Source organism: Leptonychotes weddellii, chromosome 9 (assembly GCF_054177405.1).
Source record: "Leptonychotes weddellii isolate Sample4059 chromosome 9, ASM5417740v2, whole genome shotgun sequence".
Taxonomy (NCBI): Eukaryota; Metazoa; Chordata; class Mammalia; order Carnivora; family Phocidae; genus Leptonychotes; species Leptonychotes weddellii.
The window spans coordinates 8,507,391-8,577,118 of NC_138377.1; the positions used below are offsets into that span (position 1 = coordinate 8,507,391).

Sequence of the window (69,728 nt, forward strand, 5' to 3'; positions counted from 1 at the left end):
GTGCCCTCCCTAATGCCCATCACCCAGTTACCCCATCCCCGCAACTCATTCCCCTCCAGCAACCCTCAGTTTGTTTCCCAGAGTCAAGAGTCTCTCATGGTTCGTCTCCCTCTCTGATATTTTTAACTTTTTGAGGAACCTCCATACTGTTCTCCAGAGTGGCTGCACCAGTTTGCATTCCCACCAACAGTGCAAGAGGGTTCCCCTTTCTCCGCATCCTTGCCAACACCTGTTGTTTCTTGTGTTGTTGATTTTAGCTATTCTCACAGGTGTGAGGTGGTATCTCATTGTAGTTTTGATTTACATTTCCCTGATGATCAGTGATGTTGAACATCTTTTTCATGTGTCTGTTGGCCATCTGGATGTCTTTGGAAACATATCTATTCATGTCTTCTGCCCATTTTAATTGGATTATTAATTTTGTGGGTGATGAGTTTTAGAAGCTCTTTATATATTTTGGATACTAACCCTTTGCCAAATATGTCATTTGCAAATATCTTCTCCCATTCAGTAAGTTGCCTTTTAGATTTGTTAATGGTTTCCTTCACTATGTAGAAGCTTTTTATTCTGATGTAGTCCCAATAGTTTATTTTTGCTTTTATTTCCCTTGCCTCAGGAGATGAATCCAGAAAAAAGTTGTTAGGAGTGATGTCAGAGGAAATACTGCCTGTGCTCTCTTCAAGGACTTTTATGGTTTCAGGTCTCACATTTAGGTTTTTAATCCATTTTGAGTTTATTTTTATATATGCTAAAAAAGAATGGTCTAGTTTCATTCTTTTGCATGTGGTTGTCCAGTTTTCCCAACACCACTTGTTGAAAAGACTGTCTTTTTCCCACTGCATATTCTTTCCTATTTTATCAAAGATTAATCAACTACATAATTGTGGGTTTATTTCTGGGTTTTCTGTTCTTTTCTATTGATCTATGTGTCTATTTTTGTGCCAGTACCATGCTGTTTTGATGACTACAGCTTTGTAATATAACTTGAAGTACAGAATTGTGATGCCTCCAGTTTTGCTTTTCTTTGTCAAGATTGCTTTGGCTATTCAGGGTCTTTTGTGGTTCCATACAAATTTTAGGACTGCATGTTCTAGTTCTTCGAAAAAAAGCTGATGGTATTTTGATAAGGATTGCATTAAATGTGTAGATTGGTTTGGGTGGTATAGACATTTTAGCAATATTCATTCTTCCAATCCATGAGCATGGGATGTCTTTCCATTTCTTCGTGTCTTCTTCAATTTCTTTCATCAGTGTTTCATAGTTGTCAAAGTACAGGTCTTTTGCCTCTTTGGCTGGGTATAGTCCCAGGTACCTTATGGTTTTTGATACAATTGTAAATGGGATCGATTCCTTAATTTCTCTTTCTGCTGCTTCATTATAGGTGTATAGAAATGCAACAGATTTCTGTACATTGATTTTGTAATTCTGCGACTTTACTGAATTTGTTTATCCATTCTAACAGTTTCCAGTGGAGTCCTTTGGGTTTTCTACATAGAGTATCATGTCACCTGCAAATAGTGAAAGTTTTACTTCTTCCTTGTTGATTTGGATCCCTTTTATTTCTTCTTGTTGTTTGACTGCCGTGGCTAGAACTTCCAGTACTATGTTGAATAAAAGTAGTGAGAGTGGACATCCCTGTCTTGTTTACCTTAGTTTTCCCCCACTTACAATGAGAGCATTGGGATATTTTTGACACTTATTGGATGCACTTGCTATGGACAATGCTTTCAGGCTCCCTTCTTTCTCCCATGCTCAATGCAGTGGCAGAGTTATCTCCTGCCAGTATGTTCCTGTTTCCCTGGAGAATATCAGAGGCTCCTGGCCAGAGCCACTGAGGCTTAGAACCCACTCATGGGCTTTTATTCCCTCCCAGTCCTATGCTGCCTTTCAGCTGGAACGGTCTCGGGAGATGTGGTGTGTCACAAGCTGGGAGGGGCCCTGGAAAATTAGGGAGGCCCCAGGCACCTGGGAAGACAGTCCTTACCTCCTCCTGGCTGGTGGCTTGCTGACGTCTGAGAGGACCGAATCCCATAGGCCCAGTCTATTGGGCATTCATCTTACGTCTGGGAAATCACTCATCCCCAGGAGAAAAAAACAAAGCTTCCAGTACTGGAATGGGGAGGGGTGGGGAGGAAAAAAATGTCAATCTGACGTGTAGAAAAAGAAGACAATCAACTTAACACACACATGCTGGGCATCCAAACGCACAGACGCACTGGGACTGTGGTCATCGTATTTCTCCCTGACTCCTATGTCAGGTGCGCAAGGATGTGGCTCATGTCGGCCTTGCTCGCTGCTGTGTCCCCAGGTCCAGTATGCAATTGGTGCCAAATACATGTTTATGAATAGATGGAGTGAGTAAAGGCCAAAGAAGGATTAACCCAGAGAGCAGGTGATGCCGTCCTGGAGGAAAGAGACCAGTGAAAGCTGTCCTGTTGACTTTGAGGAGACAGATGCTGAGTTTTGAAACATAAGCCTCCCAAACACACCCTGAAATCCTCTGCTGTTCCTCCTTCCACGACAGAAGCTGCCTGCGGCACCAGGTGTATTCGTGACTGTCCCGTGCTCCGATGCCCATGGCACAGTGAGGGCCTGAGCCTCACAAGCACATTTGCACTGACCTGTGGCACTACAGATGACCATGTGTCCTTCCTCACCAGGTCCTCAGCCCTGGGACCCAGACAACCGTGTGTTATGCCCCAAAGGGCGAGTTCATTGACATTTATGGCCAGCACACTGGCTGCCCACCTCTTAATGCTCTTTCTTCCTCCACATTGTCCTATTGCATTAATTTAACCTGTGTGCGTGCATGTGTGTGCATGTGTGTATGTGCTCGTGCATGCTTGTGTGTGTGCATGCAGGTGGGTGTGCATGTATGTGTGTGCGTGTGTGTGCATGCTTGTGTATGCTTGTGTGTGTGCATGCAGGTGGGTGTGCATGCATGTGTGTGCGTGTGCGTACGTGCTTGTGTATGCTTGTGTGTGTGCATGCAGGTGGGTGTGCATGCATGTGTGTGCGTGTGTGTACGTGCTCATGCATGCTTGTGTGTGTGCATGCAGGTGGGTGTGCATGCATGTGTGTGTGTGTGTGTACGTGCTCGTGCGTGCTTGTGTGTGTGCATGCAGGTGGGTGTATGTGTGTGTGTGTGCGTGCTTATGTGTGTGTGTAAATGGGCATGCATGCTTGTATGTATGTGGGATAACTGAGGTGCCACCTATAGCTTCACCCTCCCTGTCCTTTTTTTTTTTTTTAATTTTTATTTATTTATTTATTTATTTATTTATTTATTCATGAAAGTCAGAGAGAGAGAGAGAGGCAGAGGCAGAGGGAGAGAAGCAGGCTCCCCGCCTAGCAGGGAGCCCGATGCGGGACTCGATCCCAGGATCCTGGGATCATGACCTGAGCCGAAGGCAGACGCTTAACCATCTGAGCCACCCAGGCGCCCCTCCTCCCTGTCCTTCTTATGGACACTACCCCTCCCCGGGTGGCGGCAGCTGCCATTTTATCACCTGTCCCACCTCGACCCCTCACCCAGGCAGGGAGGAACTGGGCCCTGGGATTGGCGAGTGGGACCCAGGAGCGCTAAGGCAGCGTGTTTTGGTGGCAGAAGATAAGATGTGAAGCTTGGAAGATGTTGGGCATGAAAGTCCCAGCAGGTGTGTCCACTTAGCTAAGAGGGCACCCCGAGGTGACGAAGGAGCAGAGAACCACAGGACAGAGAGAACAACAAGGACAGAAGCCCCTGGGCCAGAGTGAGAATGGAAGAACAACTGTCTTTGTGGCGGGAGCAAGGCTACGGGACGGCGTGCTGGTGGCCACAGTGGTCCTTGAGGTCCTGACTCACTGCTTCTCCTCTCTCACCTGACACACAGCTTTACTCTTGTCTACCTGCTCAGCCCTTAAGCCCAGGGGCCCCCGAGGCCCTGACTCAAATGACCATGGCCTCAAAGCTCCACCACCTGCCTGTCTCCAGCCACCAGCTGCCATCACCTCAGAAGCCGCTCGGCCCTGCACTTCCCAAAGGCCCCCTAGATGCCTACGCTGGCCCAGATCGAGTCCCTGCAACCAGATCCACCGGCCCAGAGGACATCCGGACCCACCGGCACTCCCCCTGCCAGGTCACTCCCATGGACCCCATTAACCGACTGAGCCCCCCAGGTGCCCCGACACCGGTTTTTTTTAACCAGCCTGCTTTCTCTTATTCTGGGAGGGGTGCTAGAAACGTGAATGAATGAGGGGCACCTCCCCTTCCCTATTTCTGAGCTGCCTCGCACCTCCGTCCACCTGCAGGCTGAGCCCCGTGCGGACGGCTTCCAGAGCTGGGTCACTCCTCATTCCTGTACCAGTGCTTGCAGGTGGTCCTGGACGGGGATTTGGGGAATGGGATGGACCATTCCTAGAGAATGGGTGCATAGTCTTGAGTGTTTCCTCACCACTTCCCCACCCACATGGCTCAGCTCCCCCAGGCCCGTGGCTTGGGGTCCTAGGTAGACAGCCTTTCTGTTTTCCCAAATCTCTAAACACCCAGAAATGAGTGCTTCTCATACTTACCTGCACTGTAGCACATAAAACATCTAGTAGTTACCCAAATAGAGACATCTTTCCCTGTCTTTACACTGGCAAATAGCTAATTTATTTACAGACCTCAGCCTTCCTTAAAATTCTACTCTCGCTTCTGATCTGTTATTTACAGCACATATTCCCTTGGGATGGGAAGAATTACCCGCCACTGGGCCTTAAGCACCCAGTAAGCACCCAACACTCTCTCTCTAGATGCCAGAGGATGGAAGCGAGGAGCACTGCGTGTCGTGGCTAAGCCGAATCAGGTGCTCTCCCGCTCATTATTACTATTATTATTAATTATGCTGTTATTATTATTTATTATTCATTTACCGCCTTCACATTGACTATTGCATTTGAGAGCATTGCCAACAACTTGGTGAAGTGGGCAAAGCAGGTGGTTCTGTAAGCCCACCAAACAGGTGGAAACCATGAGGCCCAGAAAGGTGAAGTGGGCTGGGTGAGGTGGCCCAGCTCCTGCGTGATTGATGCAGGACTAGAACCCAGGCCTCTCTGACTCCCAGCTACCTGTGCTTGATTCAGGAGGCCTTGACTCGCTTCAGTGTGTATCTCTAACGCAGTGAACCCACTCCACCCCAGCGTCCCAGGCTGTCCCGTCTGCCCTCCTCCCCTTCTCCTAGCCTGCTCACCCCGCCCTCTCTCCTCCTGCCGTCCCCAAGCCCAGCGTGACAAGAATGCAGGAGAGGGGTATAGCCAGGTCAGGTGAGATCACTCTGCTTCTCCCTCTTGCATACCGGCCCCGGCCCCGGCCCCGCCGGGTAAACGAGTAAGGTCTGGCACTTGGAAGACTCCGCCCTGCTCCTGGGCCCGGTTTCTAGGCAGGTGGGAAATGAATAAAGCATTTTGCAGACGAGCCCACTGAGGCTCGCTGAGGAGAAGTAGATAGAATTCAGCCACGTGCCTGGTGCGCATATGCTGAAATTCTACCTGGGCTTGCTCTGGGGGACCTGGGGGAGGGAGGACTTTCCGAGGCCAGCCTTCACTGGGGCATGTTCCTCACTTCCCTGTGCCTTTGTTATGGCCACACTTCCCCCAGTGGCCACCGTGCTGGGATTGCTGGAGCGAAGCCTCAGACCCCCCTTTAGAAAGACAGGCGTCACTGACTCCAGGAAGCCTTCCTTGCTCTCCCGGCTGGCTAAGATGTATCTCTCCACTGGGAATGCGCGAGGGTTTGCTCAGGCCTCGGTCACAGATCACAGAGCTCACTCTGGTGGCCGTCCCCTTTCTGGTCTGTGAGCTCCCGAGAGAGCACGTGGGTTTCTTGACCCTGCACGGCGCCCAGCACCTTGTAGACACTCGATCCGTGTTTCGACCGAAGCTCTGCCAGTCAGCCACAGGGAGGGGACAGGAAAGGCGGTAAGACTGACTGGCTCAAAAGTGGAGAACGGATGGGCGCCTGGGTGGCTCAGATGGTTAAGCGTCTGCCTTCGGCTCAGGTCGTGATCCCAGGGTCCTGGAATCAAGTCCCACATCGGGCTCCCGGCTCAGCGGGGAGCCTGCTTCTCCCTCTGACCCTTGCCCCTCTCATGCTGTTTCTCTCTCGCTTGCTCTCTAAAAAATAAAATCTTTAAAAAAAAAAAAAGTGCAGAACGGGGGGCAGTGAGGTCTCCTGTGGCCGCCAGGCCACGTGGAAGCAGATGAGCCATCGGGGCAAATTCTGCAAACACTTAAGCAATGGCTTTACACGCAGCTACAGACCATCCCCGTTTTTCGTCAGTCTCTCCCAAACTTGCTCCACTATGGTATCCACAGTAACTTTTTTTTCTTCTATATTAAGATATTCTGATGAGGTCGTCCATCTACTTAATAACCGTGTGATAGTCAACACATGCACTAGTCTAACCTCAGTTTTTAAATCTACATAGTGGGCATCCCAACAGTCTTTCCCTCATAGACTAGTAAGAATTAAACGCGTGCATGTGTGCGTGTGTGTGTGTGTGTATACATATGTGTGTGTACATGTGCTCACACTGCTGACATCTAATTGGTGGACTTACCCCAAAGTGTAGTGAAACATTAAATAGGGACTTTTTTTTTTCTTTGTGATTTGCAATTGTCCTTCCATAAAGGTTTTTCTGAAACATTCTGCTTTTTTTTTCTAAAAAAAGATTTTATTTATCCGACAGAGAGAGACACAGCAAGAGAGGGAACACAAACAGGGGGAGTGGGAGAGGGAGAAGCAGGCTTCCCGCTGAGCAGGGAGCCCGATGCGGGGCTCGATCCCAGGACCCCGGGATCATGACCTGAGCTAAAGGCAGACGCCCAGCGACTGAGCCTCCCAGGCACCCCTGAAACATTCTCCTTCTATACCTTCTGTTGTTCTGCTGTTATACCAGACTCTAGTCCTGGCTAGAACATCATTTTTTAAAAGATTTTATTTATATATTTATTTATTTATGTATTCATTTATTTATAGTGCATGTGAGTGGGGGAAGGGACAGAGGGAGAGGGAGGGAGAGAATCTCAAGCAGACTCCCCAGCTGAGCACAGAGCCCGATGCAGGGCTCGATCCCATGACCCTGACATCATGACCTGAGCTGAAACCAAGAGTTGGATGCCTAACCAACTGAGCCACTCAGGTGCCCCTAGAACATCATTAAACACAGACTTAAGGTCTGTTTAAATGCAACTGATTCATAGGATAACTGCCAAGAGATTGGCCTCCTCAGGCAACCAGAGATCCAGGTACCCCTGCTCCCCCACTGAACAGGTGGGTAAACTGAGACCCAGGGCCTGGTATGGCTTCCTCAGTCACCTGGGCATTACAGGTCAGCTATGTCCGGAGCCCAGAGCACAGGCCGAGGCCTGTGGGTTCTAGACTTCCCAGAGCTTGGGGGAGGGCAGGGGGGTGCGGTGCCCGTGCCCAGCCTCCACCTGGGAAGTGGGGCAGGGGTCATGTCCACGTGTGTGCTGGGCGCCTGGTGATCTACAGTTCTGCCTGGGCACCCTGGCCACTCCCCTCCCTCCCCAGGGAAGGAATCTGGGCTGGATGATTCTGTTCAGAGACGTTACAGAGATCAGGGCCATGGAACCAGGGACTGGAATGGAGTGTGTCATCCTGATATCTGGGCAGCGTACCCTCACCTTTCTCTGTGAGCTCACCCGCATGCCAAACACGCAGGTCCTAGCTAGCTAGGCCTCCATCGGTGGACCTACAGAGCTCCCACAATAGGCCTCGCAGAGTGCCGGGTGCTGTTTGGGATGGAGGCAGAAAAGCAGGCCTTGGCTTTTCTAGGAGGGAGGAAGGGGACTCCCAGGCAGCTTGATCTCTTGATGTGGACCCGAGCAGGGCCTACTGGCCAAGCTGGGCCAGTGGGGGAAGGGAGGAGGTGACAGACGCAGGTATGGCAGATCCTGAGCAGAAGCCCACCCAGGTTGCAGATGAGGCTGTGGGGCTGGGGTGTCTAGAGGATCCTACTTGAAAAATTGGGGGCTGTGGGACGAGGATATGAAGAGGGCCAGCAGTCTGGGAGAAGCAAGAAATGTGTGTGTATGTGTGTGCATGGGTGTGGGTACATTTGTGTGCATGCGTGTGTGTGCTTGTGTGTGTGTGTGTGTGTGTGTCTTAGGGGAGAGAACCAAGGGCCGAGGTAACCGTTCAAATAGACAGACATTTTGTCCCCTTTCCTGTGCCTGGCTGCAGGGGCTGGAGCACCAGTCTGGATGGGGACCCCAGGGATCAGGGCTGGTTGTACAAATACTGTGGCCACCGATCCCATTTATGTTCTTCCAGAGCTGTGGCTAGAACAAGGGATTAGGAAACAGAAGGTCCAAGTTTTTAGTCTTGGGTCTGCTCATAATCTGGCTAAATGAACCTCAGTTTTCTCACATGTGGAATGGGTCTAACATCACCTAACTTACAAAGTTCACGTGAAAAATACATAATATCTATCAGTGTCTCTTGTAATAATGCATAATAATAAGGCTTCACCGAGCTTGGCTCTATCTCTGTGCCCTCCTGTGTTCCCAGCAGACCTGTGCTGTGGGACCTGGGGCCTGGCATGGTCACTGCTGTGTTCCTAGGTCTCTCACAGGCCTGGCATCTGGGACAGCCAAAGAGCGAGGGGGCATCTGGACGCTCCCTGCTCTCCCCTCCCCCGGACACAAGGCCGTGCCATAAAAACACACTGGGGCCATGCCCCAGCCGTGGGCCACTGCCCTCATCCATCAGCTCGTTGCAGGGTCCCCAGACTGGACAATCCTCTTCACCCTTCTAGCCCTCGATGGACGCCAGGCCCAAATCCATGGGCCTCGAGTGTTCCCATCTACGTACGGGTGGTCAGACAGCCCCGAGTCTAGGCGGCGGCCCCTTGATGGGTGCTGGGAGGGGGCTGTGCTCTCCACCAGCACCCACCTCTGCAAGCCTATACTTTGGCTGATCAGGACCCCTGGCCGGCGTGGGCAGCTGGTCACTGAGATTCAGGGCCTGGCCTCCCTCAGTGGCTCCCCTCCACTGTGGCCGACTGGTCTGAACTCAGGCATCCCCGGTGCAGCCCCATATTGCTCAGCAAGCGTCCCCGCCTGCCCCCACCTGCTGTGCCTCCCTGGCCTCACCCGTGCGTCTCCTGTGGGAGTTCACCCCAGGGCAGAGTGTGTCTGTGGCAGCCAGTGGGTGTGGGCCGAAGACTCACACAGGTCTCACCCTGTCATGAACAAGCAGGGTTCTTCCCTCCCAAACCAGGGCAGAGATCTGGGTCAGCATCTGCCCGGCTGGTCTCAGCCCTCCCCACGATGGGACCACGGCCCTCGCCTCAGCCCCTCCTGCTGCCATGGCCGCATTCCCATCTGCACCCCTCAGTGAACAGAGCCTGACAGTGGGGCCTCTCGCCTCATCCAGTCACTCGGTGGATCTGGCCCAGATGCATCGCGACAGACAGGCCTGCCTCCCTGGCAGAGGGAAGGTGGTGGTTCATGGCCTTCCGCAGGGGCTCTTCCTGATTCTAGCAGCTCTGGAGCCCCACATCTCCACGGCCTGGTGGATCTGGTCTGTGAGTGGATCAGGATGTGGCTGACCCAGGCCTGTCAAAGAGTCAGTGGCCCCTCTTTTCTATAAGGCTTCGCTGGGCCATCTGCTCTGTACAGCTTTGAGGATGCGAGTCATGTCTTTGCTAAAAGTAGCATCCTGAAGGAAGAGAAACACTGTCCATCACTGTTGGTACTGTGGTCACATGGGACCTATTATGGCACGTCACTAAGTGGGGAAGGAATATTTGCATGATTTTTCTGCTCATTAGAATTAGAGAAAGCCGAATTGAAAACAGGTGTAGGGGCACCTGGGTGGCTCAGTCGGTTGAGCGTCTGACTCTTGATTTTGGCTCAAGTCATGATCTCAGGGTTGTGGTATCGAGCCCCACGCTGGGCTCCCTGCTCAGCATGGAGTCTGCTTGAGATTCTCCCTCTCCCTCTGTCCTTGCTTGCACAGTCTCTCCTTCTTTCTCTCTCTCAAAAAAAATAAAATAAAATCTTAAAAAAAAATAAACAGGTGCATTGGGCTCATCACTCTTGCATCCTGGGATCAGTGGGTTTGAGGGTAAGAATTTCATTTTATTTTAAATCTTTTAAAAATTAATTCTTAGGGAATACCCATTCCTTAAAGACAACTCGGAAAATGCAGAAACGTCAGGAGGGGGAAACCACCCATCATTTCATTGCCCTAGCGCAACAGGCAGGCGGAAAGCAATTTGTCATTTTCTTGAATGATCAAACACTTTGATGTGAGTCTTTGATTCCTACTAATCCCAACAGAAACTATGTATTTCATTGTTTCTCTTCCCCCAAAAGAACTCCATGCCAGCTAAGGTAATGAAACTGATCATTGTAGAGTGCTGGAGAAATAGCAAAAGAAAGAAATGGGGGATAATAGGAATGACCCTAAGAAACCCAGCTATCAACCTCTTCCCATCAATGACAGCAGTGATGTTTGGGTTGACTATTTAATAGTAATCTACCTGTAAAACACTCCAGGTTCCAGACCCACAGCGATTGGGAAATGCGCTAGTTGCAAAAGATATAAATGGACTTCATTAGAAAAGCCACAGCCCAGCAGGTGTGGTCTAAATATTGCGGGGCTCCCTCCGGGGATGAGGAGAAACCCCCGAGGAAGTGGTGTGGTCATTGCTCCCAGAGTCTCCATCACCTGCCCACTCTGGCCGGCTAATTCTATTGGCCTTTGGTCTACTTTACCAAGAGGCTATGGAAGTAAAAATAATAAAGCAAGAAAAGTAGATCCCTTTGGCTGGCTCAGTGGATTTCTCCTGAATGTACTGTGAGTATCCAGTGTTGTTGGTTGGTTGCTTTTTGTCTACTCCGTGCGAAGTTGTGGGAGGATTCAGTGCAGTCCCGGGGTGGGTGTCTTGAAGGAAATTCTGGAGGATTTCCAAATTGGGAAACCCTTCTCTTGAGGAGTGTGCTGGGCATTTTGGCGAGCCCTGATTCGTTTTCATGGATGTCGATCCCCAGTGCTTTTCTAGAGGAAAATCCTTGGTGAGAATGGAATGGGGGTTGTCCTGGGAGATAAGGGGGTCCTTCCCCTTCAGGTCTGCCCCTGCGCTGTGGCTTAGGCTATGCCCAGCCTTGTCTGTGAGCTGTTTGTCTATCTTTATCTCTCCCTGAGGACAGAAGCTATATCTACCAACTCAAGATTTTGGGGAAGAAAGGGAGGCCAAGCAGCCAGGCCCACGTACTGTTGCAGAATTGCCTTAATGAGTTGGATTTCCACTCTGATCCATCAAAATGCATGGCATGACCTCAGATAGCTCCCTTGTCTTCTGGGCCTCCCTTTCCCCTTTATGGCACGAGTGGCCCTGAACTTGATGGTGGCTCAGCCTTTCCAACCCATGCAATCCCTCATCCTGGAATGAAGTCACTGAAGGCAGGAGGAATGGGCCAGATAAAGAGCTGGAAAGTGCATGAGGATTTGGAGAAGTCTGTGGGGCTGGCGGGGGACATCGCCCCTCAGGAGAGAGAGCTCCACGTGTGGGCTCCAGGGAAGGCTGAGGGTGGGCACATAGTGAAGGCTCCAAATACTTCTTAAAAGGATGAAGACAGAAATCTCCAGGGCAAATGTAGAGGTGAGACTGTTGACTCATGTCCCACCCTCCTTGTTTCCCAGGAAGAAGGACAGTCTACTGCAATACTCATTGGATTTTGTTCCTGGGTCTTCTCTCACGTCCAGCAGGGGAGGGAGGATATGTCTTCCCACCACTTAGTTCTAAACCTGCTTCAAAAAATAATCCTAATATGTCTAGCGCAATCTCCCCTTAAAACATTATCAATCCTTTAAAATAGGTGGACCCCAGCCCATAGCTGGGATGTCCTCAAGCCCAGGGCTTTGGTGCTGGTCTTTTGGGGTGCCAAGGCACATCTTTAGGAAGGGGCCTCAAACCCTGTAGTCCAAGGGAGGGCACTGAGTTTATGCAAGGGCTGTGCCCTCCATGGAGAGCTCTGGAAAGGACTGGAGGGAAACTGGGGTCTCAGGAGTTCTGGGGTTCCTCAAGGCAGGACAGGACACCACTGTCCAGCCTTGCAGGAAGAGACCCCTCCCTGAGCAGGGGGCACTGTGGCTGGTTGGCAGTCACTCATTAGGGCTCAAGCTGCTGGGGAGGGGAACCTGTCCGGAGCACCCTAAGCTTTTTAGTCTCACTGGTTTGAGGACTGAGACTGCATGAGCTTTTCCTCGCCCCAAACCGCCATGTGTGGAGTGGTTCTGATTCCTTCCGGGGCTTTGTTTGCTGCTGTCTTGTTTTCCCAAACCACCAGTGAGAGTAAGAATGAATGGACTTCCAGGATTCTTGTTGAAAGTGCTAGCCTATCCCTCTCTCCCCCGCCTCAGTCTCTTCGATTGGCTGATTCCCATTACGAAGCTCATCAGGACAGTGTGGGAGGTGAAAGCAGAGCCCCTCCCCGGGGACCCCCTCCGCGTGCAGACCCAGGGTGCCTACGCTGCTCGTTCAGAGGGCTCCTCGCCCGGCTTGGATCTGTCTTCAGGAGGAATGACTCCTGAGTCAGGGCCATATTATTTCATCTATTCATAAGAGAAAGGAATCAATTCCCCAAATGAAAAGGGAATGTGGGAGCAGGAGAGTCAGAGACGAGTTGCAAGGCGGATGGTAGCTTTATCCGCCCCATGTGGCCCCCACCAGGCTCAGGTCCTATCTTGTTCTTTTTCTTCCTGATTGTGTTTATTTATTTTATTAGGGTGACAACAACACACACACACACATGCACACACTCCAAACTAAAAACCAACAAAGAATTGCTCAACGTGGGCAGTCTATCAATTTACTGGGAAATAACCAGTTGCTCAGCTATTTTAATGAATGGAATAAAAGTTAGCCTCCTCAGGCATTTGGGACTGGTACCCATCTAACAAGTTTGAATCGAGTTCAGAGCCTGTGATGACGAATGGAGAGGCCCAGAAATGGGGCTAGTGTGGGCTGTTTGGGGGAAGAAAGGCCAGGCTGTTGGGACTCTGTGGGACAGGGCAGGGAGCTGGTGGGGAACCCCGTGACACAAGCCCAAGGAGGCGGGGCAAGCTGAGACCCGGCCAGGATGTGGCCTTCTCTCCACCGCCAGGGCCAGCGAGGTGATTAGCAGCATCTAGTGGGGAGGAGGCCAAGGTATCACTCCCCTTGCCCATTTAGTAGATGAAGACACTGGGGTTCGAAAGGGTTGACAGACTTCTTCTGGGCCACCTCACAGACACACAAGCAGGAGAGGACCAATATCCAGACTTTTAATTCCATAATCAGTTCTTGTTCCAAAAACTTGGAGAAGTAGAAAACACTTTTAGGGGCCACTGACCGAGCAGTGTGTGTGTGTGTGTGTGTGTGTGTGTGTGTGTGGGTGGGTGGGTGTGCTGTCCATGCCAGAAGCTTCCAGCAGCTTCCCTCCTCTGCTGCAGGTTATGGGGGTTCTGGCCCTGTGCCTGGACCCACACTCTGCTCCCAGCAGGTTACCCAAAGGCTTTGCATCTCCGCTGGCTGGTGGTGAACCTATTGTTGAGATTGTTCTCTCCGTACCTTGACGGAGGCGGCTAGCTTCCCTACTCCCGGGTGTTGGGAATTAGCTCCCAGGCAGACACCGTCTACTCTGAATACAAGAAGCTTCTATTTTTATTTCTTTTATTTTTCCCCCCAAATTTTATTTAAATTCTAGCTAGTAATCACATAGCGTGAAATTGGTTTCAGGAGTAGGATTTCGTGATTCATCACTTCCGTACAACACCCAGGGCTCATCCCAACAAGTGAAGCTCCTATTTTTAAACCAGGCCGACTCTGTAAACAGTCCAGCCCACTAACCTGAGAGATCGAATCCTTTCCATTTTTAATTTTCTTTCCTTTATCTGAAACATCCTCAGGGGCTTTACAAATCTTGCCTTCTAAAACCTATCTTCAGACAGTCCCTAGAGCCCTTGTCCATCACCAGCTACGTTTAATTTTTACTGAAATCTATGTCACTAGGAGTGGAAGGTGCTGAGAGATCACCGAAGCTCAGAGAGGGGGCGTCCTTTTTGAGTGTCACACAGCAGAGAGGCGTGTGAGAGCAGAGCCCGGAGTCCTCACTGCTTGGTAGTCCTGGGATTTTTTGAATACACACTTGTATTTGTTAGGATGCTTTTGGCCTCGTGTAGCTGACTATGTAACTCACACTAGCACTGCTGGAAGTCTAGAAGTAGGGTGGGTGGGCTCCGGGTTCACCTAATCTGTGGCCCCAGCTCCAATTTCTCTGCAAAGCCCTGCATGCATTCACACCTTCCTGCCCCAGACATCCAGAGAAAGAGAGAGGGCAGCACCCCAATACACCAACAAAGAGCCCCGAAATTCACCTTCCTTGGATCCCTGAAGTCCTGTGCCCCTCCCTGAACAGCTCTCAGGGCTGAGCCTCACTGTGACCTGGTTGGATTGGGTCCAGCTCTGAACCACCGCCTTGGACCTGGGGAGGAGGCCCTGCCCCTGAGGCACGTGGGCAGTCTAAGGAGGGGGAAACACCTAGAAAAATAAAGTTTCATGAGGAAGATGGAAGCAACAGGTAAGATCCACTAGAATTTTCAAACCCTGGGTCAGAGCCTCTTTGAAGAACCTGTCCTCTGTGCTGAGGGCTGTGTCCACAGGACCTGGCATAGAGGGTTTGAGGGCACAAAGAACTTGCGGATTTGGGGCACTTCCAGGCACAGGTCCCGTGCAGGTGTTCATTCATCCTCTCATTCAGTCAACTGGAAAGAGCCTACTCCGTGCCGGGCACCAGGGATTTAGCTGCGTGGACCCTATTGGTGCCGGGCCCAGTTCCCCCAGGCTGGTGGTGATGTGCGGGTTAGTTGCTAACAGCTCACAGCTTCCCTCCCCAATCCAGAAAACTGCCTTCGGTGAGTAGGAGCTAACTGAACCCAGGAAGTTCTACCTCAGGCCCCAGGTCTCCTGGGGGCAGACCATAGCTACTGACCACTGTCCAAAAGGCCTGTATCCTCCTCCCACAGGGTCGATGCTGCCCTGTGGTTGATGCTCCAGAACCCTCTCCCGTGGATCAGGCCAAGTCTCCATATTACAAGGGGTCAGACCCTTGCTCAGTTCCTTCCCTTTCTGTCCTGCTTCCCTCACTTCCTGAGAAGTTTCTCCTATACGGGCAATGCCTGAATCCCCATTTCAAGCTCTGCTTCTCGGGAATCCAATCTAAGACAACCATGAACAGCTTTTACCATTGAGGATTACACTATTTCCCGTGGATGTAAACAGAGATGTAAATTACAGGAGAACCCATAGTAATAACAAAGGATCAAGTGAAAAAATCTGCTTTCATTTGACACATAAATTGGTGTAAAAATCATTGAGAGTACCATGTCCAACTAGAGAAATCAACAGGCTTTTTAGAATATCATACTTTTGGCAGATCTCTATAGCCTTAGGACTAGAAATGAAGGGAAAACCGAAAATGAAAGTTATGTGCCCCCAAAACCCAGTCTTGTTGGGAGATTCTGAGCTGAGAAGTGGCGACAGGAGCAGAAGTCCTGGAACCAGCAGATTTGGCTTTTCGTCTCTATCACACTGCCTCTCTTCCTGGAAAAAGCATAGGGAAAGAGGTTTATGAGAGACCTGGGTTCTCCTGGGATGTGATCTTGGACAAAGGGCTTTACTTCTGCAAATTAGTCAGGATTCTTTTGGTTGTAAGGAAAAAAAATTCAACTCAAGCCAGCCAACCCTAAAAGGGAAATGTATTGGCTCTTATAACTTGGAGAAACAGAAGTGTGTGAGCTTCAGGTAAAGCTTGATCCAGGGACTCCAAAGATGTTGCCACGTATATCTCCCCATTTTTCTCTTTTCATCATAGGGGCAGTGGGTTGTTTTGTTCCTTTTTTCTGCTAACCTCAAGTCTACTACTCAACAGGACAATCTCCAAGGAAAATGAACCCCTTGCTGGGCCTGGGCCTACTTTTGGCTGGCCTTCTCACTGTGGAAGGTCTTCTGAAGTCCGACTTCCCTCTGGGACCACAGTTTCGTGGACCTGTGAGCCAGATCCAGTCATGGAAGGGAAGGAGGGCAGCCCAGGAGCTCACAAAGCGAAACACAGACTTCAGCTGCAAACTTTATAGGAAGCTGGCCTCCAATAGCCCCAACAGGAACATCTTCTTCTCCCCCTTGAGCATCTCCACAGCCTTCTCCATGCTGTCTCTGGGTGCCCAGGACTCCACCCTGGATGAGATCAAGAGGGGCTTCAACTTCAAGAATATGTCAGAGAGAGACCTTCATGAGGGCTTTCATTACCTCATCTACAGGATGAACCAGGGGAGCCAGCACCTCGAGCTGGACCTTAAAAACGCCTTGTTCATCGACGAGAAGCTGCAGCCACAGAAGAAGTTTCTGACAGATGCCAAGAACCTATACAATGCAGACACTGTCCCCACCAACTTCCAGAACTTGGAAGATACTCGGAAGCAGATCAATGACTATGTCAGTCAGAAAACCCAGGGGAAAATCAACAACTTGATCAAGAATATAACCCCTGGCACTTTGATGCTTCTTACAAATTGCATTTTCTTTCGAGGTAAGGCTTGGGGCATGTTGGTATGGAAAGGATAGGATTTCCAGTAGACTTGGATTAAAGACCTGGTTGGCCACGTGCTTGCTCTGTGACCTTGAATTCATATATAATTAATCTTTCAGAACCTCACTTGTCCTATGTAAAATGAGTACCTTTATATGTAACTCCTAGGGCAGTTGTTGGGACTCAAAGTAAAAGTGCATGAGAAATGAATTTGGGGAAGTCTACATTATTCTCCATATGTGCATTTTCATTAGTACTGATTATCCTAACACAACTTTGGTTGTAGAGGTTGGAGTGACTTTCTTTTCCTCATTTCTTAGATGAGGAAAGTGTAACACAGAGAGAGATGAATGGACTTAGAGTTACAAAGCCGGGACTAGAACTCACTTCTATTGACCCATCGGCTGTGCACTTTATGTTAGTCCAAGTAGACACCCAGGACGGTGATTGTGTTGGTGATGATGATGATGATGTTCATTTTGGTGGATGCACTGGCCTCCTTGTCACATTCTATAGATTGCCCAAGTCTGAGGGTGAGAGACTAAAAAAAAGATGAAAAAATATTCCCAAATCCAAGCTTCAACCCTCCCCGCCTACCACACTCCCCCACTCACCTGCCCCATGCACACACAAAGGTTGGCCAGGGTGGGGGAGAATCAGAGGCCAACAGCCCTCAGGTTAGGCCAGATCTCTGCCGGGCTGTCAGGGACATGGTCCTGAATACGGAAGTTCAGTTCTCCCAAAATCCACAGTGAGACTGATGGCATAGAGGAAAAGAGCAGAGGGAGAGAAGAGAATCTGGAGTTTTCCAAAGTCCCCACATCACTTAGATTGCAAAAGCAATGGCAACAGTGAGGCTGATGATGACTAGCATCCACTCAACACTCACTGTACAAGGTCACTGAGCTGTCCTGCCTTTCCCACTCAGCCACACAGCAGCCTTATGAGGTACCCATCAAAATCTTCATTCTTCAGACAAGGACACTGAAGTCCAGAGAGGTTAAGACACTTGTCTAAGGTCATCCTTTCACAACAGTGAAGCCAGAGTTGAATTCAGGGACTTGGCCCTCAGGCCCCCTACTGGGGGCTCTGAGGTTGGCAGGTGCGAAAAGACCCAGGTCCAAGTTTATGCCCAATGGCATCAAAGAGTTCCTAGGGTGAAAAAGGAGGGGTCCAAACACCCAGCTTTGAGTGTTTGCTGCTCTTCAGCAGGTTCCCAAGAGCAGCCTGTTCCATTGGTTTTCTCATTCCTACATGAGAGCAGCTACTCCAGGCCTGACTTAGAATCGAGTATTTTTCACTCACACCAGACCCAAATAACTCCCACTAAGTATCACCCAGACCTCTCTGCTGGAACACAACCTGTGGGTTCTCTCAGCCTCAGGAGCACCTGGGCTTCAGGCAGTCCACGGTACCCTCTCAGCTCAGCAGCCCTGGTCGTGGCTACTTTGGGAACAATCAGACCCATGCCCATCTTACCGGGGAGTTTCCAGGGCCTGGCACAAAGAGCAAGGATTCCTGGAGACCTGCCCTGACATCCCAGAGCATCCAAATGCCCTCCTTGAATCCATGTGGACAGAGACCAGTGCTTACCTGGGTCCAGTCAACCCTTCCCTTTCGGGACACTCATGCCACTTTGTCTTTCTTCACTCCTAAGCCAAGTGGCAACATGAATTTGATCCAAAAGCAACTAAAGAGGAAGACTTCATTCTGGATGGAAACAAGCGAGTGAAGGTGCCCATGATGTTCCATGGGGGCATGTATGAAGCCGGCTATGATAAACAGCTCTCCTGCACTGTTCTGGAAATGCCCTACCAGGGCACCATCACTGCCACCTTCATCCTTCCTGACGAGGGCAAAATGAAGAATGTGGAGGCGGCCTTGAAGAGGGACACTCTTGACAGATGGAAGAAATTAGTCACACGAAGGTACGAGGGGGCCTGGCATATGCAGCTGCTTCCTTCTTCCTGCCTTCCCTTCCACTCTTTGCTTCTTCTAGCCCAGATTTATTGAGCTCTGACCCCATGGCCAAGTCCTATTCTGTGCTCCGTGATGAACTTGTGTTTTGGTAGGAAGTAGACCAGAAGACAAGTCACAGGAATATAGTGAAGCTCTTGCTTGTAGAGGGAGATGCTTATATCATGAGAGTAGAGTGGACAGAGCAAAACCATGGTCCCTGGTGGTGGTGGTGGCGGAGGGGGGCGCCACGGAGCAGGGAGCATTGGAGCTAAGTCTTCAAGGCCCAACAGTGGCACGTGGGGATGGAAGAGGAGTCATGGAATCCCAGGCAGAAAGGAACCACGAGGACAACCACGGCTGTCAGAGGGAGCTGTTTATTGTACACGGAATCATGTTTTCAACTGTAATATCACAACAAAACCAGCGAAGTGTGCTCCAAATAAGTTATAATAGTTGAAGGACCAAAGTCCTTATTGACCAAATTGACCAAAGTCAATATTTTAAAAAAGAAACCATAAAATTAGAACAGATTTAAGATGAGCCAACAGAATTCTTCTCAGGCACTTGCTTACCAGTCGATTTTCTTGAGAAGGGTCAGGGCTGGGGCTCTCAGGGTTGACTTGGGTAGGAGTGGTGTCGGGATGGCCTCCTCCCTGCTCTGCATACTCTCTCTTCTGCCTTGCCCTCACCCCTGTTCTCTACCCAACAGGTCTTTATCAAGAGCTTCTGCCATGGCTGACACGCTGTTGGGAGCCAGGGAGGGTTCTAGGGGAGGTAGATAGGATGCTAGGACAGAGCTGGGCTGCAGTGGGTGCTCTACCACACAAAACACATCCTTGGGGGAATGGCAGAACACATCTTGGATATCTCAATTGAGCCAAAAGCTCCATAAAAGAGAAATTCTGGTTCTGAATGTTTCAGATAAAGTCGCTGTACTAGGGGGATGGGGAGAAGCAGCAGGCTACATGGCAGGTCATCCCAAGAGGGCTGCTAGGCTTGGGGTCTGCACAGCATCCCCCGATCCTCCCTGCTACAAACCCAGTCTGGCAGTAGTCTTGGCCCCGAGGGCTGCAGAGGGGCTTGGCACAGCAACATGGAGTACCACTTGCCAGCCCCAGAGCTGCACCCCATGGGAAATTGGCAGGAATAACTTGGAGATGAGGATGCTGAGTCCCCCTAATCCAACTGGAGGGTCTCAAGTCATCATAATTTGAATCCTAAAGGAAATGTGACCTTACGGAGCCCACATTACATGAAGCCAGGACTTGTGGATAAAGTGGGGGTGGAGGGAGTGGACCCCCCCTTTCCCTTCACCTCGCATACCCCTCATTCCCCAAGATACCTCTGTGAACTCGGAAACTGTAGGGCACAGGCGGGAAACCACCAGTCTCCTTGGCAGCTCATTTCACTCAGAAGAAACGACCCAGCTTGCCTGACGCCTTTGCCTCCTTTAGAGTTTCTCAAATCTTCCCTGAACCTCAGCATTGCTGATACCCCCAAGCTGATCTGTATTTTTCTCCACTGCACGCGCTGTCTTCTTATACACGGACTCCCAGTCTATGTATCGATGATTACGGGATGCTTTTCATCGTATGGACTTTCTTGTCTGTCTTCCCTGCTAGAGCACGCACCCAAGGGCACGGGTTATGCTTCTTCTGTTCACACATGCATCTAAGCATCCGATTTGTAGAGAGGAGGCACTTAATTTGTTGAGCGAATGAATGAGTGGAAAGGTAAGTCTGGGAATCATTGGGCCAATGGCCAGTATTTAAAGCCATGACACTGAATGAGGTTCCTCTGGAGGGAGGAAAGACAGAAGAGAAGAGGACCGAGGGGTGAGGCTTGGAGGATCACAGACAGTCCAGGTGGGCGATGAGATGGTTCTGGCAGAGGGTGAGCGAAGGAGTGGCCGGTGAAGGAGGGGAAGATGGACTTGGGTTGGAATGCTTCAAGGTGGAAAAAGGGGATCCACTCTCTGAGAGCTGTCTCTTGGGTCAAGCAAGCCGAGCTCAGCCGTGGCCCTGGAAAGTGGAAGGTGGAGGGCAAAGAACCAAGTGGAGTGGGCTGCGGCAGTTGTGGGAGGAAGTGGAGATCTCTGGCAGAGACAACTCCTTTCTGCTATGAAAGAAAGAAAAGGAATGGGCTGGAAGCTGGAGAAGTGACTTGGGGCCAGTGGAGATGTGTTTGCTCTTGTTTTGTAGGATATCAATTTATCGGAGAACATGGTCTCCTCCTGAGGGTGATCAGGCAGACACCATTCATGATGGATGGCGCAGAACAGAGAGGAATGCAGGCAGGGGCGAGGTCCTGGATAGGCAAGAAGAAACAGGGCTCAGGGCCAGGGAGACAGGAACCCAGGGTCCACAGGTTTCCCGGGACCACTGATCCCAGCCCCCACGCCGGGGAGGCCCATCGGGTCCCACCCACGGAGGATGTGAAGCTGCTAACTCAAGGGCAGAAGGAGGAACGCCTGCTGGTCAGGGACTCCTGAGCGCCCACATGCATTTGCTTTACACTTTTACTGCCCCGTCTGCTGTGATTAGCACCATCGTTTCGCCCAAGTGGCTTAGGGAGGGGAGATCATTTGCTCCCCGTCACGGAGCTCATGAGAGTCAGAATGCGTTTGAGCTCAGTTCTACCTGGTTTCAGATCCCAGGCCCTTGCGGCCTCTGGCATCCAGCCTGCTGGGTCAGGACTGGCTCAGGGCTTGGCCAAGGCCAGGACTGTGAAGGGGACGACACCTCTGTGTCTGCAACCAAAGGGGCCCTGAAACAGTGGGGACTTGAGACCATTTCTGTGGGTGAGGGCTCTGGGGAGGGTATGCTAGGAAGAACGGACACAGTTCAGAGATCATAGGTGTTTTGAAGCCAGGGTCCCGGGGTCAGAGTCCCTCCTCATTGTGGGGACAAAGAGAGGGTCTGAGACCTCTGGGGCTGGGAAGACCAAGGTCCCATTCATCACCTCTCCTGCGGCCTGCCCAGGAAAGCAAGGAGACCCTGCCACTCACCTGTCACCCCCATCTCCCCAGGGTCGTAGACGTGTCCCTGCCCAGGTTCTCCATCACTGGTAACTATGACCTGAAGAAGATGCTCTCTTACCTGGGTATCACCAAAATCTTTGAGGAGCATGGTCATCTCACTCGGATCACCCCTCATCAAAGCCTGAAAGTGGGTAAGGTAAGCCTGCCCGGCCCGGATGCCACCCCACCCGCAGGGAGCCTTCTTGCAGCCCTGGGCCAGAGCCACTGTCCCAGCAGCTGAATGAGCCGGGTCTGGTCCTGCCAGTCAGGCTGGGCACCGATCCAGCACTGTCCCTTACCAGCCTTGTCACTCTGGGACAATCACATCACTTCCCCAAGCCTCATGTTTCCAGTCTTTAAGCTCCTGGTCCCATTTTGGAGGTCGATTCTGTGCAACAAACAAGTGATCAAGGCCTGGCACATTTATTGGTCCTAGAACCAGTCTAGGTCTGACCCAGAGCCTCTCCCAAAGACCTCACGGGCTTGTTGGGAGTAAGTTGCAAACATGTGCATGACCAAGAGATGAACCAGCCATGGGCCCCGGGGTTTTCAGCAAGGCTGAGCACCTGCTGGCTGGGGGCAGAGACGACCATATGGGGTAGGGTCCCCAGGTTGAGCAGATATAATACAGGACACCCAGTTAAATTCGCATTTCAGGCAAGTGACCAATAATTTCTTTAGTCCAAAATATTGCATGGAATAGACTTACACTAAAGATATTCATCGTTTATCTGAAATTCAAATTTAATGGTCCATCCCCTATTTCACCTGGCAACCCTACTTTTAGGTTAAAAGGGCATTGGGGGTGGGGAGATTGCAAGGAGCAGAGGTAGGTGTGGGGAGGATCTCCCAGTAGGGGGAGCAGCATGGCCAGAGGCTGGGATGGGGGAGAGCTTGGCATCATGGGCAGTGGGGATCGGCGCATTCTAAGTGGGAAGTTCGAGCCAGTCTGGGAGAGATCCCAGTAGGCACTGATTCAGATTTATTTTCCAATTTGCAAGAGGAAGAAAAACAGTAGAATTTTCTCCCTTTTAACATAGACTTCCCATAAATCGTCAGTGCCAGCTACCCCTTTCCGGGGGCCTTTACTCAGTTCCACGGCTCATTTCTTTTCTGCAGTTAGGTGTGCCCACAGCTGTGATTGCCAATGGCTCCTGGCTGGCCTGCTAGTAAAATTGTTAGGATTTTGTAGAATGGAATGAAATGCATCAGTATGTGCAGAAACTTCCATGTCCTAGGGTGAATCACTGCGTCACAGATGTGGGTGCCCTGGGGTAGATCTGACATCTCAGTCATCTCTGATGCCCCCCCTCCCATTTGGTTCCTTTCTCACCATCCCCCAGGAAGCTAAGAGGAATGTGAGCAGGACTGGAGGCTTCCTGGTGGGGACGTCACCACGTCCCTTCCATCTAGCTAAGGTTCCGCAGACTCTTTCTGCCATTATGCTGCTCGGCACTTCCCTGTAATTCATGGAAGGATAGCGCACCCCACTCCATCCTTCCTGCTGCAGCTGAGGCTCCCCCAGCCTCATCGGTCCCTTCACGCTGAGTCTGCTTGTCCCGCATCCTCCCGGCAATGACAGCAGAAGGAGCCTGGGGCGCCTGGCACCAGCCAGGTTACTGCTGTGCTGGGCCACCCTGGCTGAGGCTTTTCCCTCTCTGGGCCTCTCACTGTCCTTGGCCCAGAGTGGCTTGGCGACACTGACCTCGATCCTGATTCCCGCAGGCGGTGCATGAGGCGGTGCTGAAGATGGATGAGAAGGGTACAGAGGGTGCGGCCGGCTCTGGAGCCCAGATGCTGCCCATGGAGACGCCGCTCTCCATCAAGCTGAACAAACCCTTTCTGGTGTTTATTAGGGATAGCGTCCTGCCCACCATCATCTTCTTGGGAAAGATTGCTAATCCTACTGGGGACTAAGGGGGCGTTCCAGCTCCTTGCGGGCCCCAGCGGCAGCCTGGGACTGAAAATGTTTCATCTGCCTCAAACTGGGATCCCAGGACCTTTTAATCTAATCCCACACCTTCATGAGCTCCCAAGACCACCATCCAAACAGGCAGCGCCGCTGGCTCTGGGGGCTCCTGTGCACCCCCACCCCGTCCCCATCCTCCCTCAGCCCCCTCCCTGCCCGGTCCAGCGTCACTGGGCTTAGATGCTCCACCCCCACCCACTTGGATGGCTGTGATCTTCTCTCCCTGGAGAGGCAGAGGGACTTTGTGATTTAATAAACACCCCCAGTTCTGCTGGCTGTTGGTGGATAATTTGGGGAAGCTATGAGACAAGGCAAGTACCTGGGCTTTGGAGTGAGAGAGACCTGGGTTCAAATCTTAGGAACAAAGTGTCTTTGGGAAAGCCACATATCTCCTCGGAGCCTCTATTTCTGTATTCCTGAAAGGAAGACAGGGATACTCCCCTCTGGGGCTCTGAAGAAACTAGCACGCTGCTTTAGAAAAGCTAGTTCCGCTTGGTGAGCCCCTAGCCTTGGGTCTTTGGTATGTGAGCTACAAAGTCATGTCCCCGCAGGGTCCACATGGGAGTTCGCTGGGCTCAGCCAGGCATCCAATCAGATGGCAAAGCGGAGGTGGGGCTGGCCCGGCATTAGAGGGATGGAGCCTGGATTAGAAGCGGCTAGGATCCATTGCCAGGTTTGCCTGATTCCAGAGCCCACCAAGAAGAGTCTGGGGTTTGGATCTGTTAGCAAGCTCAGCTGAAGAGTGAATGGGGTCCCTGCGCCTGCCCTGGAAAACGTGGCCCTGCAGGGTCTGCCCATGACCACTAGGGGGCGCCTGATCATGCCACAGGGAGCCCTCATTGCCTGCAGCTGATTCCTTTGCCTCCTGCCATGAATCCCCGCTGCCCGAAGTGTTTGAGAGGAGGGGCCCCCAACTGGCCTGGCACTACTAAGCCTGAGCCGGCATCAGCTGTCACCTCCTGGGTGTGCCTAGCAATTCACAGCTCACTGTGCCTTTTGTGTTCTGGTCACAGCTCCCCTGTGGGCGGCCAGAACGGACATCCATGTGACAGATCCATATGCAGAGCAATGAAGTGACTTTCCTATGGCCACGTGGTTAGCCACGGCCAAAAACACTGGTCTTCTGGGTTAGGGCAGGAACGGGTTCCATGTGGACTTGGGGACCCCGCTGGTCCTTCCTGAGCTCCTCTCCCAGGTACGAGAGCCCCCCCTAGGCCCCTTCGGCTTGTGAGTATTCAATAAGCACCCCCTCCTCCATCCTGGGCACCCCCAGGGCCCTGGAGACCCAGCCCCCATACAGGCTGGCAGAGAAGGCTGGTTTACAGTGTGGTAAGGGCTCAGATGGGAGAGCACCAGAGTAAGCACCCCTCTTTGAGAGGGAGGGAGACAGAGAAGGCTGAGACCCTGCACCAGCCTGAGGGGGCGGGGTGGGGGTGGGCAGACACCGGACACACACGGAAATGCTCAGTGGTCAGCTCAGGTCTGCAACATTAGCCACCGGGGACATGCGATAGTCAGGTCAGCCATTGAGTAGCTGGGTGGCTTGGACATGTCACTTAACTCCTCGGAGCCCCATTTATTAAAAGGGGGTAGTAATACCTACCCCAGGGCGGTGAGGAGCTCTGAGGGTTACACGGCACTGCGTAGACATCGAGCCTGGCACGTAGCAGGTGTTCGGCAGAGAGCCAGAGCTACGGTCTTCTGCTGCCCTCACTCACGTCCCGGAGGTGACCAGCTCTTTTCTAAAAAACGGTGCTCCAGGCACTTGCCTGTGCTGTCCCCTCTACTGGGAATGCTCTCATCCTGCCTGACGAGCTCCTGCTCATCCTTTAACGCCCAGTCCATTCTGACATCGTTATGAGATCTTCTCTACCTTTCTGGCAACTTCCAAGCAGCCCTTCAATAAAGTACTCACCTCCATGGCTCCTGGGTCTGAATTTCCCCTCCACCCCGATGTGGGCTGCAATCAACCCCGCATTAAACAATGATTTATGGGGTGGCAATCTGTGCACTAGTTACTGATCCAAACAGACCTGGTTCCTGCCTTCATGTCATTAATATCCAGTGGGAGAAATAGTTGCAAGTCACATCAGCACCCCTGTGCGTTTCTGATCACGAGCTCCAGTGAGCATGATGAGAGAAAGCCATGAGGGCCTTCGAGGGTATGGAACAGGGGTCTGACCCAGGCTGGGGGCTCCAACAAGGCTGAGAGAGCTCCGAATCCTGGGAGCTTATCTGTTCTTGAACTGCCACTATTAATTAAGCCCACATACAGGTATGTTTGTCCCGGTGTAGTTCACAATCTAGAAAATGCTGGCTGGTCTTCCATAAGCTCTAGTGCTTGACTGATCTTCCCTTTAACCGACTTTGTTCTAAGAACGACCACTGCACATCTTAAATATTTTTTATATGATTTCCTACCTTCGCAACCATATATTCATTGTGCGCTACAGAAATAAACTCTATCATGGGGGAGAAAAAGAAGAGGGGAGGAACTTGGAGTGGTAGCAGAGGAAGACTACCAAGCACAGGGGAGCAACATGTACAAAGGCCCTGGGGTGGGAAGTTGGCAGGGCCGAGAAACTGAAATGAGATTAATGTGGCCAGCACAACAAAATAAGTCAGGAGGAGGTGGGCGGTGAGGCTGGAGATGTAGGCTGGGGCGTCAGGGGCCCCAGGGGGAATGCTGGGCTTTAACCGAAGAACTATGGTGAGCTGTCACTGGTGTTTCACTGGAGGATGACTCAGGCACACTCGTGTGTTGTAAGTGTCCCTCTGGCTGCAGACCGGGCATCCCCTGGCCCCAGTTCCCAGGCCAGGCCACAGAGAACACACTCAGTGTGTGTTTGCTGAGAAGACAGACTACCCTTGCTGTCACCCTTGCTCCAGACATGGCCAGCGCCCTCCCGTGGTTCTGCCAAGCAGGCGCTCTGCCTCACCACCTCCCTGCGCCTCCCTGCGCCTCCCTGCGCCTCCCTGCGCCTCCCTGCACCTCCCTGCACTGACTGGCTCACGCGGCTCCAGCCTGCCCTGCCCGGCGCTCTCCTCGTTCCCCATTCTCTGCCATGCTCGCCAGCTCCTTTCAGAGTGGTACTCTTGCTTCCAGAAAAGACTGACTCCTACCTCTTCTAAGAAGCCTTCACGGGCCACCTGTTGTGGACTGACCCACCTCACGAATGAATAAATGAGTACATGGAGTTTGCCTTTGAAGTAAGCAACCCTTCCTACCTGCTTCCCACGGGACTGGCACTGCGTAGGCTTTTCCACTGACCCGCCGACCCACCGACCCACCAACCCTTCAAGCTGGTGGGACCATTTCACTCTACTGATGAGAAAACCGAGGCTCAGGAGAGGCCACATAACTTGCCCACGTTCCCAGGGCTGGAGAGCCACAGATAGGAGACTAAATGCAAGTCCTCTGAGTATTTCAGTTTTCATTTGTCCATCCACCCATCTAGCAAATATTTGCAGAGTATCCACTCTGTGCCACTGTGGGGTTGAAACACATCGGTGAACAAAACATACAAAGCTCCTTGCCCTTGCGGAGGTTCCCAGCTAGTAGATGGAGGCATGCAATACACCATAGGGTTAACAAATGCGTAAGAACATTACGTAAAGCAGGGAAGGGTGGTTGGAAGTGCTGGTGTGCTGGCGGTGGTCAGATCGGCCTCACTGCGAAGGTGACACTCACTGCTGAGATGGGAGATTTGGCGATTCTGCTCTCCATGGCTTCTGTTGCACAATCAGCTTCTGGAGACTTCTGGAGCCGCAGAGACGCCCACCAGGAGCATACGTGATGATACGAGAAGGATTAGCTCTGGCCAAGAAGGTAAGTGTCCAACGTCAGAACCCCACCGCAGAACCCCTTTGATGTGATCCAGCTTGACCTTCCACATAATGCAGAAAGCCTTTGTGTGGCTTCCGAGCAGGTGGCTTTCCAAATGCATGTGGGATGTCAGGAGGCTGGTTTCCTGTCTGCCCAGGCTGAGGTCATTCATGTGGGCACACACCAGAGGTGACAAGCTGGTGCGCTGAAGAGGATAATGACAGGCAGGAAGCCCTAGTTCCCGGCCCTGCTTTGCCCAGACGCTGACTCTGTGACTTGGGCAAATACCTTCTCCTTCCAGGGCCTTTGTTTCTCACCTGCGCAGTGAAGGGATTGCCCTGGATGATCTCCAAAAGCACTTCAATCTCGGACAACACTTTGACATTCGTCTTGGAAATGATAGAGTCTACTCCAAATTTCATCTACCTATTCTTTTTCCATGCATTCATTTGGCCAACAGATACTTATTAAGGATCTCCTGTGTGCGTGGGAGGGTGCCAGGTGTGGAGAAGCCAGGTGAGAGCTTAGAGACCCATGGCCGGCTTCCTCCCGTTCAGGCCCAGGTGGGTCAGGGCCGTGCATAGTCGTGACAGTGGGAGCATGAGGCCGGGGCCCCCTTCTCGTTGGGACACATGCTCTCTATTTCCACTCAATTCCCCCAATTTCTTTCATTCCCAAAACACTGTTGATATTGTGGCTGAATCCCCAACTCTTTTGTGCTCTTACACACTCAAGAGGGATATTTAAATGAATCTATGTTTAAAAAAAAAAAAAAGAAATTTGTTCAAACAGAAAAATTAACATCACAGCCATCCATAGAAAACCAGAAAACAGGCCACAGGTAGAAAATAACTAAAAATACATACAACACAAACAACTTGGCAATTCAACTCCACCCAGACCTGAGCCCGAAGCCTGTTCCATTTGGTTAAAGAGGAAAGAAAACAGGGGCGCCTGGCTGGCTCAGTTGGTTAAGCGACTGCCTTCGGCTCAGGTCATGATCCTGGAGTCCCGGGATCGAGTCCCGCATCGGACTCCCTGCTCAGCGGGGAGTCTGCTTCTCCCTCTGATCCTCCCCCTCTCATGCTCTCTGTCTCCCATTCTCTCTCTCAGATAAATAAATTAAAAAAAAGAAAAGAAAAGAAAACAGACAAGACAGCGGCCGCCAAGACGCTCGTCTGCTTGAGCTCAAGGCTCAAACTCAGGACTCCATGTTGTCTGGTGTGGTGGTCTTTCATTTCAGGGACTTGGTCGGGAGCCTCAAGTGTTGGGAGGCTGGCAGGAGGCCCTGGAGTCCCGACAGGCTGAAGTTCAAATCTGAGCTCTGCCATGTGTTTGGTTTGTGACACGAGGCAAGGCACTTCGTTGTGCCCAATCCTGAGTTTTTCCTCTCTGTGAAGTGGGGACCATTCTGTTCATCTCATCGGCTACTCAGGGGGATTACACGACGTGATGCGTGTGAACCTCCTTTGCACCTGCTAGGCACCCATCCACATCAGTGATGCCTGGTGTAAAGGCATCCAGAGTGGGGAGGAAGGCACCTGAGGGGGCTTATCTGAAGACTGCGTGTCCTCCCAGCACAGGTAGCCTTTTGTCTGTTGTTTCTCTTGGTGTGACGTGAACGAAGGAATCTCAGATTCCAAGACTGGGCTGGGAAAGAGTCCCTCCAGGTGAAGATCCATTCTGGAGCAGTAAGCCCACGTGTCCCGTAATGTTGAAATAGTGACCTCTTTGCCAAAACCACAGAAAACAAAGGAACGACTAGACAAAACACCTCCGGGCCAGAGGGTCTGTCTGGATCTACCCCCTTCCCCACCTCCACCCTCAGCTTGGCTCAGATCCTGAAAGTCACGTGGCCCCTGTGAGCGGACTCAGGAATGAGCAATGTTGCAGCCAAACAGTGCAGGGAGCCCTGGGGAGCACTCCTCCATGAGACAGGTGCTCACGTCCACACTGGGTATTGTTGGGTCCCTCTTGGGGGGCTTCTGGCTAAGATGACGTGGAAAATCCAGCCATGAGGCATCCAGCGTCCTCTGCAGGTAGAGCAAGAGTAGGTGAAATTGAAAAACATATATATATATATATATATAAAAATATAAAGAGAAAAGTATAAGGATGTAGCCAGATTTAAAGAGTGATGTGAAGATCTGTATAAACCAGAAATGGGGCAGAAGCGTAAAGATGTGTGAGGTAGGCAGGAGAACTTCTAGCCAGGAAGAGAAGGGTCTAGAGCAGCCCAGCCATGGCAAGAGAAGCTCCGTGGAGGAGGATGGACTTGGGATAAGGCTCCATCTTGATGGGACCTTGGATGGACCCTTGGGATCTGCTCCTGATCTGTCGCTGCGGCGGCAGGATTGGTCTTAGGAATTTGGGGAGAAACAGGGCTTTGCTTTCCCCACGTCCTGAGGCGCTCAGAGCTGGGGATCATCTCGGATTGCTGGGCAGAAGCTGTGCAAGGAGGAAGCAGCCAGCTCCCCTCACTCCTTAGTTGGCTCATCTTTCCCTGGGAAGTCTGACTCAGTGGCTCTAGGTGGGGCCTGGGATGTGCATTTTAATGAGAACACAGGTTCTCCTGACAATTAACCACGCTTGGGAAACTCCACACTTCGGTAGGCCAACCTGTTTCACCAACTGGAGGCCTTTTTACAAAAGTCCCTGGGTGTGGGCCAGTGAGCAGAGCCTGGCCCTTGGGGTTCCTGACCTGCCTCCCACTGCCCTCCCACACCCTCCCCCACCTTCGTCTTCCCTTTATTGTTCTCCCTCTGTCCCCGTCACTCACTGGGGATAGTCCCTGTCCCGGAGGAAACCACACAAAGTGCAGCCTGTGTACTCGGGGAGACGGACACATGAGGGGGTAGATTGCTGTGGTTTGCTCTAGGGTGTTTGCGAAGGGAGGGCCCGACTTTCTGTGGGATCTGGAAGACTCCATGGCGTGGGAGGTCTGGAGCTGGAGCTGGAGGATGGAAAGCAGTTGGTCAAGAGGGGAGGGGGGGAGAGCCGTCTAGACAGACCGAGAATCAAGGGCTCAGGGTGTAGCTTGGGGGAAGAAATGGCAGGGCTGAATTCATTTTATTGTCTTGTAGTTCACATAGAGTGAGTTACGCAAATATTTCTGGCTATGATTTCTTCCAGACTTGGTCTCTCCCACCCGCTCCGCGCCTAGGACTCCAGCTGCCCGTCTGTGAGACCACGTGCTTTCCATTCGCAGACCACTGGGGCTGTTTTTTCTCCCCTGTTCCTACTGCTGTGTTTTCAAGCTTCCTGATCTAGCTTCTACCACTTAGATTTTCTCTTACAATAGTTCTGGCCTGGATTTTATTGTCCTCCCTTACTGTGGTGACACTGGTTTTAAAAGCCACCGAAAGTATTTGCAGAACTTTTTTCTTATCCTGTCAAGGATTTTTATCACCTTTTCCTGATAAAATGAATGTCCTATTTCAGATACAGTGTTGCTAAGGTGTCTAGGGCAGCTTCAGGCTAGAGTTAGCGTAGCCCTAACGTCAAGATGTGCCGCTTGTCGGGTATCTCCTGAATGCCTTAGATGTTCCTGGAGGTCCCCTAACTCGGCCTGGTCAGGGTCTCCCTCCCTCCCCAGCTACGTGAACTCTGGGACCTCTGCTTACATCACAGCAGTTTGGGCGTTTTGCTTCTGCACCGGGACCGTCCTTGTGGAATGTCACTTTACGCGTGCAGAGCCGAACACTTCGCTTTGCACTGAAGCTAACGCACGCTTTTGCTGCTTGCGCCTTCCCAAACTCTGGTCCCCGTCCCCTGTGCTCAGCCAGCCTGCCACTTCTGCTTGGGTTTCCCTCCCTGGAGCCAGAAAGTGTCTTTGGACAGAAAAGCAGGGCAATCACAGGGCTCCCCTAATTTGTCTGCCTTCTCTGCCTGTGGTCCAATGTCTGCATTATTTCACATATTTTTCTCAGTGTCTCAATTGTTTCATGTATTTTGTCCAGTTTTCTGTTTACTACTGTTCATAAGTCCAATGGCAGGTGCTTTGGCCACAATGGCCAAACGCTGAGTCAACTCATGTGTTATGTATGCATAGCCTGTCTAACTAGCACCTGAAGGAAGACCTGAAAGGTCTTTCTTGCTCATTTCCCGTCAGTATCACCCGTCCGAGGTAAATCGTCCATTTAATTTATTTCAATTCACTCCTTCATCAAACACTTAAGGGGAGCCCTTTGTACCTTTGTACACCCCAAACAGGGGTGTAGGGGGAGAACAGAGAGGCAAGTGCCCTGATTCGTTTCATTTTCTGTCAGGCAAATAAATGTGAAATTATGACCATGATAAGTATTTCACTAAGAGGTTAATGGTGCTATAAAGACATTTAAAGGGGGGAATTTTCCTGATCTGAGCGCTCAAAGAGAACTTCCTTTAAGGATGTCACATGACAGAGGACCTAAGCAGTGGAAAGGAATTAATTCGAGGGGAAACTCTGGTGGGGGAGGGGAGTGGGGTACAACAAAGATCACCTGTGAGGAGCATAAAAATGGGCAAAACGGCTGGACACAGCAGCCCCAAGCAAGGGGCTTTGAGGTCTGTAATGAAGTTAGAGGGGCTGGTAGAGTCCAGCCAGTGCAGGTTGGATGAGAGGCTGGTGCCCGCTCTGGGAAATGGGAGGCTACTGGAACAGTTGAAAATAGGTAAGCGATGTGTTGGTGTGGGGAATGAAGAACAAGGAGATGCAAGTGTGAGTCCTGGGCTCGAATAACTAGGTGAGTGCTGTCCGCGGACGGAGATGTTGAAAAAGGTCTCAGCTGTGACTTCCATGGGAAGATGGCATTTGGGAAAGAGTCTGAGTTCAGTCTGGGTCTTACTGAGCTTTAGGTTCATTTGTGACATCAGGAGGAAATATCAAGGAGGTGGTTAGAAATTCGGAATTCCGAGGAAAGTTCTGGCCCGGGGATTAAAAATAGTAAGTGATGTGCATCTTGGTAATGAAGCCCTGGGCGTGATGAGATCAGCTGGAGGCAGAGGAGAGCACCAAGGAGAGGGCGCCGAGGCTCGGGGGGCGCACCAGGACGGGGCGCAGGAGGGGAGGCCCAGAGGTGACTAAGGAGGAGGAACGGAGGGAGATGGGGGGAGAGGAGAAAAGCAGGAGGTCATGGTGTCACAGAGCCTCAGGGAGGGACTGGAGAAGACAGTGTGGTCTCCAGTGTCAGCTGTTACTGGGGAGGCAGCTAGGGTGAACCTGGCCACGTTCACAGGCTGGTCCCGTCTCTGTGGACCCAGAAGCCAGACTGGAGTGGGCCAAGGGTGAGTGGAAGTGAGACCGTGAGGACAGTGAACACACAGCTCGTGAGGATGTGAGTCGGGATGGGGAGGATGGAGACAGGGAGCGAAGGGGGGTTTTCATCGTGCCGTTGGTAGTGGTTTGTTTGTCCTAGCGGGCAAGCCTTGACCATGTTTAAAAGCCAACGGCAAGGATGTAGTTGGGAATATGGAAGAGAGAGGTGTGAGGGTCCTGGGATGGACATAAGGGATGCTCTCCAAGTTCTGCAAGGAGTGCTGGGCAGAGGGGGATATGTTCCTTTTCCAAGGGTCTGTCTTTCATGGGAGGTGGGGGCCAAGGTGGTCTCGTGTGTGTGTGTGCATGCACAGATGCCCTCACGGGAGGCTCAGGAGTCCATCTTCAGGAAATGGAAGACCGAGGTATTCCCTGCAGTCAATGGGAGAGTGAAGTGTCTGTTGCCAGGCACATCAAGATCGGTGGTTGGGAAGTCACTGCGGACCAGACTGCCTCAGTGAGCCACTTCCCTCCAGTGGCTGGCAAAGAAGGAACAGACAGGTGGCTTATTCCAGGTTTGGGGCTTTGCCAGAAGTGTGTCACCAGGAGTGTGGGGTTTTAGAATGGAATGAAGCCCTTTGGAACTTCAGACAAGGAGGCAAATGAAGACAGGGCAGGGTGGGTGGGCGGAGGGCCATATAACCTTTCCAGCAACGTGGAACAGCTGTGTGCTTGAGGATGAAGCTCGGGAGGTAAGTGAGAGCCCAGCAGAGAAGGACCTTGAGTGACAGGTGCATGGCCGTTCCTCCCAAGGTCAGTGGGGAGCCATTGAGGAAGCTGAGTAGGTGAGTGACACATGAGCTTTGCATCTAGAAAGCTCCATCTGTCTGCGGTGTGGATGAGTGACCCAGCCGGGAGCCAAGTGGGGGATTGAGCAGGGGAGAGAGGATGAAAGGTGGGATAAAGGCAGTGGCCCCCCGGGCGAGAGGGGCCCAGGCAGTGTCAGGTGCAGGGGGGACAGTGTCCCTCTCTTCGAGACGGGCAGAGCCCATGGCAGGACTCACCCCCCGCCCCCAGCCACAGTCATGTCACAGCAGGGAGGCAGTGGGGGGCCTCCATGGGAGACAGAAGGGGCAGCCATGAGAGGATAGGAGTTGGGCATAGGGAGAGGCCAAGTGCGGAAGGAGGTTGGATTTTAAGAGCTGAATGAGTAAGCTTTCGTCAGAGCTTTTCCTCAAGAGCGTGAGGATCTGCCCCTTGAGGCCCATCGCCATAGAGCCCTTGGAGGCCACCTCCCTGAGGCCCAGAGAGAAGCAGCGGCTCGCCTAAGGCCACATGAAGGCCAGGGCCACGAGGGGCCAGGACACTCACTAGCGGACTGCCTGAAGGGCTACTGGTCCAGGCCGGTCTCCCCTGCTCAGCCCAGGACTTGGGGCATGGAGTCAGACGCCCTCTGGCCAGGCCGTGCCTGCTGGTGGGGGTGTGGATCCTCTGGGAGGTACAGCCAGCGTTAGCAGGTGCCCCGGGAGCCCCACTCCCACCCCCACCCACCCCGAGAGGGATACAGGCCCCCGATGTCCTGCGGTGCCTCCCTTCCCCCTCCGGCGTGGCTGGCGTTCTCTGCCCTCAGCCCCGTCCCTTCCCACGGTCAGGAATACCCAAGGGCAGGCCTGCCCCTTCACCCTGCTTCCAAGTGAGGGACACAAAGCACAAACAGCCACGAGGGAGAAGCAGCTTTGACCTCAGGCTCTCTGCGGGCCCGACACCATGCTGGGTGGTACACAGACTGTGTTCCTTCTTCCTCGGGGCCACCCCCTTTCACAGACGGGGCAGGAGTCAGGGGGCGGTGAAGCCAGGCCTGGGAGGACAGGATGAAAAGGTGGGCGCGCGAGGCTGCCATTCTTTACCCAGATCGTGGTCGTGCAGGAGAGTGCTGGTCTTGCAGAGGCTCTGGCCCCTGGCTGACTGTCGAGCTCAAGCACTGCTCCTGGGAATGACAGGCCCACCAAGGAAAAGTTAAAGGTCTGATTGGTTTTATTAAATGACACATGACTCGGGCAGCAAACAGAGGGGCGCTCCGAGGAGGTGTACAAAATGGCAAGTTTTCATAGAAAGGGGGTTTGGCAAGGACGTTATTGGCAAACAAAAGAGAGTGTTCCAGGCCAGGCGTTTTGCCCTAGAGGGAAAGGCAAGGGGTCTTCCCACACAGATGACCTCATCTCCCTTGGGGGGGGATGGAGGGCCCACGTGGCCGACTCACTGGCCTGATGGAGAGATTCCTGACTGACTGGGTAGAGGCGGAACCTGCAGTTGGATGAGGTTTTCAGCCCTGTTGGGAACTCGGTGTAAGTGAGAGCATGTTGGGCCCGTGGTTTCCGCTTTGACACGACCCCACGCTAACCCAGCAGGCCCCTCCGCCCATCAGAGCTGTCCTTACAGACCCCACATTCTTGCACGGCGTTTTGAGCACCCTCCGCCTGTCACGGGGTTCATCAAATAGGAGAAACTTGGGCTTTTTGTCCCAAGTGCCTCTCTCCTTGAGTCCCTTCCACACTGGTGTAAACGCCCTTCCGCTCAGGACAGTGCACCAAGCTTCTCCTGCCGCTCCTACCCGGGGCACTGTGCCCGGGGCGGGGGGAGCAGTGACGGACACGCGTGGCTCCCAGAACAGTCCTTGGAAATTCCTTTGGAATGGAGGTGCTCCTCTGCATCCCCTCCGTGGATCCCACGGGCAGAATCAAGTCTGCACCTCCTGCCGGTGGCCCCGTCTCTGCAGCCCGCCTCACACTCCCCTGCCTACAAAACAAAAATCACCCAATTAGATAAATGGCAAAGGGGACAGATTCGCAGTTTCCCAAAAGAATGACTCATTTGGCAAAAAGATTCTTTGTATAGTTCCTTCTGATTTTAATCACATCTGGTGTGATCAAGTATTACTCAATTTACATAAATTGAGTTTCAACCAAGAGGTTGTTGGGAGCGTGGCTTTGATCTTCGGACTGTCCTGATGGAGACCGGTGGCCTCATCACACTTGATCCTCTGAATAACTAGATAAGGTACAGACCATCCTCCCAGAGCAGAAAAGGAAAACCGAAGTCCAGAGAAGCTAAAACTTGCCCATCGTGAGCATCAGAGTCAGATGCAAGCCCAGCCCTGTCCCGCTCTAAAACGACTGGTATTTCCACCTGCCACCAGCTCACTTAATCCAAAATGCTCCTGGTGCTTCAGTCTAGCCGGATGAGGCATGCAGGGGGCAGGCGGTGGAGGCTAGAGCCAGCAACCCACCAGCAACTAGGCACCTGTGCTCAAGGCCCCCGAGGACTGCGGTCCCAGGACAGCCTGTTGAGGGACATCAACATTGCCAGCAAATGCCTGTGGCTGGGGGTGGGCAGCCACGGCAAGGAAAGGATCATTCAACACAAAAGGGACCAAGAATATCTGGAGGGATCTCTGAGGGGGAAGAGGACACCTGTGGCTGCTACGACTGGGAATTTGCAGTCTGGTTCCACTGTCTTCCTCTCTGAATAAGAAGCCTACGAAGCAGAAACAGCAAAGAGCGTGGGAGCTGAGATTCAGGATTTAAGACCTGACTTTGAATCCCAGACGGAACACAAACTAGCTGGGTGGCCTGAGGTCAATGACACAATGTCTCTGAGGCCTGTTTACTTGTTTGAAAGCTAAAGACAACAATAATATCTGCATCTCCTTCAGGAGAGCCAATGAGATTGCTTGAGTGAACTGCCCTGTTAACCATCCCTCATGTCCCCATTCTATCTCAAATGGGGTGGAGTGTTGCAAGATCTCCGATTCGGGGGCCAGACGCTCGGCTCACCCTCCCTTGATGGTTCTTTCCTCTCTTGCAGACTTACTTCGTTCCAAAATGGCATCTGCCTTTTATCGAGTGTTCCTCATTGTCAGCATCTGTGCTGCAATCCACTGTGTGCCCCCACCCAGGGACCCCAGCAAAGGATTCTCCTGCCTGTCCTCCCCAAGGAGCACCGCCACCTCCGGGCTGTCTTCCAGCAACACCAACTTTGCCTTCCGCCTATACCGGAGGCTGGTTTTGAAGACTCCGGACCAGAATGTCTTCTTCTCCCCACTGAGTGTCTCCACTTCCCTGGCCATGCTCTCCCTCGGGGCCCGCTCAGCCACCAAGACCCAGATCCTCCAGAGCCTGGGGTTCAACCTCACACACGTGCCAGAGCCCGCCATCCACCAGGCTTTCCAGCACCTGCTCCAGTCGCTCAGAGCCCCCAGCAAAGACCTGGACCTGAGGATGGGGAGTGTCCTCTTCATCAAAAAGGAGCTGTGGCTGCAGACAAATTTCTTGGACAACATCAAGAGGCTGTATGAGTCGAAAGTCTTTTCTACAGATTTCTCAAGCACCTCCACTGCCCGGGAGCAGATCAACAGCTATGTGGAGAAGGAGACCGAAGGGAAGGTCGTAGACTTAATCCAAGGCCTTGAACCTCTGACAGTCATGGTTCTGGTGAACCACATTTTCTTTAAAGGTAAGGCTCTGAGAGGTTGATTTTGACTTTAATGTTGTTTCTTTTTTTTCCCCCCAGTTGAATAAGCAAGCTAAACAAACCCTAGACAGCACAGTCAGATAATGGGAAGTCTGAATTTGGACCAGGCATGTTAACTGGCTGGCTGCATGACTGTGGCTACATCCTGTTTCCTCTCTTAGCTTCAGTCGATCGATTATGATGGAGGCTCGTTCAGCTCTGACTTTGGATAGCCTGGTTATGTGCCCTGAGGGACTGACTTTGGGCTCAGTGGGCAGCCCATGGGGAAAATCTTCTGGAAAGTAGCTTGTGAGTAAGGGCCTCATCTCTTGCTACCAGCAGCTGCCCTGGTTGCCTCCCGAAGGTTTCGAGGAGGGACACAGAGTTCTCTGACAACCCAGCTTCAGAGGCAAATCCAAAGGCCAGAGCACTTTTAGAGGTGTAGAAGTGCAGACAGGCCAGGATGACTGCCATTCACAACACCCGGGCATCCGTCTAGAGCTTTACAGTTTACAAAAACACTGTGCTGCAGCAGAATGGACATGGGCTTTGAAGTCAGACAGCACTGGGTCTGAATTCTACCTCTGCCCCTTACTTGTTCCATGATCCTGGGCATGTTGCTTTAAAACATCCATCGTGTATTGAGTGCCTAATGTGTGTGAGTCTCTGTGCTAACCGGCTGGATGATGATAGAGCCAACTTCAGCAGAATCGTCACTACTGTATCAACCCTCCATCCTTCCCCTCTCTCTCCTTCCCTTCCTTTCTCCCTCCTGCCATTCATCCCTCCCCCATTTATCTTTCCTTCTATCCGCCCGTTCACCTTCCCACCCATTTACCTATCCATTCTGCAAGGAGGGAGGGGAAGCGAAAAGAATTAATATGCCGTGAGCCCCTTCCAAGTCTCCTGAGCTCTATATACATTGTTCCATTTAATTTAATCTTATTTTTTTTATTGAAATATAATTCACCTACCACAAAATCCGCCAAGTTAAATTGCACAGTTCAGTGGGTTTGGATTTTGGTACATCCACAAGTTGTGCAAATACCTCCACTATGTAATTCCAGAACATTTTCATCACCTCAGAAAGAGACTCCCTATCCACGAACACTCACTTCATTTCTGCTCTTCCCCCAGAAATAAGTAATTAATCTACTTTCTGTCTCTATAGATTTGCCCATTCTGGACATTTTCTATAAATAGAATCATATAATACGTGCAAGGATTTGTGTGGACATAGTTTCCAATTCCTCATACCAAGGAACATGCTTGCAGGATTGTATGGCAAGAGTGTGTTTGGTTTGGAAAGAAACCACCAGACTGTCCTCCAAAGTAGCTGTACTATTTTGCATTCCCACCAGCAGTGTGTGAGTCCCTGTTGCTTCACGTCCTCGGCAGCATTTGGTATTGTCAGTGTTCCAGATTTGGGCCGTTTGAATGGGTGTGTTGTGCTTATTTTAATTTGCATTTCCCTGATGACATACGATATGGAGCATCTTTTCATGTTTATCTGCCATCTGCATATCTTCTTTCATGATGCATCTGTCAAAGTTTTTGGCCCACTTTTTTAAATTAAGTTATTTGTTTTCTTATCTAAGTTTTAAGAGTTCTTTGTATATTTTGGATAACAGTCTTATCAGATGCATATTTTCTCCTAGTCGGTCGCTTGGCTTTTCATTCTCTTGACATTGTCTTTCACAGAGCAGAATTTTAGATTTTAATGAAGTTCAGCTCATCGGTGATTTCTTTCATGGATCATGCCTTTGGTGTTACATCTAAAAATTATTGCCATGCCCAAGATCATCTAGTTTTTCTCCTCTATTATCTTCTAGCTGTTTTATAGTTTTGTGTTTTACCTTTAGGTCTGTGATCCATTTTGAATTAATTTTAGTGAAAGATGTAAAGTATGTGTCTAGATTCTTTTTTTTCTTTGCATATGAATGCCAGTTGTCCCAACACCATTTGTTGAAAAGATTATATTTGTTCCACTCCTTTGTGCTTTTACTCCTTTGTCAAATATCAGTTGACTATATTTACATGGGTCTATTTGTAAGCTCTCTCTTTGTTCCATTGATCCGTTTGTTTATTCTTCACCAATACCACACTGTCTTGAGTACTGTAGCTTTATAGTAAATCTTGAAATTGGTTTTTGTCAGTCCTCCAACTTTGTTCTTCTCCTTCAATACTGTGTTGCTTATTCTGGATCTTTTGTTTTTTGATATAAACCTTAGTATTAGTTTGTTAATATTGATAATATAATTTGTTAGGATATTGATTGGGTTGCATTGAATCTATAGATCAAGTTGAGAAGAACTGACATCGTAATAATATTGAGTCTTTCTATTCATGAACATGGAATATCTTTCCATTCATTTAGTTCTTTGATTTCATTCATCAGAGTTTTATAATTTTCTTCATATCGATCTTATACATATTTTGCTAGAGTTATACCTAGGTATTTTTTTGGATGCAAATGTAAATGGTATTGTGTTTTTTATTTCAAATTCCACTTGTTCATTGATGGCATATGGAAAAGCATTTGACTTTTGCATATTAACCTTGTATCCTGCAACTTTGCTATAATCACTTACTAGTTCCAGGAGTTCTTTTGTTTGTTGACTCTTGGAATTTCTACATAGACGATCATGTCATCTGTGAACAAAGACAGTTTTATTTCTTCCTTTCCAATCTGTATACTTTTTATTTCTTTTTCTTGTCTTATTGCATTAGCTAGAACGTCCAGTAAAATACTGAAATGGAGTGGCTCTAGGGGGCATCCTTGTATTATACCTGACTTTAGTGGAAAAGCTTTGAGTTTCTCACCATTAAATATGATGTTAGCTATAGGCTTTTCGTAGATATTTTTAATCAAATTAAAGACGTTCCCCTTTATTCCAAGTTTACTGAGAATTTTTATTATGAATGGGTGTTGGATTTTGTCAAATGCTTTTGCTTCATCTATTGATATGATTAATTTTTCTTGCTTAGCTTCTTGATGATGGATTATATTAATTTATTTTCAAATGTTGAACCAGCCTTACAAACCTGGGATAAACCCCATTTGGTTATGGTATGTAATTATTTTTATACATTATCAAATCTGATGGCTAATATTTTGTGGAGCATTTTTGCATCTATGTCCATGACAGATCTTTGTCTGTAGTTTTCCTTTCTTGCAATGCCTTTGTCTGATTTGGTATTAAAGTAACGCTGGCTTCATAGAACAAGTTAGGAAGTATTTTCTCTGCTTCTATCCTCTGAAAGACATTGTAAAGAATTGGTATAATTTCTTCCTTAAATGTTTGGTAGGATTCACTAGTGAATCCATCTGGACCTGGTGTTTCCTGCTTTGGAAGGTTATTAATTATTGTCAATTTCTTTGATAGATATAGGCCTATTCATATTGTCTATTTCTTCTTATATAAGTTTTGGCAAATTGGAATATCTTACCTAGGTTATCAAATTTGTGGGCATAGTATTGTTCGTAGTATTCCTTTATTTTCCTTTTAATGTCCATAAGATCTATGGCACTGTTCCTTCTTTTATTTTTGATATTAGTAGATTGTTTGGTCCATACTTCCTTCTTATGTCTCATACTTTTTTCTTTTGTAAAAGCTGGATTTTTAAGATTATGTAATGTGACAACTCTGAAAATCAGATTCTCCCCCTTCCAAGGACTGATTGTTTTTGCTTGTTGCAATAGTTGTTGTTTAGTGATTTTTCTGAATTAATTATTTAAAGTCTATACTTTGGGGCACCTGGGTGCCTCAGTCAGTTAAGCATCTGCCCTCAGCTCAGGTCATGATCCCAAGGTCCTGGGATCGAGCCCCGCATTGGGCTCCCTTCTCAGTGGAGAGCCTGCTTCTCCCTCTCCCTCTGCCTGCCACTCTGCCTATCTGTGCTCTCTCTCTATCTCTCTGTCAAATAAATAAATAAAATCTTAGAAAAATATAAAGTCTATACTTTGTGATGTGTGGCCACCGAAGTGTCTTCTTGGTTAGTTAAGTACTTAGCTATGATTGGGCAGAGATTTCGTATGTGTCTAGAATAAGTAAATCTCCTCGTCTTTGCTGAGGGCTTTTGTGTGCATGGTGGAGTGTGCCATCAACACTCAGCCAAGCAGTTTATAACTCTGACTCAGTCTTCACTTTCTGTCTATGCAGACCCTCAAGGTCAGCCATAAGTAGGAACTTACAGCCTTCTCATATTTTTTCTCAAATTTGCACACAGCCTCTAAATGCCCAAGATATAGGGGCACTTTCCAAAGCTCCTATGGACATCTTATTCCTCAGCTTTTCCTTTCAGAATTTTTGATCACTCTGTGGTTTGTCCCATCTATTATCCTCATCCAGACAACATGAAACAAAACACTTGCCTATAACTGTTTCTAACAAAAACTTCCAACCCCTTGGGAAGAAGGCTTTAAGCACTGAATGAGCCCCAATCAACCTTGTAAGTGGGGTCTTCCAGATAACTACCAGAGAGGTCAAGTAATAGTAATTGTTTGAAAATAAGTCTCTGAAAATTCTTCTCCCGATGATATTGGGAATACAGGCTGCTATTTTTCAAGGCTACTGCAGAGCTGGAGAGTAGAGGGTGGGACTCTCACAAGTTAAAATAACCGTGAAGTTGACTGTTCTTATTGAGATTCAGCCATTTTTCTTGAATTAACTCCCCGGTTGCTGCAAGCCTTTGGTTAATTTCCAGAGTTCCAAAAAAGTTGATTCTGAATATCTTTGCCAGTGTTTCTCATTGTCCTAATGGAAGGGGAAATATTCAGAGGTCCTTACTCTGTCAGATGCCACCCCTGCCCCCAGCCTGTCTTGTTAACTTTTTGATTAATCTGTTGTTTGCCCCAACTATTATTTGCCCCCAGCCTCTCCTGTTAACCTTTTTGATTAATCTGTTGTTTGCCTCAACTGTTATCTACAGCCTCCAGCAGCTGCAAAATTTATCACCACCTGTGACTGTTTTTACTAATTTCCTCTGAGGAATGGGCTTTTTGCATTGGTTGAACTCCAAATCAGATCAAATACAGACAATTTTTCGAGGGATGCCTTCCAGGGAAGCACAGGACGGGTCAAATAACAGTTCTTTGGGAATGAGTCTTTGAAAGTATTCCAGCCCTATTTTTTCCCCTTCAGTGGCTGCCAGCCTGCTGGCTTTCACTGCAAATGCAGGCTCTTATTTTTCAAGGCTATTATTGAAGAGCCAGGACAAGAAAAATGGAACTAGGGCAAGTTAAAATACCACAAAGCTCACTTTCTTACCAAGATTTAGCTGCTTCCCTTTAATAAACTATTCCCTAATTTGCTGAAAGAGTTTGGTTAATTTCTAGAGTTCTAAGGAAGTTAATTCAGACCATTGTGGGTGGTTTTGTCTCATTGTTTTTATGGAGGAGCGAGTTTTCAGAGATCCTTACTTCATCATTTTTGCTGTCTTCACCTCACTGACTATACTTAGACCTAAAGACCTCTCTTTTCTCTTTGTGCTAGCCAAGTGGGAGAAGCCCTTTAACCCAGGATATACGAGGAAGAGCTCCCCATTCCTGGTGGGCAAGAGGACCACTGTGAAGGTCCCAATGATGCATCAGGTAGAACAGTTTGCTTTTGGAGTGGATTCAGAGCTGAACTGCTCTGTGCTGCAGATGGACTACAGTGGAGACATTGTGGCCTTCTTTGTTCTCCCTGGCCAGGGCAAGATGGGGCAGCTGGAACAGGCCTTGTCAGCCAGGATGCTGAGGAAATGGAGCCACTTACTCCAGAAGAGGTGGGAATCTGTGTCAGTCTCCTGGGGTCTGAGGCGGGTGATGGGATACCTCCAAGGATGGGGGGAAAGACCATGATAGCAGTTGTTGAATGCCAGCTGAGCACCTGCTGGATAGGGAACTTCACAATCACCTGACAGGTGAAGAATGCTATCACCCCCATCCACAGGTAAGGAAGTAGAGGCTCTAAAATGGGAGGTGAATTGTCCAAGGCTAATATGTAGCTAATATGTTCCCGCAACACTATTATGTCATTGTAGCGATTCCCTGCTAGCAGAACTCACTCAAGCAGCCGATTGGATATTAAATTCCATGGAATGATTCCATAAAAATAAACAAGCATAAAAAGCACTAATGCTCACCTAGAAAGTGAGGATAACACTATTACTCAACCGAGAAGTTGTTGAAAAGATAAAACAAGTTACTATTTATAAAGTGCTTAGAACAGTGCCAGGAAGAGCGTATGCATTCGATAATGTTAGCTAATAGGTAAGATTATTATTCGTTCTGTAACGATTATGGAGACTATCAAAAGGATATTAACCATAAGATTAAAAAGAATGTCAAAGTCTTACGTATAATCTCTTAGCAATATTTTCTTGGCCTTGTCGGCACCATTCCAAGGTGCCCACAGCCAGGAGGAGACAAAAGACAGGATCAGGGATAACTGTAATTCAAGAAGACAAAGATCAGTGCCTCAGCAGAAGGCAGGCAGTGTGCTGAGGAGCTTCTGAGCAAAGAGAGTTCGCTTTCAGCTGGGATCCATGGAAGGCTTCACGGAGGTAGTGCATTTGAGTCAGGAGCATAGGTAGGACGTGAGGCTACAGCTAGGACATACAGGCTTGGAAAGGAAGCAGCACTGGCAAAGAGGCGTAGCTGGGAATCAAGGAACACTGCAGGATGCTTCATAGGTTTCCTCTCTGACTGCAGCCATGGTTGGACAGAAGAGGCAACACAGAGGCTGGGGCAGGGGGCAGTGTGTGAAGAGCTGCAGACAGAGCAGGGAGGAGATGGCCAGGCCAGCGCAGGGCACCGTAACAGGGAAGAGAGAGCTGTCCATTGTGCTAGATGCTCATCGATGAGGACGTCAGGGTCCATCCAGCACTTCTGTGCTTTCATTTCTGTGACTTACCAAGTACATGACCTCGGGTAAAGTACTAAAACTAACTCTTAACATCTTTAAAATGGAAATGAAGCTCATGAATGTGCCTGGGACGTGCCTGACACATAGTAAATGCTCAGTAAATGCGGGCTATTCATTCTTGGTTCAGGGAAACCATTGCAGAGGAAGAAAAAAAGTTATGCTGAACTCCAGGGTTGTGCTGTCCATCTACTAGCCCCATGTAGTTATTTAAATTTAAATGAATTAGGGTGCCTGGGTGGCTCAGTTGGTTAAGCGACTGCCTTCGGCTCAGGTCATGATCCTGGAGTCCCAGGATCGAGTCCCACATTGGGCTCCCTGCTCGGCAGGGAGTCTGCTTCTCCCTCTGACCCTCCTCCCTCTCATGCTCTCTGTCTCTCATTCTCTCTCTCTCAAATAAATAAATAAAATCTTTAAAAAAAATTTAAATGAATTAAAATTAGTGAAACTACATTTTTTTTTCCTTCATTGGCACGAGCCACGTTCAAAGTGCTCGATAACCACGAGCTCCTCGTGGCTAACCTACTGGTCAGCACTAACAGAATATTTCCAACCTTGCAGAAAGTTCTACTGGACTCTGCTGCTCCCAGCACTTAGCAGGGTTTGTCTCAGGAAGGGCTGGGGGAGATGGCAGACACGCTTCCGTCACCGCCTGGTGTCCCCCATGGGTCGCGGGCATGGGCTCCCTTGCTGGGCCCCCGTCTATGCTCTGTCCCTACTTTACTACAGGGCCCCGTTCCTTCTTATTCATCTATGGGGCTAGAGCTGCTCATCCAGGGGGCTTACCTCCAGAGCAAGCTGGGTTGGTCGTCTGGGATGTGTTGACTACTTTAGCAGCAACCAGGAATAGCTAGAAGAACAGAGTCTCCCAAAATGCCACCCAGAAGCAGAGATAGAGACCAAGGGGCTTGTGACCTCACCTTTTTCTTTTCCCCATCTCCACAGGTGGATAGAGGTGTTCATTCCAAAATTCTCCATTTCTGCCTCCTATGACCTGGAAACCATCCTCCCGAAGATGGGCATCCGGGATGCCTTTGATAAAAATGCTGATTTTTCTGGAATCACAAGGAGAGACTTCCTGCAGCTTTCCAAAGTGAGCTGGTCCATGAGAACATTTGCTCGAGCTGGAAGGGTCTATAGCGACTGACTAATCGAGCCCTCACATCTCACTGATACGGAAACATAGACCCCCAAGAGGGAAAGTGACCTCTCTATGGCAGAAGTAGGGCTGAATTTCAAGGCTGCCAGGCCTGTGGCTTTATGGCCATCATCACTCTGATACACAGGCAACTTTTATCCCTCTTCCAACAAATGTTCCTAAGATCCAACTACCGTTCCTTGAAAATCAGATTTCTCCTGGGAGGACAACACTTTTACCTCGAGACCTATTACAGATGAGCAGGTGTCCAACCTGCCATTTGACCTCACCACCCTGAAGCCTAGGGCCTCACACTGAGGCCTAATTGGCTGCCCATGGGCCATTCGTATCCTATAGATATGCTGTGTTTGGCCTGCAGTGTTAAAAAGAAAAAGAGAGCCAATTTCTAATATGTAAGATATTGTACCTCAAAGTATAGATTTCTGACTGTCTTGAAAGAAATCACTGAGTCCAGTTCCCACACGGCAACCATGAGCCCAAACCCCTACATAGAATCCATCAGCTGGAGCTGAGCCGTGAGCACCCCTTTTAGTGAGAGGGAGCCTTCCAGGTACCCTGTGTGCCCCCTGCTCTTACGAGAGGTCTGGTCCTTGTCTGCATGGCGGTTTCTGATCCCTGACGGAAAAATGTATCTTGGTAATAGATCAGAATGGTCAGAAGTGGTCCTGGGTCACTGAAGGGAGCCTTTGTCATGTGTTGGGGGAAAGAATACAGAGGTCACAGTGAAATCTGCTGAGCGTAACGGTCCTTTTCCCAGTATGTGTTTATGTGCACATATGAACAATAATGACTGTAATCGTCTGGAGTTCTCAGGCCCCCTGAAGCTTGGGAGGACAAGAGCCCCTGGTGAAGTCTCTTCGCTAGAAGACCCAGAGGGGATCCGGTATATAATAACACCGCCCTGCGTCTCCAGGGCTACGGTGCGGTCATACATTGTTCCCGTACTTTGCGTCTCCCTTAATTCACCCCATGACCTTGTGGGAAATACGCCATGACAATGACCCTTTCAGAGATTTGGAAAGTGAAGGCAGGAGCCCCTAAGTAACGTTCGCGACAATAAAGTGGCAGAACTGGGACTCGACCCTAGGCTTCCCGGTGCGCATTTGTAACCCGACTCCACGTGTAGGGGCCCAGTTGACCAGTATCAGTGGCAGTTGCCCACCCTGTGCCCGGCACCGGGAGCAGTGAGCTGGAGGCCCCTGGAGGGGGGCATCACCGTCCCCAGGCAGAACCCCAAAGCTCAGTGAAGTAGAGGTGCCTCCATGGGGACCGCTGACGTCTGTTTTTCCCTTGGCAGGCCACCCACAAAGCTGTGCTGGACGTCAGTGAGGAGGGCACCGAAGCTGCAGTGGCCACGGCCACCAAGCTCACAGTCCGCTCCAAGGATGGCCCCTCTCACACCGTCGTGCGCTTCAATCGGTCCTTCTTGCTGCTGCTGGTCAGGAGAGCCACAGAGGCTGTCCTCTTCCTCGGGAAGGTTGAAAATCCCACGAAATTCTAGGTGGAAACCTCCTGCGACGGAGTCCACGTTGAAAACACTCAGGAAATAAACCATGTTGTGATGATCCCGGTGTGACTTGAGGACGTGTCTCCACGGCTCTGAGGGTCTGCCTGACCCCAGCAGAGCTGCATTTGCTGCTGGGATGTCCTTGTGGGGGCTCAGTCAGTAAAAGTCAGTAGAGATCCGGGTCACAAACCCCCGGTCACAAAGCCTGTTCGCTCCCCCCACCCCCACCCCAGGCGCTGCTCTCTTCTACAAATCCTCCCCGGTAACTAGCTTCATGGACGTTTCTGGTGGGCATATTCCCATTCCTCGAAGCCCCGGGGGACAGTAACCTGCAGGGCAGTCACCTGTATTGCAGAGTTATAGGAAAAAAGTCAATAAACCCAAAATGAGGATTCGGCCAAGAACAATGCTCCCACACGCCTTCAGGGTCCAAATCTGATCATGGTTATGGGTTAACTCCCAGTGGCCAGGTTGTCATGATGTGACATTTCAGGGGTTGAATGAATTCATTCATCCATTTATTTTCTTTTCTAGATTGTATTTATTTATTTATTTATTTATTTATTTATTTATTTATTTGACAGTGAGAGAGAGCAAACAGGGGGTCAGCAGAGGGAGAGGGAGAAGCAGGGTCCCCCCTGAGCAAGAAGTCCGATGCAGGGCTCGATCCTAGGACCCTGAGACATGACCTGAGCCAAGGCAGGCACTTAACCGACTGAGCCACCCAGGTGCTCCGCATTCATCCATTTCAGCAAAAACTCACTGAGCACCTCCTATGTGCTGGGAGTGAGTCAGACAGACGAGGTCCCTGGCCCCCTGGGCCTAGACGGGGGTGACGGACCCCCACCATCACCACACAACCAGACCTCTTAAGTAAATCAACAACGAAGGCTGTGAAGACATAGAATAAGGTGCTTGCAAGAGGGCAGTGGGACAGAGGAGGGGCTCCTGTGAGCACAAAGCCTGAGTTAACAATGACAGGCACACCGCAACAGAAAGAGGTCCCTGGGGCTGGCATGGTAGAACTTAGGCCAGAGAAGTCCAAGGACGTCGGAATCGTTGGCGGGTTCGGTGAGGGCTCCTCGAAACCAGGTGAGTGTCTCAGGCAGGAAGACGAAGGGCTAGTGTCTGGGTCGTGACAACCTCTCTGAGTGGGTGCCATGGCTCTCCGGCCGGGCTTCGTCAGGGCTGGCTGGCACGCACGCCCCCTGGGTGCCCAGCCTCCTCCCTGCTGGCTCCTGGGGACCATAGCTCGGGTCCCTGACTCGGAATCCCGAAAGCCGCCACGTGGTCTGGGCACGGCAGGACTGGGCCAAGATAACCCCACCATCCCTCCCTGCTCTCTACCATACAGGCCGTTCTGGCTCCTTCTACTTCCCCTTTCATCGCTAAAGGCCCCTTCTGCAGCCTCTACTAGAGCCCCCCTGCCCATCAGATCTAGAGATTCCTTTTTCGGGGGGCACTGGTGCCCCCCACCATCTCAACATGTCAGGCCCCTCACGCTGGCTTTTCTGAGCCCTTTTACACAGGAAGAGACAAAAACAGAAGGCGCTTAGGCTGGATAGCTGGAGAGGAGCTTCAGGGGACCCCGACCCCCACGGTCCCACCTTCTTTTACAAACAGGAGAACAGAGAGCAGAAGCAACGAACCCAGGCCAAAGGGGCTCCCTGGGCAGAATCAGAACCGGGACCAAAGCCCAGATGCTGGGGGCTCCAACATGACTTTCACCACGATGCCATACGCACAGTGCTCTGCCCGCGGGCACGCCAGAAACTCACCGTGCAGAGCCAGCGATGGGTAGGACCTGGCTCCATGCACACGCAGCGTGCGTGCCCTACAATGGCACAGAGAAGTGGCAGGCGCGAGGGACTGGGGAAAGGCACTACTGTTGTGTGGGACTACTACTTCTGTGGCCATCAGGAGCCCCCACTAGTCAGGGGACGCTGAGGGCTGCCAGCCTCCCTCCCCCCAGCCTCGCCCCCAGGTGGCCCACGACAGTGAAAGTCAGGCTCCGCAGCTTTCCAGAGCCCGTTCAGACTTGTATTAGCAAGGAGACGCAAGAACGGTCCTAAAACAGATTTTGCCAGCTTGGTGAGTTCGAAGCTCTCTGTTTTTTGTGTGTTTTTTGGGGTTTTTTTTAGATGCCTATCCCTTGCGTTTGTTTTGAAACATGTGCAAGAATTGTTTTAATCGAATATGGTCAGATGGAGACACAGAGACAACCGCCTTTAAAAGAACGGTGTGACCTCTGATTCCCAAGAGGGAGAAGGCATGTCCGCTGTACGGGGCCTCATGGGGCAGCACCAGGAGGCAGGAGCAGGGGGAAAGCATGGACGAGAGCCTTTCTTACTGTGGTGGGGGTGGGTTAGGTGGGACAACACCCCCTTGAGCCGGAGGCGGGACACAGATGTTGAGGTCACGGTTGGGAGGTTTGTGATAGGATTTTTGCGGGCCGGTAGAAACACAGCCATCCTGTAGATGGCAAAACTTCAGGCCTTAGTCTGACCCGTGATTTAAAGACACCAAATCATAAGCTTCAGAAGATTCAGGAATGATTTTTACAGAACTGCTTCAAGGTTTCCCTCAGGGCAGAAGTGACCATGTGCTATAGGGCAGATTCAGAGAACTTTCTCATCAGAGCCAGGTGATGCCTCAGAATCCTGAGTCCAGGAAACATTCACACAAGGACAGAGGCACCCATACAAGGTTTCTAGCCAACCCACACGTCTAATACACCGGTCACTTCATTGCTGGAAGATCACTCTTTAAAGACTCATCTGTTCGGCTTATTAGTGTTGACTCTTAATCTAGTGTTCTAGATCAACCTAGTGTTGATTCTCGTTAGCCAGAGATTGTAGGGGCCCCCTCTGGAGAATGGGTTTCTGATTAGAGTCTTTCAAATACTGAGTAACCCCCTCACCCCGTGTGCATTGCTGATAGGTCAGGTTAGGAACTGAATGCCAATAGAAGTAATCACCACTTCCTGTCTGTGCTGGAATATTTTTTTTTTTTAAGATTTTTTTTTTAAATTTATTTATTTGACAGAGAGAGAGCGAGAGCAGGAGTACAAGCAGGGGGAGTGGGAGAGGGAGAAGCAGGCTTCCCGCGGAGCAGGGAGCCCGATGCGGGGCTCGATCCCAGGACCCTGGGATCATGACCTGAGCTGAAGGCAGATGCTCAACGACTGAGCCACCCGGGCGCCCCTGTGCTGGAATATCTTAACGTGCTTCAGAGACAATAAATATGCTGACAGACCACCCAGCAACCCCCCGACAGGCATCTCGGTTTTCCAGGTGAGCATTGCTTCCCCACCTGCCCAGTCACCTGCCAGTGAATCCGTGTGCAGCTGTTCGGGTGAACTGAGCTGAGGCTGGGCCACACATGCTACCCGCTTCGTGGCGATTACAATCCAGAGAGGAGGAGGGGAAGATATTGTTAGTGTGACCCTTCAACACGACCCTGCACCAAATTTCAGGACTGGCAACCGAAGCTATTGATGTGGTCGAAAGCACCGGGAAGGTCCCCCGAGGGCAGGGCGGTCACCCCAACTAGTGTCATTGCCCTCCGGGGGAATGGTGACGCCCCTGTGCCAAGGCAGGCAGAAACTGCCTTCCTGGTCCGGAAGCCCAGCTCCACCATCGCATAACCATGTGACCTTCAGTGCCTTAGGGAAACTCTTTGTGCTGCTCTCTCCTCCTCGGAAAAACTCACAGCTCCTGCGTCACGGATTGTCCTGGGAGTAAACACACAGAAAGTGCTTAGGACAATGCCCTGCAAACTGTTGGCCCCCTGTAAATGTTAACCATAATGCCATTGTGTTTCTTGTTATTCATATCGGAAACCTTTCCCAAAAAAGGTGTTCCTTTCTAGCTCATTTCCCAGCTAAGAGCTGGGAAGAAAACGCAGGCATTCAGGCAGAATGCTCCCCACCCCCCACGCTGCCCCCTGAAGCATCTCTCACGCTGCGCGGCCAACGTCCTCTGTCCCACTCAGATCTCAGAACCGTCTGCGAATGGAGGCCCCCTTTTTGTTCCCTGGGGTGTGTCTGATCTCTGGTACCAACACACCCCCTGCCCATCAGCCTGCTCAATCCCCTGCAAAATATGTTCAGAGGCCCAGCTTTAAAATTATACACCACAGTGCCTGTTTATTCATAATTGTCAAAAAGTAAAATCTCCCTGTGCCAGGGCACTTAAAATAGGATGCTGATGTTGCGATTCTTGATAACTAATACAATTACCATATAGCATAACACACTTGTAAAGTCAAGAGGCAGCATTTGAAGAAGTTTTAAAAGCCCCTACCTATAAAACTTTGTCCACTGCCCATTTAGTCCAGAGTCTATTACCAAAGAGAGATCTCTGGTCAGGGAGCTCTGGGTTAGGAGCGCGGCTGTGGTGTCAGGTGGACGTGGGTCTGAGTCCCAGCTGTGCTCCCCACTAACTGTGTGACTGTGGACAAGTTACTGAACCTCTCTGAGCCTGGATCCACACCTCTAAAATGGGGCCAGTAATAATAGTACCTGCCCGGCGCGATTGTTGTGAGAGGGTTAAGTGAGATACTGCAGATCAAGGGTGCAACACAGAGCCCAAAGTATGGAGCTGTTACTGATGCTCACCTCCAGGTGCACGGGACCCCAGGCCCACCATCTTTCCAACAAAGCTTGCTGCCACTGCTCATCTTTTTTTTTTTTTTTTTAACAGCTTTATCGAGCTAATAATTTGCATGCTATAAAATCCACCCATTGTCCGTGTATAATTCCATGGTTTTTAGTAAATTCAGCCTCACTCCAACCCAGTTTTAGAACACTTCCAATACCAAAACCTGTCCTCAAGCCCATTTGCAGTCTGTCCTAGCACCTTCTCTCAGCCCCAGGCAACTGCTGATCTGCCTTCTCGCTCCCTTTTCTGGACCTCTCCCAGGAACAGAATCCAACAGTATGCAGTCTTGTGAGCGGCTTCCCTGTCTCACTATAACACTATCCATGCTATTGCATGTATCACTGTTCTGCTTTCCAACCCACGATGAATGAGGATTCCAGTTTCTCCGTGTCCTTGCCAACGCTTGGTATTTTCTGTCTTATTATAACCTTTCTAACAGGTGTGTGATGTTAAGTCACTGTGGGTTCAATTTGCTTTTCCAGGTGTTTATTGGCCATTCATATTTGTCCTCTTTGGTGAAATGTTGGTTAGAGTCTTCTGCCCATTTTAAAATTGAGTTTCTTGTCTTATTATTATTATTGATTTGCTATGAAGTCTTTGGCTGCTGAAGTCAGTATCTGGGGATACTCAAAGGCTGTTTTTATTGACTTCTTTTCTCCTGAGTAGGGGTCATGCTTTCTGGTTTCTTTGCACATCTCACGATTTTTTTCTTGAGTGCTGGACATTTTAGAAAATATGTTATAGTAACTCTGGATTCTGAATCTTCCCTCCTGGGGGTTTTTGGGCTTGTGTGTTTATGTAGTAATTTGCCTAGACTGAATCTATAAAACATGTTTCCCCTGCAACTTCTGGCCACTGGTGCTTCTTGTTTTTCTTTTCCTTATTTAATGTATAAGCCTGCCTCCTAGAGGTCACCCTTGTGATTGTATTGCTTATTGTCAGCCACATATTGATCAGAAACGGTGTTCAAACACATTGAGCCAATAAAGCTTCCACTTTCCTATGATCGATCTGTATGTGGGCTGATGAGCCCGTTCAGACCTCAGGCAATTCTCAAGTACCACCCAGATTTGTCTTTCCAGTCTTCTCTCTTGCTTCTCCATGGACCAGGGAGGTGTGTGGAGCTTGCCCCTGTTCCAGTCTCTGCTGTATACATGCAGAGCCTCCCCTCCACCTCGGATATGCAGAAGGCTCATCAGGCCCCCTGGAGCTGCCACACCTCTTGGGACTCCCTGTTTAATCTCCTGCTACTCCACTGGCTTATTTATTGCCCCAAACACAACCACAGACTAGCGGAACCACTGGCCCCCACCATCCCACCCCCTGCACACACATACTGCTGGCCACTGAGATCGTCACTTGAACAGACAACACTCCAAATCAGGTGAGTTGGCTCTGCTCTGGTTCGACCACCCACCAGCAGAGCCGGGTTGGGAGGAAGCAGCCCCAGACAAAAATGTCACAGACTCTGTGCTTCCCCAAAGTTTAGTACTTCTCATGAATGAATGCTTCTCTGTTTGTCATAGGCCTTTGGTAGATTACTAGAGCACAGAAATGGTTGTTTTTGACAATGGTTGTTTGTGTCTAGCTTCTTAGTTGCTACTAAGGAAAGGATTTGTCAGTGATTTCTCTCCATCATGCCAGTAGTAAATTCCGTCTAGATTTGGAATAACCCTACATATATAGTCTTGACCCTTCTCACAAGTGCCAGGCATCTTCACCATCCCACCCCACTATCCAGAATTCCCTGTTCAGGCTTCCGTGAGGATGTGTAGACTCCTGCCTATCTTTTTTTTTTTTAAAGATTTTATTTATTTATTTTTGAGAGAGAGAGAATGAGAGACAGAGAGCATGAGAGGGAGGAGGGTCAGAGGGAGAAGCGGACTCCCCGCTGAGCAGGGAGCCCGATGCGGGACCCGATCCCGGGACTCCAGGATCATGACCTGAGCCGAAGGCAGTCGCTTAACCAACTGAGCCACCCAGGCGCCCCCTGCCTATCTTTTTAAGACCTAGATGAAAGGTACCCACCCCCTCCTGTTGGTCCCAGGTCATTCACCGGGTCCTTCTCTTCCCTTGCACAGCTCCTTCCTTGGAATGTGTACTCTTCCTGACTAGTCACATGGGCCCCACAATCTTTTTACATGTGTGTTTCTCCTTCTAAACCAAAAGTTCCTTGGGGCCAGGGGTTCTCTTCAAGTGGGAGCCAGGCCTTAAGCATCTTGTTAGTCCGGTACTAAGCCAGAGCATGGCTCTCAGGAGGGGTTAAGTGGATGTTTGCCAAACGCTGCCTGAGCAAATTCATGACCGGTAACACAAATGGCTCCATAGCCATTACTTTGCTCATTGTCTCACTGGGGACTGATGCGCAAAGAAAAATAACATAAATGATTCAGTTGTTGTTTGCTTTGGACAGTATATGAACATGATCTGTCGATCGTTAATATTAACTCAGGTTTATCCACGTCGCTACCCCCGCGGCAGTATAAATAAGGCATGGGCAGATACAAAGAGCTCGTGGCAACCCCAGCTCCTCTGGAAGGTAAGTCACCTTTCTCTCGGAGACAGAACTGGTTCCACGGAGTGCGTGTTTCATTGTTCCTTTTTGCCATGTTTCAGGTAGTATTTGCCTTAGGGAAGATGATGGGAAATCCAGTGTGATAAGCGTGTGTGTGTATTTTCTGGAATCTCTTCCATACGCTAATTTCCCCACCCCATAGCCCCCTCCGCCTCATGCCCCCCCTCAACCACAGTGCCCTACACCCCTTACTGCCCCTTCCCCCACTCAGACGAGGTGGATGGAGGGGGCAGGGAAGGAGGGGGGCTGCTGGGGGAATGTCAGGGGTGGGGCAGTGGGAGGCAGGGCCGTGGCTGGGGGTGCTGGAGGGGACAACGAGGGCATGAGGCAGGCTGCTCAGGGCCAGGAGTCTGGTTGACAGGAACCAGGGTCTTTAGAGCTTCTCTGTCACCTGAAGAATTTGTACTCCATCTCTTCGAAGCTCATGGGGAGCCAGGAAGAGGAAATGACGATTATGCTTTGGGGAACCCACGTTGGCTGCAGAGTGGCTGGAAGGGTCAGTGGGGGGCAAGACTGAGAACTGAGAGATGCTATTTTAGTCAGCTTGGGCCGCCATAACAAAATCCCACAGACTGGGGGGCTTAGAAAACAGACATTTATTTTCTCACAGCTCTGGAAGCTGGAAGACTGAGGTCGGGGTGCCAACACGGTTGGGTTCTGGTGAGAGCCCTCTCCCTGGTCTTCTGGCAATGTCCTCATGTGACCTCATCTTTGTGGGTACAGGCACAGGGTCAAGGACAGGGGAGAGCCAATGCTCTGGTGTCTCTTCCTACACGGGCACTAACCTATGACCATATATAAGGGACCCTCATGACCTTGTCTGACCCTAATTCCTTCCCATAGGCGCTCCCTTCAGACACCATTACATGTGGGAGTAGGGCTTCAACATAGGAATTTTGAGGGACATAAACCTTCATCCACAGCAGATGCTATTTCGGTAGCCATGACAAGAGATGCCATGGTGATGGATCACCAGACACATGCAGAGGAGCGGACCCTGTGCCCAGAGCTGTGTCAGGAACTGTAGGAAAACCAGGCAGGAAGACAGGGCCCTGCCCTAAAGAGGTTGAACTGAACACAAACTCAGGGCATAGTTCACATCTTTTCCCTTCCCATTGGGGGTGCCAGAAATCCCACCATTAGAGCACCTTTCAGATTGCAGCCCTGACTTCTAGTCCCAGTCAATCGTGGGGGGCACATCCGGGGGAAGAGAGAGGTTTTTCCCCCAACAATGGGATGGGGCAGTAGCTGTGAGGACCGGGAGGGCCCACAGGAGGTGGCCAGGATCACCTGAGACAACTTTGCCAGGCCCTCCATTCAGTTCATGACCCAGTCACCTGAGCACCACCTGGGCTTCCTTTCAGAAATCATACCTGGCTGCCCTGAAGCCAGATCTGGTCTCCATCTGAGCTAGATAGTGTTAGCAAGTGCTTTTGACAAGATTGAATTTTTCATGCAAAAATCTAGGTTTCCAGCTTCTTCAGAAACATAAAAAAAAAAAAAAAAAAAAAATCGGGCACCACTGACCCAGCACTCCCACACGGTGAACATAGCTGGGCTGAGTAGCACCTGCCTGCCTCTGACCTGGGCATGCCTCTCCCTTTGCCACAATCCCCAGTGGTCCTTATTACATGATGCTTGCTGGCCTTGTCTGTGTGTATTTCTGGCCAGATCTCTATAACATTTCAATCTGCACTCCCTGCTTTATCCCTCTCCTTGCCTTCCCTTTCCACACTTTTCAGGACTTTGTTATGAGCCCTGTATTTAAAAAAAAAAAAGGAAGAGCAGAAAAAAAGAAAAGACAGAGAGAGACAGAGAAGTCCCAGTGTAGAGTGCTGCTCAAAATCATAGAATGTCATAGTGACAAGAGGTGCTAGGACCAGGCTGGAGAAGTGACTTGCATTAGGACCCACTTGTAGCACAGGCCAGAGGCAGAATTGGATCCCTTGTCATCAAGTCATTTATCTTTAATTTGCCTAAAGTCACATTCCAAAACACTTTAGCCTTTCCTCATTAGCCTTAGTTAGCATCCTCCAGTCAAGGACTAAGAGTAAACCCCCAGCTCCCAGGTAATAATGGGCCCTTTCTCAAGCCCCTTAGCATCGAGAACATGTTCCATGGAATGTTCCTTCCTTCCAATTAGAGCTCCCTGGATTGCTGCAGAAATGTCCCACAGGAAAATGCACCTGACTCTCTCTCTGGTCCTCATCCTCTGTGGCCTTCTTAATAGCATCTGCTGTGAGATGAAACAAAGATCCAAATGGAATATTTACCCAGTCTCACCATGGAAAATTTCACCCATCCGCCACAAGATAGAAGCTGGCAATAAGGATTTCGCCCACAAATTGTTCAAAACCCTGTTAATGGAGCATCCCAGAAAGAATATCATCTTCTCCCCTCTGAGTATCTCTGCCTCCTTGGCCATGCTTTCCCTGGGGACCAGATCCACAACACTCACTAACCTCCTCGAGGGCCTTGGATTTGACCTCAAAGTCATGAGGGTGTGGGACGTGCACCGTGGCTTCCAGAGTGTCGTCCAGATGCTGAAGCAGCTGAGTAGGGAGGGGCACCTGAAGCACAGGGACATGCTCTTTATCGATAGCAACAGGAAGATCAACACCCCGTTTCTGTGGGACACAGAGGGGATATATGACGTGAAGGCCCAGATGATTGACTTTCGAGATGTAAAACACACCAAGAAGCAAATCAACCACTTTGTGGCTGAAAAAATGCACAAGGGAACCAAGAGATTCATCACCTCTCTGAACCCTCATACCTTCCTGTTTCTTATAAATTACGTTTTCTTCAAAGGTAAGGTTTATCAAGTGCATGAATTCCTGTTTGGGTAACCTTTGCCCTTGTGTTTCCTGAAAAATCTCAGTCAGAAAAAAACCTAGTTTTTGTGATTCTATCCCATGTCCCATAGGCCAGGAGATTCAAAACTTTTAATTTGCTTTTATTTCATTGTGCTATCTAACATTTTTTTTAAAGATTTTATTTATTTATTTCACAGAGAAAGAGACAGACAGTAGCAGAGGGAGAGAGAGAAGCAGACTCCAGACTGAGCAGGGAGCCCGATGCGGGGCTCGATCCCAGGACCCTGGGATCATGACCTGAGCTGAAGGCAAACGCTTAATGACTAAGCCACCCAGGCGCCCCAATTATCTAGCATTTTTAAGTGTTTCTGTTCCCAACCCTTTCGGTCATATCGTTGGCCAAACTTAAGATATTTTGGAGTAAAATGGAGTAACTCTTGATGGCAGAAGAGGATTCTGCGCAGGAGTGAGTGTGCACCCACGTGCACGCAAGTGTATGTTCTTCTGATGAAAATTCTCCCTCCTTGAATACGTTAAACAATTTTAAGCAGATTTCTTTGTCATAAGACTTCTCAGAACTCTTTTTTAAATTATCTTATCTTACTTAAATTCAATTAATTTATACATAGTTTCAGTTGTAGAGCTCAGTTATTCATCAGTTGCCTATCGGAACTCTTAATCCACTAAAATGCGGTGGGAATTTTCAAAGAAGGGGTGTTGTGGTCATTGTTTCCCAAATTATTTGACAACAGAATCCTTTCTTGGTGTTATAGTTCCAGAGGCAGGCAGTATTTTAGGAAATATCTTTTGAAGAATATAGATTTAAAGAAATCCTATGGTGAATATTTTCAAAACTCGTGTGTTTGCCTTTTTTTCCTTTGCATCCATCTGGGATTTTACATATTCTGTTCACTGAGGTCCAGGTATCGCTGGAAGGAGGCTACTCCCTTCTCAAGCCCCTCACCTCTGGGGTCCCCAGACATGTGGGTGCTGATGCCTTCTCCAACAGGTCTCTTTGAGTTTCTCCTTTCTGATTCTCCTAGGCATTTGGAAAATGGCTTTTCATACCAACCTCATGCACAAGGAGGACTTCTTTGTGGATGAGCACACCACAGTGCAGGTGGACATGATGTGGAAGAAGGAACACATGATTTATAGCCGATCGGAGAAGCTGTTTGCTACAATGGTTAAAATTCCTTTCATTGGAAACATGTCCATAGTCCTTGTGCTCCCAGATGTAGGACAGCCCGACTGTACTGTAAAAGAGATGGTTGTTCAAAGAGCTACACTTCTGAAATCCAGTGGCATGAGGTATGCTACTCTGGAGGGACATTCTAGATTCACACTGAAATTTTGCTCAGATCTCACTTCCTCTGTACAAAAGTCTTATTTCAGGGAAATTGAGTATTTGCTTATTTCCTAGCATATTTGTGGAAAATGAAAGAAGCCAAGCAGGAAAAATGAAAGCCTGGCTTCCATTATCAGCCGGATGCCCCTTCAACTGTCTAAATGATGGTTCTTTTTGTAACATGTATCAAAAACCCACTCCATACAAGCTCAAGGGGGTAAAGAAAGGTATGTATCAGAAAGATGCACCTAAGAGGATAAACGCAGCCTGGTGTCACAAGGGATTGGACAGGGGACCGCAACATCATTGGGAACTCCATCTCCCTGATGTCATTTGTCCTTGCTCCTCACCTCTCTGGCTCAGCAAACCAGCTGGTTTACTCACCCAACACATATATCCTGAGCATCGATTCCATGCCAGACACTGCTCAGTGCTGGGAATACAAAGGCTAGCCAACACGTCTCTGTCACTGTGAGATTTCCAGTCCGGTGGGAGAGGCAGTAAGTCAACTAATAAACGTATAAATTCAAATTGCAGTAAAACTATGGAAAAAATGAGTAGGTGATAGAATAGAGGATTCAGACGTAGAGTATTAATTGGGGATCTTAATTAGGTATGATGCTCAGAGAAGGATCCTAAGAGGTAAATTCCCAGCTGAGTCCATCGTGGACAGACTTGGCTCTCTTCCACTCAAGCAAATGCTCCACTTGATACTGAACCTAATATGTTTCTGTTCCAATGACATATTCCTGGAAGGGAGTATTGGATTGATCCAGCTTAGTTATGGTATCCACCACGGTCCAATCAAATATGGGCAAATTACATAATGAAAGCATGATTTCCAATGGCTCACTGATCTTGGCGAGGGCAGGGGCAGTCTTTAGGCAGTAAACGTGTAGACTGGGGAAAAAAATCTCCAAATAGTGTTCACCCCATGCCATGTAGGAGCACCAGCTACTGCCCATGTAGCATATCCGTGGTTGAGGACCACAGCGGAGCGTGTCTGCCATCATCTGCCACAGCTGTACTTCACACAGTGGCATGGTTGGGACAGGGGGTACCCCAAGAGAAGAACCCAACTGGATGGGTTATGACCCATTCAGAAGCTTAATATCACACAAACACAGGTGAAAATATACTGGGTCGTGAACAACACGACATGCTGGGTAGGGGGAGGGCACTAGGCACTAGACCTCCTGCACCGTATTTTGGATCACCACTCAATTCAATGCCTGCCTATAGCTGGAGGGTTGGAGGGGCTCAGGGCTGGATCCCCTGCCCTGACCCTCATCTTCTCTTGGTTGGGGAGACTATGAGGGGCATAGCTTGAATCGTAAGGTGTATTTTAGGCAAGTGCGTGGCCTGGAAATGCACAGTTGCCGCTTATGCTCCATCACCATCAACCTCTCCCCACACAAGCACCCATGCCTCATCCTTTCTTAACTCTCCCTTGGAAGAGGCCTAAAAGCAAAAGCGAGGTGCTTCCCCTGGACCTGGGAGAGAGACATGTTCAGCTTCCTTGCGGTTTTCACTCCTAACAGATGGGTGCACTTAATTATGCCCAAGTTCAAGATCTCCTCCAAGATAGACTTAAAAAAAATACTTCCCAAAATGGGCATCAGCAATGTGTTTACTACAGCAGCAGACTTCTCAGGCATCACAGAGGAGGATTTCCCAGCTATTTTTGAGGTGAGTAGAGCAATTTCTAGAGTTTCTGTTTTATCCACAACAGTTCTGAATGAAAAACAATTTAAAAAATAGTTATAAATATTATCTGCCCTGGTCCATTGGCTTTTGAGATTCTTTGGTCATTCAGGCATTCATAAGCAATTGCATCAGGCACTTTTGGAGGCTCTGGGGATAAAGTCGTAAACAAGCCAAAGTCCTACCATCATAGATGTTCCATTCTCCTGATAGGGTCAGACAGGGGACATACCAACGAATAGCTATGTCCCATGTCAGCCAGTGATACGTTCTGTGAAGGCAGGAAAGGCAGAAACCGAACAGCATGCTGGGGTGCAGTGGGCTGGCTTGCAGGGGGGCTGTCCAGGAAAGTTGTCGGGCTGGATTTTCCTTCATGCAGAGGCCTGAAGAAGGAAAGAAAAGAGCAAGGGAGCACATCGAGAGGACGCATGTTCAAGTGCATCCTGAGGGGGATGTGGGCTTGACATCCTCGAAGAACCCTGAGGAGGCCCACACAGTTAGCATGGTGCATGAGAGCGAGACAGGTGGCCGGTGAGGTCAGAAAAGACGCAGCGTGGGCCACATGGGTCTGCAGGTCCTGCACAGGCCCGGGGGCTGTTCTGACGGACATGGGAGACCACCGAGGCTGACACGAACTGACGTGTGTTCTATGAAAGCGATGCTCTGCGGTGTGCAGGAAGCATGGCCCATAACCCAGATGAGGCATAAACGCGGTTTGACGGGGTGTTGGTGGGAGCGTTAGCGGTGGTGAGGAGACCCTGTGTGACTTTGGAAGACAGAGCTGGGGTGCAGGGAAGGAAGTGTCAGAGAGGGCAGCTCTGTAGTTGGAGCCTGGCCCACGCTGGAGCCAGCCCCAGATAGGAAAGACGGAGGGGCCGCGGGGGGTGTGGATGAGCAAGCAGGGACTGCTCTGCCAACTGGAGATGCCTGCAAGACATCCAGATGCCTGCCATGGAGCATTTGTGGGCACAAGGGGCTGCCTCTAATTACTCCACCAAGGTCACAGACCGGCTGGCTGCTTGGTGGCCACCCCGTAACACACTGCCCAGGACGAGCCTAGTGATCATAATCTCTCATCATGGTGCAGCACTTGATAGATTACAAAGCAATTTTTCAGGCTTCTCTCACCTGATTCTCCCAAAGACCTTGGGGAGGGGACAGTGTCTGTTCTCTAACTGAGGGAGGAGCGAGCGGTCACTCACGGAGGACACCAGATGGAGTTCCCAGGGCCGGGCCCCGGCTGGGATGCAGTTTTTCTGGGGTCACAGGTTTCCCTACTCACAGAATCCCCTGGATGAGCACACACTGCGTGCGGGAGGGCCGGGCTGGGGCTCAGGGATGCCGTGCCCCTCACAGGACAAGAGCCTGGTCCCCAGGGGCCTGGCAGAGCCTCCTGCAGATCAGAGGGGGGACAAGCTCTTCCATACGGATGGAAAAATTTCCGTGCTGGGATGGAGACAGAAAAACCAGCCCCTTCCCTCCCTCCCTTTCTCTCTACCACCACATCCTTCTTGAAAGCATTTGAGAGGCCCACCCTCAGTGATTCTATAGGATCTTTTCCTAAGCCTTCAGACCACCCAGGTTTGCTCTGAGTTCTAGTCCCCTTTCCTCTCATTTAAACACCTAAACTCCTCGAACTTTCTGCCTGCACTGGGGGAGATGGAGCTCGGCAGTTAGTGTGGACCCTGTCCTGAGGCGTCTGGGTCCGACAGCTGAGAGTCTCAGGTGATTCTCCAGGAATGGGAGCCAGCGTTCCCCCCCCACCATGCCCAGAGCTGAGACAAGACCTGTTTTTCCCCAGGCGATACACGAAGCCACAATGGAGGTGAGTGAGGAAGGCAAGATGGACACCCCCGAGGACATGGACTCGAGCAACGCCATCCCCTGGCATACACATGCTGCAGCCCCCTTGGTCGTGAAATTCAACAGACCCTTCTTCCTGTTTGTGGAGGATTGGATGACTCAACGAGCAATCCTCATGGGCAAAGTCTTCAACCCCATAGCTGAGTAGAGATGGGGCCGGGCTCGGCGGAGCTGGAACCCAGCAGCTCCTGAATAAAGTGAATAAAATTCACTGCTATTGAATCAACAGAAGCTGAGTCTGAGACGTGTGGGCTGAGAATGGAGCTGGGGCGGGTCATTGCTGGTCTTCTGTCCTGGGAACAGGGCAGGATAAAGAGAGGTGGGGGGCCTGCTGGGGACACTTGGCAGGTGTACCTTCTGTCCTGAAAAAGGATGGATATATGCAGGGAAGCGATTCTGAGAGGCGCAAGCAGGGTGTGAGGGTCTCTTCGGGGGGGGCTGTCTTATTGGCCTTGCTTCCTGCCCAGCTGGTAGTCAGAGCCTGTCGGCTCATCTACACAACAGGTATAACTCCGTCAGGCAGCCCCAGGCAGGAAGCTGGGTGGGCAGAGGCAGGGTCCCACCACAGAGAGGAGCACCCACAAACACCTCGGTGGGCCTCTGTGTGTCCACCCAGCTCCAAGGGGAAATAGGAGGGTACCTACAAAGGCAGAGACCCCCAAATATTTTGGCAGCACCTTCTCTGTCCAGACCCCTTATGAGAAAGTTATTATTGCCCCCATGGGATAAGAGGGAACATGGACGAGGTTTGAAGAGCCAGGAGGATGGTCATGCACAGAATGGAAGGTGTGTGTGTGTGTAGGAAAGGCTGGGACTCCACCTTGGAATCACACCAGCTCATTGCCAGAGTCAGGATAAAGCCTATCCTGGCCTCCCCCACTAAGGCACCACACGCTGGGGCACTGAGGTTTAGGGTCGCACAGCTCCTCGGGACACTCGGGCAGCCGGGCTTTGCTCAGCCTACAGCACTTTCGTGGATCACTGCTCACTCTCCTTTAGCATGTGGGACACCAGGCTCCCACCATCCTCCATGCTCACCCTTCAACATACTGGGCATTAGGACTGAACAGTATCCATGAGCGCCCTTCAGCATGAGGGACGCTACGCTCTGGCTGTCCTCCATTGGACACCATCTACTCCATGGGACACGGGGCCCTCAGCGCACCCTCTCTGCTTTTGCCGTGGATCTGCTTGGACATGAAACACGCACAAGTGGGGATCTCCAGGCCTTCCTCCATCTGCTCATGCGGTGGACGCCACTTCCTCCGCATTTTCTAGAACAAACTACCTTGTTGCTCATCTCTCAGGGGAACGTCTTGTGCCAGGGTCTAGCATAGAATCCAAAATGTGAGACTCCCAGAGTTGGTTCTAATTTCCTTCAGTCATTTTCTTTTTCTGTACGTGGACAATATTTATTTAAAGTATCAGTAAAATATGGGAATGACAAGAATCAGTAAAACATTGGAGCCTCGCCACCCACTTCGCGAGCAGGTAATTCAACCTCACAGAGCCTCAGTGTCCCGTCTGTAGGTGTGGCTGACTGTGCCTCCTCACATTCTTTCTCTGTCCCGTTTTACTGAGAAATAATCGACACACGTCACTGTGTGCATTCCAGGTGAACAGTAAGGCAGTTCAGTCCACGTGTGTTATGAAATGACGATCACGACGGCTGGGGTCAGCATCTCCTGGTCTTGTCACTAGGGTGATCTGTCCAGATCACAGGAAACATCACTGACGGGTCAGCAGCAGCCACATTGCGACTTCTGTCATTGTCAACCAGTAACGGAACATCCTCAAATGGAGTGGGACCCAGAATCACCATCCGCTCTGATTGTAGGACGGGCAGGCAGGACAGATCCTTCCAAATAAAGAAGGTCCCTTCCTGGTGGCTGCACATTGCTTTAGTCCAGTTCCAGGAATTGACCTGGCAAATATTGACTGGGCCGCCCTGATCTTCAAACACCATTTCCTGTGGGTAGGAGGCCACGCAGTGCTGAAGACCCGGGGCCCCCAGCCCAGGGAGCTTGCTGTGAGTACCGTGCTCATGCCGAAGTGCAGGCGTGCGGGTGTGCGGGGTGCTCCTCTCTCTCTCTCTCTCCCTCCTTCTCTCTCTCTTTTTTCCCTCCTTCTCTCTCTCTTTTTTCCCTCCTTCTCTCTCTCTTTCTCCCTCTCCCTTTCTCTTTCTCCCTCCTTCTCTCTCTTCCTCCCTCTCTCTCTCTCTCTTTCTCCCTCCCTCTCTCTCTCTCTCTCTGGCTTTGGCAGCAAGGATGGGAGAACTGAGTCCCCCAAAGGAAAAATGCCACGATATACTGCTTCTAAGGCTTTAAGTGGGAACTTCAGGTTTTAAACAACCTTTTATGGAAAACTTGGCCATCAAAAATGCTGAGAGAGGAACTCCCAGGACTCCCGGTGGTTAGACAAGAAAACGGGATAATACAACCCAAAGCAAATGACAACATTGCCGTAGCAAATTTACTTGAGACACGGTTGTAGCAAAAGGCTCACACTTCAAGAGCCCTTGTCTAGAATCTGAATCATGCTCCTGCCACTTAACAGGTGCTCATCTTGATCCTGAGTCCAGTTTCTCCGTCGGCACAGCAAGGGTACTAATCCCTGTGTGTTAGGTTCTCATAGGGATTCCATTAAGTGACATGAATCAACTATCTCTCGACAAAGGCACGCCTGGCATTTGTACAAGACCATTCTTCACTGCATGTGACTGCTCTGGCATTTCCAGAGCTGTCTGTCTCCCACCAAACTCCAGGAGCAGCCCCTGCTCCAGTCTCTGAGCTGATCCCAAATTCCATCCCCTTGCATTTGAGAACACATCTGGCTGGGAGCCTGTGATACAACGGATCTAATATCCCCGCACAAAATAAACAATATATGGGAATATTATCATTAATTAATGGAGTTCTTAATTTTCATCTGGCATCTTTCTAGAAAAGAAAGAAAGAAAGAAATTGGGTGTAATTACACCCGACCTCTATAGAAAGGGGTAGAAATTCACATTGCGTGCTTCCTACGTGTCAGGTGCTTTCCACACCATATGCCTTATAATCCTTAAGTGCCTCCCACCCCGGAGGGTAGGCATTATCCTTTGCATTTTGCAAATGGGGACACTGCGGGTCAGAGCGTTGCCTTTGCGCAGACCCCACAGTGAGATACTGTGAAGTCTAATTCAAACCCAAGCCCTCTGACTTTCCATCCTCTTTGGGAAATAAGCCTTCTGCAAGTCTGGGAATCGTTAGGGTGCAGAAGGGCAAACATGGTGAGGTCAATGGGATAAAAAGAATAAACCAGAACCAGTTTTCTTACAGCTGTATTTCTGAATTTCCCCAGGAGCAGGCCGATTTTTACATTGTTCTGCTTCCCAACGTGAATGGAACCTGTTGTGAGGGGAGCCCACCAGAGCTCTGGGGGAGGGAAGGAGGAAGGACGCGGCCTTGGGAAATGGCCTGCAGTACTTTGCTCAGCAAACTGTTTCCACATAACTGATAAGCAGGCTGTATTCGTCCCTCCCAACAACTGGCCTGTGGGGCTTTTAGGGCCCCGGGTGCTGTAAACCATCTACAAAATGTGATCTCTCCCACACCACCATGGCATCTGTAATTGACCCAGAGGTCAATGCTTTGGGCAAAGTGTGGCAATTAAGACACAAACGTTATCAAGACAGACAAACGGCAAGGATCGGGTGGTCAGCGGTGGAAGGGTCAGTTCTGAAGGGGACAAGGGACGGCACTCTCCTTACTGGGGACATCAAGGTGTGGGGGAGTCCGGGTGGCCATGTGATAGTGCATGCTCTATGAGGACGTGCGGAGGTGTGTGTGTGGAGACCCTGAAAGGGACAGGGGCACTGGGCCGGGGGCAGAGGGAGCAGAGAGAAGCCACATCTACACTGCAGTTTCACCTCGAGCTGGAGCTGCCTTCCCTGCCCTGAGGAAGGAGTCCCCTGCTCCTGCACCATTTTGACTCCCTAGAGGTAGAAGGCTTCGCTGGCACATTTTGTGACCCAAAGTACTAGAGAGATAAGATTCATTTCCTAGTGCCTGCCCCAACAAAGCACCACAACCTGGGTGGCTTCAAAGACAGAAATGGATTGTCCCACAGTCATGGGGGCCGGAAGTCGGAGATCCAGGTGCTGGTGGCAGGGCTGATTCCTGCTGAGGCTGGGAGGGAGAACCCACTCTAGACCTCTCCCCGAGCTGCCGGGGGGTTGCTGGCGATCTCTGGCCTCCTTGGTTCTAGAAGCATCACCTCGATCTCTGCCTTTGTCTTCACAGTGCATTCTCCCTGTGTGCCTGTCTGTGCCCAAATGTCCCCTTTTTAGAAGGACACCGGTCTTACTAGGTTAGGTCCCATCTAATGACTTTGTCTTAACCAATTATACCTAACCGCCCCATTTCCAAACAAACTTTCAGAGATACTGGGGATTCGAGCTTCAACATATGAATTTGGGGGGTGCACAGTTGAACCCTTGACAGATGTCTTCCCTGAACCTCTGCATCAATTAAGATACAGGTTTCAGCGGTTGCCTGTGACAAGGGGTGCTCGAGATGACAAGTTTGATGGAAACAGAGCTGATCCGTCCTCCCAGGCTCCATCCACCCCTCATGGGTGGCCCCCATCCACCAGGCCCCATGACTCATCATCACCTCAACACTCCACCTAATGAAAAATCAGAAGAGGAGAGGGCACTCCCCTTTCTTGGAGGATCTGACCCAGGAGCTGCACACACCATCCTCTGCCCTCCAATTGGCAAGAGTGACGTGAATGGCCACACCTGGGTGCTAGCAAGGCCCAGCCTCACTCACTGTCACCGTGTCCTGAGCATCTGCTCCGTAGTCACCCCCAGTCCCTGAAAGTTAATGAATGATTCAAATAATGCCTGGAAAGAAGAAAGAAAAAAGAAAAAGGAGGGAAGGAAGGAAGGAAAGAAGGAAGGGAGGGAAGGAGGGAGGAGGGAAGGGAGGGTAGAGGGAGGAAGGGAGAATAAACAATGGAAGTTTGTTTTTAGAGCCCAGAGTCCTTTTCTCAACAAAACCTCATAGACAGATGATCAATATGTCAAGCAGATTTAGGGCTATGGCTCAGTCTGTAGCCTCATCCTCTGCAGAGCCCCTCATGACCCCTGTGTGGGGTACAGTTTGGATGTGAGGCTCACCGTGTGAGCAATGGGGAATGCTGAAGTTACTTATGAAGTAGGATGACATGTTCAACATCTTGTTTTCAGGGGATGGGTCCAGCCTGGCTGTGGCTGCTGGGAGCAGGGATCCTGCCCTCTGTCCACTGTCAGCCCTTTCCTGCCCACAGAGATAAGAGTCTGGGGGTCCCTCAAGCCCCCCGTGATCAGCTCTCCGCGCCAGCCCCCGCCTACCACAAAATCACACCCACCGTCACCAACTTTGCCTTGCGTTTGTACAAGCAGCTGGCCACGGATACCTCAGGAAACATCTTCTTTTCCCCCGTGAGCATCTCTACCTCCCTGGCCCTGCTCTCTCTTGGGGCCCAGGCTGACACCCCAACTCAGATCCTGGAGGGCCTCGGCTTCAACCTCACAGAGACCCCAGAAGCTGACATCCACCGGGGTTTCCAGAGCCTCATCCACACCCTTGACCTGCCCAGCCCCAAACTTGAACTGAAAGTGGGCAACTCCTTGTTCCTGGACAAGCAACTAAAACCTCAGCAGCATTTTTTGGACACTGTCAGGGAGCTGTATGGAGCTTTTGCTTTTTCTGCCAACTTCTCGGATTCTGCCATGACCAGGTGGCAGATTAATGAGTATGTGAGAAAGCAGACGTACGGGCAGGTGACGGACTGCCTCCAGGAGTTCACGCAAGACACGCTCATGGTTCTCTTGAATTACATCTTCTTCAAAGGTGAGGACTGGCTCGGGCAAAAATATTGCCGCCTCCACCATCTGCAGTCCTGCCCCTGAAAGCCACCTGTCTTCAAGTCTTGCAGCTGTCCCTTTGGGTAGTTACCTCCATATATTTACATAACCTTCCTGTAGGACTACTCGATTTATCAGTATTTGTTTTCTCTTGCCATGTTTCTTCCATTCGGTTTTTATTCTGATTTTTTTTTCTGTTAGGCATTCAATCATACTCTTTTAGGTATAACCCCCTTTTTAGAAAAATCTTACTTCTTATATTAGCATCTATTTTGAACAAAGAAAAATATAGAGAGTGATATAAAACCACCATATTCTCCCCAACCAGGAACGAACAAATATTAACATTTTACCCTTTGCTTCAGATTTTTATTTTTTTATTTTTATTTTTTTTATTTATTTTTTTTTAAGATTTTATTTATTTTTTAGAGAGCGAGTGAGAGAGAAACAGCATGAGAGGGGAGAGGGTCAGAGGGAGAAGCAGGCTCCCCGCTGAGCCGGGAGCCCGATGCGGGACTCGATCCCAGGACCCCGGGATCATGACCTGAGCCGAAGGCAGACGCTTAACCATCTGAGCCACCCAGGCGCCCAGATTTTTATTTTTTTAAAGAATACTATATTGCAGGGAGAGGTCAGTTCCTTTTTTAAGCCTTCCCTGGTCCCATTTCCCTCCTTCTATCCCTCTCCAGAGGCAACCACTATCCTAGGAGTGGTGTGCATCCCTTTGCCTGTGTGCTCCCTCCATGAGCATATTAAGTATCCTAATCCCATCTGATACAGTGTATGTGTTCTAAATTTTATGAGAATGGTATGGTACTGTACAGATGATCTTGCACTTACGTGTTAGTATCCTCACCAGATCCTTTTTTGTCTTAAAGATTTATTTATTTGAGAGAGAGAGAGAGAGTGGAGGGGGAGGTGCAGGGGGGAAGAGGGAGAGAATCTCAAGCAGGCTCCCCGCTGAGTGCAGAGCCTGACGCAGGGCTCAGTCTCACAACCCTGAGACCATGACCGGAGCTGAAACCAAGACTCGGACACCTAACCAACTGAGCCACCCAGGCGCCCCATATCTTAATTTGTATAAACAACTTATTAGCTTATTTTGACTGTGGCATTGAACATGTCATACTTGCGGGGCTCATATCTTCTACTCGTGTTATTTCCTGATTTAGTAGCTTATATCTCTATCATGATACTAGGAAAATGAATTCTTCCATTTTTTTAAACTCAGGTCCATTCAGATGTCCTTTGTTTTTACCTAGTGTTTTTGTCTATTCCAGGATCCACATTACATTTAGTCACCGTGTCAGTGTGGGCTCCTCTGGGCTGTGACAGCTTCTCAGACTTTCATTGCTCTCAATGACCTTGCTGATTTTGAAGAGTATCGGCTAGATACTCTGTAGCATGTCTCTCAGTTGAGATTGACTTGCCTCTTTGTTTCTCATGATTAAGACTGGGGTGATGGGCCATGCGGAGGAGGGCCACAGAGAGGAAGTGCCATTCTTTCTTATCACATCAAGTCAAGGATGCATACTATCAGCGTGACTTATCACCGTGGATGTTGACTTTGACCATCTGGCTGAGGGCATGCTTGTCAGATTTTTCTGTTGCAAAGTTACCCTTTCCCCATTGAAGGAGGTCACTAGGTACATCCCACACTCAGGGAGTGGGGTGTTATGCTTCATCCCCATGAGAAAGGAGGATCTACCTAAATTATTTGGAATTCTTCTGCATGGGAGATTTTTCTTTTCTCTTGCATTTATTTATTCAATCACTGACTTACATCATTATAGACTCAAGGATATTTATTTTATATTTGAGGTTGAATCCACTGCTACTTAGCTTTGTGGCTTAAAATTTTCCAACATTGATCATGAGAAGATCCTTCCATTGGTTCCTGGGTCCCTTGACATGCCCCCATCATTGCTGATTTTTTTTTTTCTTTTTAGAGCACTTCCTTACTTTCTGGCACTGCAAGAAGCTCCAGGCTCATCTTTCATATCTCCTGCCCCCTGGAAAACATCTCTTTGTCTCTCTGTGCTGCCGTCTGGCTGATTTCTTCAGCTCAAACTTCCCTTTTACTAATTCTTTCAAAAGAATTAGTATCTAGTATTTTGCCCACCACTGAGTTTTCAATTTCACTGACTATATTTTCACTT

General features: G+C 50.0%; 4 protein-coding genes across 4 annotated transcripts in view; all 4 read left to right on the forward strand.

The window, feature by feature from the left end:
• Nucleotides 1–15,977: 15,977 nt before the first annotated feature.
• On the forward strand, nucleotides 15,978–23,663 carry SERPINA12 (serpin family A member 12). The gene is made up of 4 exons (XM_006743577.3): nucleotides 15,978–16,617; nucleotides 18,275–18,545; nucleotides 21,605–21,752; nucleotides 23,321–23,663. Exons 1-4 carry the CDS (start codon nucleotides 15,978–15,980, stop codon nucleotides 23,510–23,512), a joined length of 1,251 nt encoding a protein of 416 aa, XP_006743640.3. The 3' UTR covers nucleotides 23,513–23,663.
• Nucleotides 23,664–36,454: 12,791 nt separating this feature from the next.
• LOC102747698 (serpin A9) lies at nucleotides 36,455–46,767 on the forward strand. The gene is made up of 4 exons (XM_006743576.3): nucleotides 36,455–37,138; nucleotides 42,631–42,904; nucleotides 44,989–45,136; nucleotides 46,500–46,767. The coding sequence occupies exons 1-4, from the start codon at nucleotides 36,469–36,471 to the stop codon at nucleotides 46,701–46,703; spliced, it is 1,296 nt and encodes a 431-aa protein (XP_006743639.3). The 5' UTR covers nucleotides 36,455–36,468; the 3' UTR covers nucleotides 46,704–46,767.
• A 9,325-nt stretch (nucleotides 46,768–56,092) lies between these two features.
• On the forward strand, nucleotides 56,093–61,901 carry LOC102746212 (uteroferrin-associated basic protein 2-like). Its single transcript, XM_031039426.2, has 4 exons — nucleotides 56,093–56,756; nucleotides 57,805–58,072; nucleotides 59,651–59,798; nucleotides 61,615–61,901. The coding sequence occupies exons 1-4, from the start codon at nucleotides 56,111–56,113 to the stop codon at nucleotides 61,822–61,824; spliced, it is 1,272 nt and encodes a 423-aa protein (XP_030895286.1). The 5' UTR covers nucleotides 56,093–56,110; the 3' UTR covers nucleotides 61,825–61,901.
• A 1,491-nt stretch (nucleotides 61,902–63,392) lies between these two features.
• Nucleotides 63,393–69,728, forward strand: part of LOC102745904 (serpin A11) — a 14,020-nt gene continuing 7,684 nt past the window's right edge. The window contains exons 1-2 of the mRNA XM_006743572.3: nucleotides 63,393–63,705; nucleotides 66,910–67,555. Of these exons, the coding sequence (XP_006743635.2) occupies nucleotides 66,913–67,555 (643 nt within the window). The 5' untranslated portion in view covers nucleotides 63,393–63,705; nucleotides 66,910–66,912. The remainder of the gene's footprint in view (nucleotides 63,706–66,909; nucleotides 67,556–69,728) is intronic.

Coding starts and splice junctions, on each gene's coding strand:
- LOC102747698 (XM_006743576.3), top strand. CDS start 36,469: ATGGTTCTTTCCTCTCTTGCAGACTTACTTCGTTCCAAAATGGCATCT. Junction 37,139..42,630: donor GAACCACATTTTCTTTAAAG/GTAAGGCTCTGA, acceptor TCTTTGTGCTAG/CCAAGTGGGAGAAGCCCTTT. Junction 45,137..46,499: donor ACTTCCTGCAGCTTTCCAAA/GTGAGCTGGTCC, acceptor TTCCCTTGGCAG/GCCACCCACAAAGCTGTGCT.
- LOC102746212 (XM_031039426.2), top strand. CDS start 56,111: ATGTCCCACAGGAAAATGCACCTGACTCTCTCTCTGGTCCTCATCCTC. Junction 56,757..57,804: donor AAATTACGTTTTCTTCAAAG/GTAAGGTTTATC, acceptor TGATTCTCCTAG/GCATTTGGAAAATGGCTTTT. Junction 59,799..61,614: donor ATTTCCCAGCTATTTTTGAG/GTGAGTAGAGCA, acceptor GTTTTTCCCCAG/GCGATACACGAAGCCACAAT.
- SERPINA12 (XM_006743577.3), top strand. CDS start 15,978: ATGAACCCCTTGCTGGGCCTGGGCCTACTTTTGGCTGGCCTTCTCACT. Junction 16,618..18,274: donor AAATTGCATTTTCTTTCGAG/GTAAGGCTTGGG, acceptor TTCACTCCTAAG/CCAAGTGGCAACATGAATTT. Junction 21,753..23,320: donor AAAGCCTGAAAGTGGGTAAG/GTAAGCCTGCCC, acceptor TGATTCCCGCAG/GCGGTGCATGAGGCGGTGCT.